This window comes from Brachypodium distachyon, chromosome 4 (genome assembly GCF_000005505.3).
Source record: "Brachypodium distachyon strain Bd21 chromosome 4, Brachypodium_distachyon_v3.0, whole genome shotgun sequence".
In the NCBI taxonomy this organism is placed as follows: Eukaryota; Viridiplantae; Streptophyta; class Magnoliopsida; order Poales; family Poaceae; genus Brachypodium; species Brachypodium distachyon.
In genome coordinates, this window is record NC_016134.3 from 17,153,343 (window position 1) to 17,214,959 (window position 61,617).

Here is a 61,617-nt window from a genome sequence, read left to right on the forward strand (position 1 = left end):
GCCCACAAACAACAACATTTTCCATGAAATCTTACAGGTTTGTGTGAACATGTATATCTACATGTGAAAAAAGAAGATAATTTGAAGATCCGAAAATGCATTTCCGACAGTAACACTTCCTATACTACTTCATGCTTGCCAAGTGAATGTTTTTTAAATTGTTGTTTGGATAGCATAAAGATTAACATCTTTTGTGTGATTCACGTTGCCTTACCGTGGGAAGACAACTTAACCTTCCATGAGAGTTGGCTGCCACATCGTTCGGTGACCTTATGGATGATGTCTCTAATGCCGGTGAGCAAATGAGATCGAGTTGATGATAGTGATGGTGGTGAGTGGTGACACAGCTCACTCGCTCAAAGATATCATGTAATTAACGTGTCAAAAATCATCTCATGTACATCTTTTCGTCCTCTGAACAATGTCTCCTCTCTGAGGCTGTGACTTCAAGACCAAACGTTTCACCTTTGAACAAGCACGCCATCGGGTGCCACCACGATTGGACACCACTATAGCCAGTTCTTAGGTTTTCACCCGATCGAAGCCCTCAAGGACCAATGCATCAAAGTGTAGAAATGTAAAACTTCCTCGACGATGCCTTCAAGAAGGAAAGCGTCCAACAGCTCCATCGTCATTGGCAAAAACCAATATTAATCCTGCAAGTTTTCACCCCAAGGTTTACATCCCAAAGACCTAACCTGTCGGCATGCCAGCCACTAGCCTCACCCCACACAATCACGGTGCCGAAAACCCGAACCAACACTTGAACACAACCACACGACGTGCACCTGCACAAAGGCCATAGTTGATGCCAAACCCGTGGACCACCCGACAAGCTCTACGACCAACCAACAAAAGAACCAAATACTACCAAAAAATAGCAAAAACTTGACGGTTACAGACTGTCAGGATAATAAGTTCCCCCGCCAGGTTAATAAACCTTGACGGTGAACCGTTAGGCATCCCCCCGCCAGGCACCTGTGGTCGGTAAAAAAAATTGCGGGCCCGTCAAGCCCGTCAAGGACTTGACATTTTCCAGTAGTGAAACGTGGCCGAAACTAAAGATCTACCGAGACCGTGCCTTTGCAGAAATGATGTACCTTTTTTTAAGAGATTTTTTACAGTACCCTAATACTCCATAGAGGACATCAGGAGTACTGGGAAGATCCAGCCGTCCATATATAAGGGGCGAATTAGACTTTTTGGCTCGTTAATACGTTGACCCTTCTCATTCGATCGATCTTGCGCTGCCGTCCTCATCAACCAAACTGCCATCTTTCTTTTCATCGCCAGTTCGGCATTCGCTACTGCCCATGCGTCCCGGCCGGCCACTCCATCTTGCGCTGCCGCCCCGGTTGATCAACATGCAGGCGAATCAGATGGACACCACGAGGTTGAGGTTCCTAAATTTCGGGCGAAAGATGTGTTTGCTCCAGTCTCCGTGGATTAGTATACAAATATCTTCCAATCCAATTATTCATTCATTCGGCAATTTACTTCGGTTAGGAAAAGAATTCAATGCATCTGAATTCAATATATGCATCTCGGGCAGAACCAAGAACATGAACTTATTTGGTTTTGTGGTCGGACAACGTGAGTGCGTGAGGAATCCCTCCAGCAGATGTGTCCCCGGCCGTTTCTTCCAAGCACAAGTACACACGGGTGAAAACTGAAGAAACACGCCCATCTCTGGCAGCGACAATTGCTAGGTGAGGAGCGTGCAAGGCGTGAAGCCTGAACGTTCGGCCGCGCGCGGACTGGCGGAGCTTCGTCCCGGCCGCCGCCGGTCTTGAGTTTGGAAAATAGGGTTCATACGTACGGAGGAACAAAACGGTTTGTGGTAACAAAGCAAATTTTTATTTTGCCTAATCACAATTAATAAGTTGTTTTTACATTACTAAGTACGCGTTAATACGATTTTGCTCCTAACATTGAGGTACTCTCTGATATTTAGAAGTGGTACTCCTTAAGACTTGTCTTGGAGTACCAAGCAAGATTGGCCATTAGATGAAGACAAATGGATGGTCCATATTTATTCCGGGGTACCGTAAAAGAGCTCTTTTTTAATAGGTAAGGGTCTCTTCTTTTGGCTTTGCTATTTACAAATTACTCCCTCCGTCCAACAAAGGATTTCTCAACTTTGATTAAATTTGAATGCATTTATACACTAAGTCGTGTCTAGATACATTCAAATTTTAACAAACTTGAGACATTTTTTGTTGGACGGAGGGAGTAGTAATTATGGATCAAATTTAGCTTGTGCGACGACTTGGATAACGAATATACGTAGAAGTAATGAAGTTCAAGAAATACGCAAACCCAAAACACTCTACATTTATAACTAGTAGCAGCACTGACCAGATCGTTCAACTTTCTTCCCCGCAACCAAAAAAAGTTTCAAGGCCAAAAACCAAAGCGGCGCCATCCACACACACGTACTGGTATACGTAGGAGCGGCCAGAATCGATTGACTACGTTCGTACGCGCGCACATGCAATGTGTATACATACATGATTGATAACATGATTTCCCATGTACGTACTGTATGAGCGTGCGTGCGTACTGCGTGGCGACGAAAGCGCTTTGTTGTTTAATTCCTGCTTTTTGGTCTTTCCCACTTTAATTACGTGCGTGTCTGCAAGAGTGCATGCACGCAGTCGGCAAGCCAGTCCGCAAGGTGCTCCCGAGCGCGACAAGGGGCCCTTACTCAGTCAGCGCATGCATGGATGCATTGGTAATACATCATCCGACCCTCTAGTATTTCCAGGATTCCAGCGATGCATTGGGCTAATGCATATCCTTCCTCTGTTACTCGAATTAATGTCAATGTTGTTTTTTTGACAGAGAGTTTGATCAAAGATTACTACATCAACGTGTGACTTATGCGATATCAATTAAATCATAAACAAGTACTTTTAAATACGAATCCAATGATATCAATTTTATTTCACAAAAAATATATTGAATCCAATGATATCAATTTTATTTCACAAAAAATATATTAATAGACTAAATTTTGATCAAAAATTCGGTAAAGAAAAAACAATATGCACCCTATCGGAAGGAGTATGTCTTTGATGAACTTTCGGTTGATTATCCATGCGTGCAAAAAAAAATTAGCACGTAGGCACGTAGGCACGTACATAAATCAAACGGTTTGCTATTGAAGAATTGACTGATTTTAGTTAGAAATCAATTGACTTACTCGACCGTCGGATTATAATTCAACAATATCGTGTGAGGAGAGAAGAGAGCAGGATGATCCTTACTCCCTCCAATTTATGAAAAATGTCGTCCACTTAATACAAAATTTGTACTAACTTACTACAAAATGGATGACACTTTTTATGTATCGGAGAGAGTATATCTTAATCTAACCGATCCGATTCATCAACTTAGGTTTTACATTTTGCTTAAAAATCTTGAGAAATAGCCACACCGTCAATCAAAATCTCTCTCCTGACACACACAATAACAAATTAACACACATTAAGCGAGTATTTGAGAAGACCAATTTTCCTCCGCGGTCCACAGATCGGCTAGCAGCCGACAAGCGATATCTCGCCCGGATCCTCAGCAAGCACGCACGCTAGCACCGAGACACGTATATATACATCCAAGCGCCGTACAGGCCGGTGCGCCGCATACATACACCTACACACGTCGAAGGCGTGGCATGACGTACGTAACTTCCAGGAAGCTTCAATTCATCGCGCTCTTTCGTCTTCTCGATCCACCGGCGGAGTCGATCGGGCCGCTGCCGACCGACCGACCGGTCCGATCTGGGCAAGATTAGCTCATCGAACAGTCAATCACCACGGGCCAGTCGATCTGTTTAAAATCTGTTGCTTGTGCGCGTACGTGCACGTCTCGCTGCCTGCCGTTGCGCCTACAAGGGATACCCTACCGTTCGTGCAAGCGTGCTTCCAGGCTACCGCCGGTACACGACAAACTCCAGCAGCGAGCCAAGCCGGTTAATTAATAACCTGATTGCGTCCCTGCACGTGGCCAGCCAGCGTATACCTGAGCATGGGCAGCCCGGCCCGACCCGCCGGGCCGGACTTTGCTCTCGGGTCGGGGTCGGGCTGCAATATTTAGATACAGCCCAGCAAGAGACCTAACCCGAGAAACCCACACACGCGCACGCCGCCACGCCCACCCGCAGTCCCGCAGCACCCCGATACTGAGCAGGCGAGACCGCTAGCGACGGCGGCGGCGCGACCCAAGGCGACTCTGTTGGCGTCCGTTCCTCTCCTCCGACCGGTCGACGGCACCAACGAGGAGGCGTCCCCGTCGGTCGTCCGTTCGTCTCCTCCGACCGGTCGACGGCGCCAGCGAGGAGGTCTCCGTTCCTCTCCTCCGACCGGTCAACGGCGCCAGCGACCCGTCCCTCCTGGCTGAGCTCGATGGCGACGGCTTCCCTCTTGTCTCCCGCTCGTGCTCGACATCACCGCCTCAGGTACGTGCTCCTCCTCCATGCCCCTCCTCAGTCCTCTGTTCATGTGGTCATCTACTCATCTGTTATCCTATTTCTAGGCATGGCAAGTCCATGGAGGCCACGTATGGAAATTGACGGTGATGAGGACCACGGTGGCAGCAGTGGCCATGAAGAATCATCAAGAGCTATTGTTGTTCCTCCTGCCCTGACTGCCCCGCCTACTGGACTGCCTCCTGCTTCCAATCATCGTCGTGCTGCTGCTGCTTCTGCTGCGACGAGCGAACCTAGACAGAAGCGTCCAAGATCTAAAGGAAAGGGGCGTGTCGATGAAGCTGCTGGACCGAGCACACAGCGTCAACCTGCAGCTGCTGCAGCCCCTGTTGGAGATGCCCAAGGTGGCACAGCTTCAGAATCAAAGGTTAATCCATCTGCTCCTAAATCATTGAAGTCACAGTCAAAGTGTTTTGATGATTTCACTAAGATATCAAAAGACGGCGATCCTGAGGTGATAGCTGAGTGTAATACATGTCATAAGATACTAAAAGGTAGTTCTAAAAATGGTACTTCTCATCTGCTAAGGCATACTAAGAATATTCACCCTCACGAGAACAGTGAAGTCAACACTTATTTCTTGAAATCTGAAAGGAATGATGATGGGTCTTATAGTTTAAAACATGGCAAGTATGATCCTGAAGCAGTGAGAACAGCGATAGCTTTGTTTCTTCTTGGTGGCTCTCATCCTTTTTCCGTAGTAGAAGAACCTGGCTATAGAGCTATGATGAGTAAAGCTTGTCCTCAGTTCAAGAACGCTAGTCGTTACACCATAAAAAGGGATATCATGTCAATGTTTGAAAGAGATAGAAAGGACTTGATGGAGATTATTCAAACTTGTCCTAGCAGGGTTAGTTTCACCACTGACAAGTTGGAAATCTGATGTCACAAAGCTTAGCTACATTTGCACCACTTGTCATTATATTGATGATTCATGGAAGCTGAATAAGAGGATAATATGGTTCAAAAAACTGAATCCACCATATGATGGGGCAACTATTGCTGATGAGGTTTAGTTGTGCTTTCATGAGTGGAAATTGGACAAAAAAATGATGTGTATGACTCTTGATAATGCTTCATATAATGACAAGATGATTGAATCATTGAGAAGTCATTTGCTGCCCAAAGGTGCTTTACCTCTCTTTGGCATGTTCTTTCAAGTTCGGTGTTGTGCACATATATTGAATCTAGTTGTTCAAACTGGTTTAAAATTGATTGATAATTGTGCGGGGAAACTTAGAGATGTCATACAATACATTAAAGCTTATGGTAATAGGATGCACACTTTCTATGAAGCTGCCACATCAATTTTTAGATTGAATGCCACAAGAAAATTGAAAGTTGATATGCCTGTCCGTTGGAATTCAACCTACACTATGCTTGGAACAGCTTTATACTTCAGATATGTTTTTGTATGGTTTGCCGAAAGGGATAGCATTTTCAAGTCACATTTCTTACCAACTGCTGATGAGTGGGATAAGCTTGCCACAATGCATAGTTTTTTGGAGAATTTCTATGATGTGACATTGGTATTTTCTGGCACAAAATATCATACTTCCAATCTATACTTTAAGTGTGTTTTCATGGTGCACACTCGTTTATTGGAGGCACTGCTAGGCAACAGTTCATGGCTCCAATGTTGACTGATATGAAAACAAAGTTTAATAAGTATTGGGCTGATTATAGTGTGTTCTTATCTTGTGCTGCTGTTCTTGATCCCCGCTATAAATTGGGCTTTATAAGCTATTGCTACAACAAACTCTATCAAAGGGATGAAGCCCAACGCCGACTAGCTGAAGTTAGAGCTACTTTGGTCAATCTTTTTGATGAATATAGAGGGTTTTCTGCCAACATGTCTTCATCTAGTGATCCTGCTTGTGACAGTGATGTTGGTAATTCTGTGTTTTTTAATGACTATGAACAGTTTATGAGCACTAGCCGAACGCATGAAGAGAGGTCACAGTTAGATATGTACTTGGATGAACCGGCTAGAGGCTTGAATGAGAAGTTGGATGTTTTGGAGTATTGGAGCAAGTCATCCATGCGATATCCTGAGCTAGCAGCCATGGCTCGTGATGTTCTAGTTGTTCATGTGTCAAGTGTAGCTTCAAAATTAGCTTTTAGTATGAGTCGTAAAGTCATTACCGTTAACCGAGCATCACTCAAGCCCAAGACGGTTGAAGCTATAATGTGTCTACAGGATCGGTACCGAATTAAATGGGCACGTAACTAGTATTGTTGTTGTAATTTAATTGTTACTCTTTCAATGTTTCTACTCGCATAATCTGCATGTTTACTTTATTGCTCACATGAGGGTGAATTTAATTCTTACTCTTTTAATTGTAGGTGGGGAAGAGGAAAGGGAAAAGCAAGAGCAATCTTCAAATGCCAATCCTAATGACAACGATCTCTCATCAGAATCTAAAGATGATTGCTGCTGACCTGTTGTTGAAGAAGATGGTGCTGGCTGCTATTGTTGATGCAACAAAATGGTTCTTTTTACATGCTGTTTGTGATTTGTGAACCTGTGTTTCGGAAGATGGAACTTTATTTTGTGATTTGTGACCTGTTGTTGAAGAAGATATAACTTGTAGTAGTTAATTTATGGCGTTGGTGCTGGAGTGCTGGACAGGAGATGAAACTGAACTTTTATGCCTGTGTCTGTCAATGTGTGGTTTGGTGTTGGTGTTGGACACTTGGACAGTAGATGTTGAAACTGAACCTTTTATCATGCATGTGTGTTGGACAGCGCATGGAGGAGGCTTATTATGCATGTAATTCTGTAGTTGTGTTAATTGTTGAACTGTTAGCTGTGTTATTAAGATTTGCAAACCAGTATATTGTCATTGCCGGGCTTCGGGCTTCCGGGGCTTTTGTCGGGCCGGGCTCAGGTCTGACTTTTGAGAAAATAATGGGACTTGGGCCAGACTCGGGCTGCAGTCTTGACGGTCAGGCTTCAAGCCCGGTACGAAACCCGGCCTGGCCCGAAAAATGCCAGGTATAGGCCAGCGGCACGTTTAAGAGGTGTTTAGGTGGTTTTTTAGAACGTGCTTAGGTGGTTCTACTCAGCTTCTTCCTTTTTTTTACTCTACTTAATTAAGCTCTTCGAGTTTGAGCCTGTTGCGATCGCGGGTCTATTGACATTTTATCTCTTTCAGTTAATTAACGGGCTTGGCATGTTTTTTCTTGTGATGAAGACGTCGATTTGTTTTTTTCTTTTTGGAGGGGAAGGAACTAAGCAAGACGTCGACTGTGCGTGCGTGGGTGGCGCCCGATTTTATTTGGGCCAAGTTTACAAATTGGGCCCTTCTTTATTCATGGCCCAGTGCGTACGAAGAAAATGGTTACCTGAGTTTGAGTCCGTATAAGATACTAGTCCATGTTATTTTCGTAGACGCTCTTGGAGTCAGTTAATTTGGACTTGGTTTTCTTGGACGCGTGTGCACGAGTAGGTTTAGGCATGTAGGCAGTACGTGGGGTCGCGTATACAGACACGCAGTTCAAGGATTTTGAACCAAAAGTTGCAACGTGAGAGTCTAAAGAAATAAAAAGAAATTGCAATGGGGGAATCCGCCAAAGCGCCCGTGAGCGACTGGAACCCTGCAGCTACGGTGTCTGCGTGCGAGAAGTCGTGGGAGGCGGCGGCGAAGAGCCGGTTCCCGGCGGTTCGGGAAGACGCGGCCCGCCACTTCGCCGAGGCGGGGAAGCAGAAGAAGCGCGCGACGAGGAAAGAGCGGCTGAGCCAGGACACTATAGACCTGTTGCTCGCCAAGTCCAATGCGCCCCGCCCCGTGGCCCCGTGCACCGCGTCAACCACGAGTTCTACGACGGCCTCAAGCACGCGACGCCGGAGGACCGTGAGGAGATGCGCGCCGCCAAGACCATGATGATGGTGCATCTGCAGGCGCTCGAGGACTACGAGGAAGAGCTCGTCAGGAGGTACCACGCCTACGGCTACATTGAGATCGACGTCGACGTGGAGGAAAGTGACGACGACGAGGCGGTGTGAGAGAAGAAAGCCATGACTCTTTCGGCTCGGAGAACGCATCAAGTTATCCTGCAGCTACTGCTGTTTGGCCGGGTTACCTTCTGACTTTTTTTTTTGACCGCAAGGGTTACCTTCTGCCGGGTCTTTGCGGTTTAACTTTTTCTTTTGAGAACAAACGATCTGGTTTTATATTTCATAAAAAAAAAACTATACTGGATCGATACAACTGAGAAGAACAAAAACAACAGATCCTTGATAAAAGAAAGCTTCATCATGGTACCCAAATCAACACTGTTAAATCTATTTTTAATTTTTAACGTCTTGATATTTCTTCGGGTAGTGATAAAATTACGGAACAACGCCTATCATTGCACAAGCTTGATAATCTTATAGGTTTTGAGAAGCCGCATGAGCTGTCCACCTCAAACAATGACACCTAAAATTGTTGGACACATTGTCGCACTGTCCACCTCAAACAATGACACCTCGTGCCAGACAAGCTGTGAAACCGCCGTTTCGTTGATGAATCTCATCCAGATGACGGCGCAGGCCTGCACGCATTGTCGCGCTGACTCACCGATGCAGCACATCCAAGCGCCGTATGCCCATATATGTACGTCCGCACGCATTCACCTGCCCACATCTCTTAACGCAGAGTACCCCATCATGTAACTTCTCGGAAGCTACAATTCATCAGGCACGCTCTTTCTCTATTCTCCACCGGCGGACTCGACCGACCGGGCCGGTGCAGTGCAGACCGCCGGTCTCATTCGGGCAAGATTAGCCCATTGAATGTGCGTGTCAGGATGGCAATTAATGGGGCGGGTCTAAGGGGTCTTGACGGGCGGACCACATCCATATCCATATTTACATCCATCTCCATCTCCAAATCCATTACCCACCCACAAAACTATATGTGGAGCTAAAACCATATCCACCATGTATCCGGGTATCCATGGATCCCCATGGAGCAACATAAATAAAATGCCTTAATAACAATAGCATATACACCTATACCTATACGTACAACAGCATATTCACATCAATATACATCATCAACAATACATATACAACGTTATAAAACATCATATACAAGTGGTGGCTTGTCCGCTCGTGGTGAGTAGGGGAGGAGGGGTGGCGGCCGCCTGAGGGACAGAGGGAGGGAGTTAGGGTTGGGGCCGGTTGTGGGGAATTATTTATATGAGTGAATAATGGAACCACATGTCAATAATTTCTCGATTTTCTTAAATACCGGGTATCCATGGATATCCATGGGTCAAATATGCTATCCGTACCCGCCCAACGAGCTGGCTGGTTTTCATCTATGGATATCGACGGAGTGAGATCGCGCTCCACGTACCGTACAATAGTACTTGCGAAGCAAAAGGGCTGGATATCCACTTTTTCAGTATCCATTGCCATCTTGATGTGCGTGGGTGGACTGGAGCACAATTTTCTTTGGACAATCTACAACTTAGGCCCTCCTTTACTCATAGCCCAGCAGTACTTGCGAAGCAAGTGGGCAATCTACGACTTAGGCCCTCCTTTACTCATAGCCTAGCAGTACTTGCGGAGCAAATGGGCCTGCATGGCTTCAAATTCGGGTGGAGAAGGCCTGGGAATGTGAAGTCCTACCGTACAATTTTTTTTACGTAAACTGCTACGAAATTTAACTATGCATTAACATTCAATCCACACATATGCTATGTCCCCCTACTCACAATTTCTATCGTGGTTTTAGTTCAAACTAATGTGTCGAAACAGACCTATGACAAAAAAAAAACAAAGCACGACTGACCTGAGGATAAATGCAGCAATTTTATCCATGAATAATGGCGCTCATAGCCCGTAGGTGCTAAGCTGAATGAGTATATAATAGTCATTGTTTTAGTCTAAAGTAATACATCAAGATGGCACCGCACGCGACAAAGCAAACACTCCTCTGCACGCTTGGGGTCCGTTTGGTTCTGCTTTGCTCCTGTTTGCGTAGAAAAGCAGATGCTAGTTTGGTTCTGCTTGCTTTTTTTTTCCTTTTGCTTTCTCTTCATCTTCCCCACCACTCCGTTGCCGCTGTCCTCCCTCCCACCAACCTAGTGCGTCACTACGCTAAACTCCATGGCTGCGGGCAACCGATGCAACGAGCGCTTTCCGGCTCCACCGTGGCCGATTTTTGAGTAGCGGAACTTACCTGCCCGTGCAGAGCCACGATGGAAAATGGCGGCAGTGTCTGTGTCCCTACGCTGTTGCGCGTCCCCGTGGTGGTGACACGCATCGGGAAGGTCGCGGGGTGCTGAGGATGGGGCTTGGCGCGGGAGCCACCTTCGGCTCGTCCCTCAACTCAGCGTCCTCGACGTCAGAGGTGAGGTTGATTACCGTATCATCCGCCCCCGTGGTGGGCGCGTTGGGACCTGCGACAAGGGCAAAATAGGTTACTTCAAGCCAAGCTGAGGCACCCGGCGACGAGCGCAAGGGAGTTCTGGATGAGTACCTTGCGGGGTCACCCCACTTGCGGGGAGGAGATTTGTTCCCCTCTGCCCTGGCTTCTACTGCCGGGCTGCCCCTTGCAGGCTGGGTTTCGCCTACAAGCCAAGGTAATCGCACGGTTAAGAGTTAGCGTGCAGAAGGGGCATGTACAAGGGAGGGGTCTGTACCTGCTGCGGGCTCCTCCTCGGGGACCGGGTCGACGGCTGGCATAGTGGCGGCGCCGCTGGTCCTCGTGCCGATTTGGCAGGCACTAACGCTGGCCCGGGTTCGTGGCTTCTTGCTTGGCACAGCGGGTGCGGTGTCGGTTCTTCCCCTCTTGCCCGCTCCTGCCGGGGCGCCGTCCCTGCAAGGCATCAACCAATAAGCGAAGGAATCAAGGCAAGCACAAACCTGTAAAGAGAAGGGGGAGAAGAATGTCAGTTTACCTCGGGGGGTTGAGCTTGAGCGAGTAGCCCGTGAAGATCCCCTGCTTGGGCGGGACCGCGGACCCTCGTGGCGTTGCCGTGGAAGCCGCCGAGGCGCCTCTGGCCGTTGCAGAGGGAGCCGCTGCCGTCGACGCTGCCGACGCAGCCGGGGCCGCTGCGGTGGCGAGACCCGCGGGAGATGAACCCCCGCCGAGTGCTCCTGCCGCCGGCACTCTTGGCCGCCGCACCAGCGGCACATCGTCCTCGTCCTCCACCTCCGCCTCCGGGAGGACCGTCTGGGCTCCTTCAACGCCGCCAGCCTTGTCGCCAGAGGACTCGTCACCGGGCCAACTAGAATCCGATCCCCCCTCGCTCTCCTTGGCCACTTGCTTCCCACGGGCTGCGGGTGGTGGAGGCTGCGGGGCTGAAACCGGGGGATCGGACATCAGCCCCCACTCGTTGCAGGGTGTGTAGCTGTCGATAATGTCATGGAGGCCCGTGACGCCGGCGTGAAGGGATGGAGCCCCCGGGGGCAGCTCTGTGAATGGAACGTTCTCGCCGGTGATTCCCTTCACCAACGCCACGAGGGTCCGCGGTCCCGCCCAAGCAGGGGATCTTCACGGGCTACTCGCTCAAGCTCAACCCCCCAAGGTAAACTGACATTCTTCTCCCTCTTCTCTTTACAGGTTTGTGCTTGCCTTGATTCCTTCGCTTATTGGTTGATGCTTTGCAGGCTGTGGTGTCACCGTGCACGCCGCTGGAGTAGGCCGCCAGAGGGGAGCGCCTTCGGCGGCGCAGCCAGCTCGGGGCACGGGCGGGAGGTGGAGGCAAAACTAAGCCAGGACGGGGTGGTCCTGGCGGAGGGGTTCGAATAGGTACTGTCACTCATTCAATGACATGGTGGGTTATTTTCATCAAGGTCGTGAAGCGAAAGCAGCAAAAAGCACCTCTAAAGGTACTTTGCATTTTACCCTAGAGAGAGCAACTTGTTTTGGTTGCTTCTACTTTCAAACATAATTTTTTGGTTAGCTTTTTTTTTAAACAGCAAAAGCGGAAAATCAAAACTAACCGAACACACCCGGTCCTTAAAATGCACTCACGGTCATTGAGCTTTGTTTCGTTCTCAATTTAGTCATTGTATTTTGAAAATTGAAAGTTATAGTCCGTGACCTTGACGAAATATCACAAACGGTCGTTGGTATCGTATTTTGTACGTATTGGTCTGTAGCTCGTGACAGCTCAGCTCGGTTTTTTTACATTTTTGTCACCTGAAAAATGCAAAAAAATGCGTTCAGATCCTCAGGGATTTTTGCATTTTGCGACGTAATTCTCGCACGGAGGACGGAGCACGGTTGACATTATTTCTCCAGCTCCGTGGAAGACTCGAAACGAAGGCAAGGAGAAGTACAAGGGTCAAGAGACCGAGCATCCAGTTCCGAGGACCCCTGTGACCGCCCCAAACCCCGGCACGCAAAACCCCTGTTCAGCCAAAAATGCCCAGCCCCTCGCCGAAGCAAACCGGCCGCCGCCGAAGCCGCAGCCGAGGCTGGAGCAGCTCGCCGAAGGACTCCTCCCGGCGGCCGCCGCAGTCCCCGGGGCCTTCCTCTCCGCAGCCCCTCGCTCAGCTGCCGCCCCTGCCCCCTGGCACGGAGGTCGAGGTCCGCGTCGACGACGACGGCTTCCACGGCTCCTGGTTCGAGGCCACCGTCGAAGCCTTCGTCCCGGCGCAGCGCCGCGGCTCCCGGCCCCGCTGCACCGTGGCCTACACCCACCTCCCCCCAGACCACCCCGACGCCGCCACCACCCTCGTCGAGCTCTCCCACATCCGCCCCCGCCCCCCGCTCTCCTCCCCCGAGGCGGAGCCTTTCCGCCTCCACGAAATCGTCGAGGCGTTTCACGAGGACGGCTGGCGTTCCGGCATCGTCCTCGCCACTGGCCCTCTCGCCGTCGCCTTCCCCATCACCCGCGAGGTGGTCGCCTTCCAGGAGCCCCACCACGTCCGCCCCCGCCGCGACTACGTTGACGGCCAGTGGGCCCCGTCGCAGGCCGCGGTTGCCGTGCAGCCGAAGCGCGCGGCCAGGGTCTACGCCGTCGGGGAGAAGGTGGAGGTGGTGAGGGATCGGGAGTTGTATGGCGTCTCGTGGTACCCCGCCACGGTGGCGAAGGCCATCGATACGCTGAGCTACCTGGTGGAGTACTTGGATCTGAAGGACGAGAAGGGCACGGGAATGCTGACGGAGTACCTGCATTACCGGTTCATCAGGCCGGCTGTGAGGTGGGAGGGCGGGTTCTGGCTCGGGCCCGGTGCTGCGGTGGAGGCGTATCGTGAAGGGGCGTGGTCAGCAGGGGTGGTGCGCAGGCATGTTGGTGAGAGCAAGTATGAGATTAGCATCGATGGGAAGGAGGCAGAGTTGCTGCTGACGACGGTGCAGGAGTTGCTGAAACCTCAGTACAATTGGAATGGCAAATATTGGAACATTGTCAGAGCTAAGGTAACAATTGCTTAATCCAATTCTTAGCTGTGGCTGTATACCTGCTACCAGATGGTAATTTCAGTTGTTTGGTGTTATCCTATACAAGTATGTCACAAACTATTATTGGATTCTTATCCTATACATGTTATTCTTCTTCCCTCACGTGCATGTGTTGGATGAGTACTGAATGGTTTGATCAAGGATTGTATTGTAAAGTTCATAAAACGCTGTACTCGCTCATTTACGAAATAAAAGATGGGTGTCACCACACTCACATTGATTAGGTACCACTTATTTGATCAATAGGTTGGGCTATAATTTGCAGACTGTAGATCTGTATGATTTTAGAGTTTCACACTAAACCACATATTTATATCTTACTAACATCAAAATGAACTGAAGTGTCGCTTGCTAAAAAATATTATATCATGCTATAATCAAGTGCTACTGCTACTTCCATGAAATTTGTATACGAATTGTGCTAGACTCTCGGACAACTGTGCAGATGTCCCATACAGATTAAAGACTTTTGCTAAACTCAAAATGCACAATCCCTCCCTCCCAATGTTTTTTTCACATTGGATCACCATTCGCTTCTAGGCATGTTTTCTTACATTTAATTTCAACACATGAAGCATGGACTTCGATGCTTCTAATTTCTTTTAATTCAAGAACTTATATGAGGAATCTCTTCGCTGATGTTGATTCAGATTGAAATTCATGGTGTGTGCTGTCTCATGTGAATGCTTGAGATTTTATGTCATGTGGGGGCACGTGCATATTATCCAACCCTCAGCTCCCTTGTTCCCAAGCACGTGACATATTATTTGGACCAGCTCCAGTGTGTTTGGCTGTTTGCTACGTTACAAGTGCTATGTCATTCTTGATATGGATACAGTTATGTAGCCGTATGGATAACTGACTAATTTCATATCTTAATTTACATAATCATATAGTATGTGTGTCACTGGATGATCGCATGTATTTGTTGCTATATGACATAAAAACGTCTTAGTAACTGTTCTTCTGATCATATTGGTAACTCTATTTGTTATGTTGTTAGCACAAGATATATTTCAATTTTGCATGACCCATTCTAGACATTTCTTTATTTACACAGAGAAAAGGTAATGAGCGGCAATCCATATCTGGAGAACACCCAAGCTCATCTGTTGAGGTGGCATCCAATGATGATGAACATAAGCATCATACTGAATCTTCGAGCACAAAAAGGTCAAGAATAGAACTGATGGAGAAAACCCCCGAAGAGTTAACTGATGGTTCTAAAAATGCGCCAGAGTGTGAGATGAACAGAACTTTATCTGTGTTACGGAAGTCATCAGCAAGTAGTTCTTTACCATCTGGAAGGAATAACTTTCGAGTGCTTCCACAGAGGATAGTGAGTTCCTGTACAGTACCAATGAAGGGTAAACCTCATAACAGATCTAGAGCAGATGTTATACCAATGAAGGGTCTTGGGCTTCATCATGCTTCCTCAGAAAATCCAAAACCTCATAACAGATCTAGAGCAGATGTTATTGGGGAAGTAAATCATGAAATCCTGTCTGAGATGTTGCGTTCTGATGGTCAGCTTAATACACGTGGAACAAGTGCTGATGAAGCCCATGATATGCTTCCGACTGCAGGATTAATAGAACAGAAAATGGATTCAAATTGCATAAATAATGCTGCCCAACAGATGGAAATTCATGAAATGCACCCTATTCAAGCACTTAGGGGAAACAGTGACGACAATGATAATGTGAGTTCCCATCATTTTGTTCTGTTGTTGAAGTAATGTTAGCTTGTAACCACTTTTACAGTTTTTTGTTGAAGTAAGATGTTACTATCAGTTGACAGCTTCTCACCTGGGTATTTTATTCAGAGACAGTTGGAGAGGAGAGGACATGGTACGGTGCACGTAAATGAAGTAACAATTCAAAGGATTCAAGAACCCATTGAATCAATATGTGGTGGACAAGGTATGTGATGTGTAATTGCATGTCACAAAATATATATTAATTGTATGTTGTACTTCAGCGGAGCAGTTGTCTAATTGCAGATTTTCAAGATGGGGAAAGAGTGGATGAGAGACCGACTGAACCGCATGTCCAGAATGCTGCGAGTTCACATTGCACCATTGGCAACACTCCATTTAGGAGCTGCTCAGTTTCTGGGAGCTCTCTGAACTTAACCTTGGGTTCACATCAAATTGAGCATGTTTCACATCAAATTGAGCATGTTTCAATCACGAAGACCTCATGCTGGTGGGATCTGTGCCGGGATATACAACAGCAACCCCATTTCCTTCCGCTTCAGGAATTTGTGCCAGAATTGCGTGAAGGAATGGCTTTAGGTTTAATGGTGGCGTATGTCAGCTTAGTTGACAGTATAAAAAAATCCTGCATAGAAGATAGCATTGCATCATTTGAAGGGAAGATTAGTGCCCTTGCCTATTTAGAAAGAAATGGATTTGACGTTAAATTTCTGCAGCTTAGCCTGGACAGATTGCTTCAGATGAAACGTAATCATGCTAAGCATCTTGAACGTGTGGACAAGTTAAAAGAGCTGTTGCCTGAGAAGGAGTCTATCATGTCTGGAAAGTATGTTTTGCTTCGTGAAAAGGAAGAAGCTATATGTCAACTTCAGCAAAAACTTGAGTGCCTACATGGTGAAGTTGAGCAGATTGCAAAAGAGGCAAAAGATGAAGATGCAGAGATCTCTAGGCTGAAAGAGGATGTTAATATCACTTTGCAAGAACGTGATGACGTTGTACTGCGATTTCAGAGTGTTCAAGCCGAGTTGTGTTCAACACTGCATATATCTGACTGATCTGATCTTCAGGGATCGCTTTAATTTCTAGTTTGTTATTCTTATAACTTGTGCCACGGGGTGTTATGGCCTCCAATTATGTTTTATTAGAGCATGATCTGACTGAACTTTCTGTTGTCTTTTGCTACCTATTATGCATCTAGCAGATGCAAATGCTAATGATAAATGACCATGGATCTTGAGTTTGCTGCTGCAATTTAGATTGTCCTTTTATCCTAGTTCGACCTTATTTATTACTCCTTTCGATCAATATTAATCGTCTCAAATCTGCCCAAATATGGATGTATTTATGTCTAAAAAGCGTCTAGATACATGTAATATTTCGACAACTAATATGGATTGGATGGCGTATTGTTTATTTTACCTGCCTTCTATTTTCTCTCATTCCTGTAATCTGCTGGTGGTGCTAGTGATCGACATGGAGTGGGTCAATCTGACAACTAGACACCTTGGTGGAGGCCTAATCTATAACAAGTTGGTGTGTTTCTGTTGGTTATGCAAATTAGATCTTATCAGCATTCTTGTGTTCTCCACGTATACTTCTCTTTGTGATAAATATATTACACATGTAGCGGCTCCATGCACTGAACACATCAAAAGTGTTGAGCCGGCCAACACATGGACAAACGCTCATGTCTATGCCTCAAGTTCATTCATCCTTTTTCGGCCCCAGTTGTTGAAGGCCATTCGTCTGTCAGGATCCAAATGTCTATGTCTTTAAAGTTGAACTGAGTATCAGTCCTTTCGCTAAAAATATGCAAATCCAAGCAAGTCAGAGTTCAAATATTGTTTGAACTGCTTTACACTCCCCTTTTAACATAAACCCACTGTGCCGTGAGAACGAGGGCCCGTTAGGGAGCTCTGCAGGCGTTTTAAACACACATATAGCAAGATATGGTACTAAGCTCGGAAAAGGAATCTATTGTTACAAATGGGCTTCTTTTACTGGTTACAGACTATTGTTGGGACGCAACGGAAATCTTATCACTTGTAACCCGAGAAGTGAGCTAAACACAAAACAGAGTTAAAGGGGGAAGATAACAGGCAACGCTATACAAGGTTCTCTTGTTCACGTTCATACATTGCACATCACACGAAAGCTGTTGATCCAACGGCCCACTCAGAAGAGCTAATGATTCAATTAGTTCAGAAATTCGAACGTTGCTTCATATGGAGAGAGCTAGCGGACTGCGAACGAGCTTCTAACGCAGTGGCTAGGGGTTCTAGTAGCACTTCATTGGTCCTATGTTCGATTTACATTGGGAGCGAATTTCAAGATGAAGGGTTAAAAAAATCTCCTCGTCTGTTTCATACCAAAGCACAGGTTTAAGGCCGGTTTTGCTCTCACGTGGAACCAAATCCTCTCGTCTGTTCCATACCAAAGCACAGGTTTAAGGCCGGTTTTGCTCTCACGTCGAGCCAAATCCTCTCGTCTGTTCCATACCAAAGCACAGGTTTAAGGCCGCCGGCTTTGCTCTCACGTGGCGCCATGATGCCGCTGTGTATGGGTGGGGCATTAGATTCGGAGATTTTCTAGACCTGTGTGAGAAAGTGTTTTTCTTTCAAAACGATACCGGGGGTTTCTTCCCCCTCTAGTAGGCCTTGTTTTTTGAGAGCTAAGGCCGGCTTTGATCTCACGTGGCGCCACGATGCCGCTGTGTATGGGTGGGACATTAGGTTCGGAGATTTTCTAAATCTGTGTGAGAAGGTCTTCTTCTTTCAAAACGATACCGGGGGATTGTTTCCTCCTTTAGGAGGCCTTCTGAGAGCTAGTGAACATTGGTTCACTCGCAGTCCCGATTCTCAAAGAAACTCACACTGTCCATCCTTACACTTTAGTTGTCCTGTAAATTGAAATGAACATCATCAAAATATATGTCAAATTGCCAAGGGCATCGAACCTGACTAATGTTTCTTCACCAAGGCATCCAATTGGTACTATGATGATTTTAAAATATTCCATACAGCTAATTGTTCTTTAAGTTCAATTAGCGTCAAGATTTAATATGTTCAAATAGCGGTCATGATTTTTCCTCCAAGGTGGTTTCCTTGCAGCAGTGTCATCCATAAAAGAGTAATTTCGATCACAGGCGCACGCTAGTAATTTCGATCTTCACAAAAGAGTAACAGAACATACATAAAACACCAAAATATGCCAAATTTCCGATTTTTCACGTGAACTGTAAAATGAAGTGCTCCCTCCGTCCAACAAAAGATGTCTCAATTTTGACTAAATTTTAATACATCTATACACTAAGTCATGTCTAGATATATTCAAATTTTGACAAACTTAATACATTTTTTATTGGACGAAGAAGGTACGATACTGTATTAAATTCAAAAGGACTGATACATTTTGAACGTAACACACATGGGTGGGGCATGTGGCAGTACGTGTTGACAGGTACCGAAGAATGAGAATGTCACTTGGCCTCTATTTTAGCTATCGTTTTCTTTTCTGAATTCTGTAATTTGTCCAAATAAATTCCAACAATTGATGAAATTTTAAGCTTAGGCTTCAGATGTTTTTCTCTACCTGCTGTAAACGTTTAGGCTCTCTTCGCATTTACCGGTCAAGGAACATGTTCAGGAACATGCTAATATCCGTCACTACTGAAACAACGCCTTTCCCTAGAGTAGACTGACAGTAAAACATCGACAAAATTAAGGACTGCTTTTCTCCAGTGCTACATAGATCCACCGTGGATTTGCCAACATCAAATTGCCAGCATATACCCACAGATTATATAGTCGCCCATCTTATAAATCATAGAGATCATGTTCATAGACTATACAGCGGGGCTGCTCGTATCATACGGTCGGAGGAGAAAGAGGATTATATACAGTTGTTTCCTTTGATGCCTCAATTGTTCAACACGAACAAGATCGGACGGAGCAAAGCATCGGCATCAATTAAGAACCTGGGCTGTGGCTTATTCGGCAACGCGAGCTGCTCTCGCCGCTGTTGAGTGCCATCTCCATGTCGCGGTCTGCGAGCGGAGGTGGCGGCGTGGGCGTCACGGTTGACGATTTGCGCTTGGAGCAGAAGTGGAAACAGACGACGAAGATGGTGACCGCCGCCGCCGCCACGGGCGCCCATGGATCCGTCCAAATCGCCTCCTCTCCCACTCCTCCCAAGTCCCAAAGGACCCTCTTGCCCACCCACACCTTCTTGGCTAGTGTAGGCTGAAATCTGAACAGGGGAGTGGGCGTGGCGGTTGCCGTCCGCGAGCGTGGAGCGGGCCAGGGACTTGCACTTCGAAATCTCGTTGATGGCCACGACAGGGATGGGCTCGCGTCCCCGCGCGAGGAGCAGGGCGGTGACCTTGCGCCACCACTCACGGTGATGGCCAGCGGCACGGTGATGGCGCTTCAAAATCCCGTCAGAATCCTTCACAAATCCTTCGAACGGAACGAGCCCCTAAATGAAAAGAGAGCAGGGAGTTTTTCGCAAAAACGAACACAACGGATGAATACTCTATTTTGACGAAGGATCGAAACGGATGCATGCGGTGCGGTGACAAGAGAATTAATTTACTAGTACGTGCATATACCGGCAAAATGAAATTAATGGCTGATTAATTAATTCTGGCAGTTGCATGCATGGTAAAGTTGCGACTTTTCGAATAACCCCTTTTGCGTGGCGTGGACATCACTTCTACGTGAACCTCGCAAAGCGAGGGAGTGGTGTAGGCACATGACGATTATGGCCTACTACTACGTCCATAATTCCAGAAATTCTGCATGATTGTGGAGACAACAAATGGTTGAATCAAATCATGCTTCAGCGATCTTGATTAATTCCATATCACAGTTTTCCTTCCAGATCAAAGACATTAATGTTTTTAGTGTACAAGTTTCCGTATTTTGCCACGACCGGTCACGGTATATGATTCGAGTGGATAGCTGAAGATAAACAACCAAGTTATAAACTTCATTCGGCCTCCGAAACAACCAAACAAACGGCACGACCGACTGACCACCTGGTACACGCGTTATAAAAAAGGGGACCATGCGGGCTATGGTCGCACGGCTGGCACGTCAGAATTGTTAACACTCACACTGAACGGACCAGATCAATATAGGGACAACCGAGATAGAACTCATTGAGTTACAGAACCATTGGGCTGCCGAAACAGCCAAACCAGACGCTACGGCCAGTTGAATGAGCGGCCACGAAAATAGACTTGCGGAGCTACAGCGTTTCAGGTTGGACCGCTCGATACATACACGATAAAAGAGGTCTATACGAGGTATTGTTCATCCGGATGACAGATCAGAATCGCTAACACTCACATCAGACGGACCAGAGCTATAGATTAACACTCGTGTCATCAGACGGACAAGAGCGATAGATTTGGTGAAAGGACACCTCTGTATCCTAGAACCCTAGTCTCCTACGCCGCACTTCGCATTCACACAAAAAAACGGAAACCTCCAGTTCCGACCGACCCGTGACGCTGCAGGCCTGCACCGTCCCAAAACCCCGACAGGCAAAACCACATTTCACCGGAATGCCCGGCCGCTCACCGGCGGCAACCGGCCGACGCCGGAGCCGCAGCCGAGGCTGGAGCAGCTCGCCGAAGGGCTCCTCCCGGCGGCGGCCGCAGTCGCCGGGGCCTTCCTGTCCGCAACCCCTCGCTCAGCTGCCGCCCCTGCCCCCCGGCACCGAGGTCGAGGTCCGCGTCGACGACGACGGCTTCCACGGCTCCTGGTTCGAGGCCACCGTGGACAGCTTCATCCCCTCGCGTGGCCGCGGGCACCGGCCCCGCTACACCGTTACCTACTCCCACCTCCTCTCCGACGATTCGGGCGCCACCCTCGTCGAGCCCTTCGCCCCCTCCCGAATCCGCCCCCGGCCCCCGCCGCCCGCCACCACGGAGCCCCTCCGCCTCCACGAGATCGTCGAGGCCTTCCACAATGACGGCTGGTGGTCCGGCATCGTCCTCGCCACCGAACCCCTCACCGTCGCCTTCCCCATCACCCGCGAGGTGATCACCTTCCAGGAGCGCCACCATGTCCGCCCACGCCGCGACTACGTCGACGGCCAGTGGGTCCCTTCGCAGGCCGCGATTGCCGTGCAGCCGAAGCGCGCGGTTAGGGTTTACACGCACAATGAGAAGGTGGAGGTGGTGAGGGACCGGCCGGTGTATGGCTACTCGTGGTTCCCCGCCAAGGTGGAGAAGGTCATTGATGGCCTGAGCTACCTCATCAAGTATCTCGAGGGTGAGGAGATGGAGTACCTGCATTGCCTCTTCATCAGGCCGGCCGTGGAGCACTCTGTGCTGGAGAGCGAGTTCAGGCTTGGGCCCGGTGCACCGGTGGAGGCTTATTGTGATGGGGCTTGGTCACCAGGGGTGGTGCTCAGGCATGTTATTACTGATGGTGACTACGAGGTTTGCATCAATGGAAAAGAGGAGAAGATGCTGCCAGAGTTGCTGAAGCCTCAGTACATGTGGAATGGCAAGCATTGGAAGATCGTCAGTGCTAAGGTAATAGTGGTGAAATCCAGTTCCTATCTGTGCCCGTGTGTACCTGCTTGTCAGTAGTTTTAGTGTTTTGTTGTTATATTCTTGCGGATGAGATACTAGTTAGGTCATACATCTTTGGGAGGTAAATTTTGTTAATCTTCACTGAAGATTAAACTTCGAAACTAGATATCAATGATTCATTACGCTCGTGGCCCAACCCATTAGCCAAGTATTTTGAAAATATGCAGCTTCTGAGTTCTGAGGACATTAATTTCATAGTAATGAAGTTCTGAACAATTTTCTTGAACAACCATTGTTTAGTATAATGATTTGCCAGCATAATCAACTATGATTTTTTGTATAATTAGACTTTAGATTTTCTTTCTTGTTGGATTGCTAATATTATTGCTAAAGATATTGATATGCTCTCTGAAATACATACAAAATACTATGTGGGAACAGACATTCTTTATGTTTTCATCTTTCTTGTTGGAGATTGGCAAAATATGAGTGGAGGTGTCATACTGTTGCTGACAGACTCTCGCTTGAACCATATCTATTAGTCGTTCTTCCATAATGCCAAATTTATTGACTTTTACTTGATTCTTTGCGATTTATTCTTCATCCTGCTTTCTCCCATTGATCTTGGGATTGCTCATAATCATTTTGACATTTTCAAAAAGTACTAGTTTCATCTTGAAGTCTGACATATATATATTAACTTGGTATGAAGTTACAAGAAAGCTTATGTTTGACAAATTACACCACAGCGCAAGTGCATATAAATTTTAGAAAACTTCAGCTGTCCAATTTGTGCGGTATTGTCTTTTTGTTATACACTTCTCTCCTTGGCTTTGGCACTCTTTGCTTTCAAGGCAGAGCAGAAGTTGTGTTATCCTGGAATTTCATCACACTGCCAGCACCACACTGTCATTCATTAGGATAAAACAAGAAAATAACTGGTACCACTTATTTGATAACTAGTTGGCCAATATTCTAATGGTACGACTGTCCACTCATATGATTTTAGAATTTCATATTAAACTTAGATTTATATCTTACTAATATCAACATGAACTGAAGTATCACATCCTATGTCATTCTTGACATGTATATTATGCACCCATATGGATCACTGAGTAATGCATATCGTGATTGATTCAATCATGCTATTATGTTGATACTGTGTGATCACATGCCAATGGTTTCTATACAACTTGAAAACATTTGTATAACTGCTCTTTTGGTCATAATTCATAAATCGATTTTTTATGGTGGCACTGCCTATAATTCAATTTGTTGTAAACATTTCTATACTTATACAGAGACAAGGTAATAGGCAGCAGTCTCTATCTGGAAAACGTCCAAGCTCTCCTGTTGAGTTAGCATCCAGTGATGATGAACATATTCAATCTTGGGCCACAAAAAGGTCAAGGAAAGAACTGCCACAGAAGAAACCTGAAGAGTTAACTGGAGGTTCTCAACATGCGTTGGAGTCTACGATGGACACTACAGTATCTGCATTGCGCAAGTCACTCGCAAGCAGTGATTCTCCAAAATCTTGTTCTCCTAAAAGGAATAATTTTCAAGTCCTTTCACAGAGGATAGTGAGTTCCTGTGCAGCACCGATAAATGGGCTTGGGTTTTGTCATGCTTCCTCAGAACATCCCACACCTCAGCACGAATCAAGATCAGACGTGAGTTCCCATCGTTGTGTTTTACAGTTGAAGTAAATGTTACATTCAAAACATTTATGGTTATTGTTTTTGTTAATCATTTTCAGGTGCAAATTCAGTTAAAGGGTAACAGCGATATCTCTTGCAAGGAAATTATATGTGCTTTGAGTGCATCTGCATGCAACATCCCTTCACCGCTGGATAAAAAGATAAGGGTGTCTAATGCGGTATGTCTTGTTACTTTTTATTGTACGTTATACTCCTTTCTATTATCTATATTCACCAGTATGGTGGCCTTCGCAAATTCCGGGGCATCCTCTGAAACTGATAGAGGGATCATCTGAAAATGGTGGGTAAATAATTTGTGGCTTCTCAGGTATAAATTTATGCCTTTGTAGGTATTGATATTTTCTTATTACAAATAATGAACCCAGGCAACGCAGTTATTTTTGAAAACAACATTATAGAAGAAAGCCATCATCTTTAATATTTCTGAGAGAATCAATTTACCGAAGACATTTAAGAATCACATTTAAAAGTTCTCATTTTCTTTGAGTTTTAGAAAGGACAGGAATAACTTGTTTCTTTAGAATGCAAGAGATATAAATCACAAATAGATATATATATATATATATATATATATATATATATATATATATATATATATATATATATATATATATATATATATATTACATGCATTATAGTGGTCTATCTGGTTCGACCATATCAGACATACACATCAACCTCCCTTGACCACTCAATTTAATACCCCTGGATACATTGCATCAAGAAGCGAAGAAGGTATATTATCATCCTGTGGAAAATGAGACATACCTTCATGGATGGAAAGGAAATAATAAGAGACAAATGATGCGGACATCCATTTCCACAGCGAACACCAGAGCAATCGTATTCTTCTATATTGCACTATGAAGCACATGATTGCTGACCTAACAAACATTAATAGGGATTTTTTTGGAAACAAGACATATGATTAACGAAATTGGGACTTTGAATCGGTCAATTAGAAAAAAGAAAATCTTGAATCAATGCATGGAGCTTCATGCTTTACCTATGGTAGCTTTTCATACACACACGCACGATGTTTGTTGTAGTGAACCCTAATATAGTGAAGAAATTAAAGGTTACTGAACATATCTTCTCATTGGAGTCGTACCAGAGTTAGTATCAGCTCAAATAATATTTGTGAAACAGCCTAGCTGCATTTGCAGCCCATAATATGGCAGGTGGAAATAATGGATCCTAAATATCATTTAGAGCAAGGGAAAATTAAGTGATCACAAAGATAGGTAACTCATGTGGTAAGCACATCAATCTCAGGAGCACCTCTTCTAAAGTGTATTCTAAAATGTAAATCATAAGTAGAAGTACAGCTGCAAGTTACAGATCCCCAGTCATAAAGTTTCAAAACTAAAGCTCTTTTTCATCTCTGCCGTGTTCCTAGCTGATGTAAACATCCAACTATATGCTGCTGACCTGCTGTGCAAGGTAACACACGTGAAGGATATATGTACATCTGATGAATCTGGAATGCAGTAAGCCTCCGAGAAAAAAGTTATTACTGATCCCACCTCTCAAAACAGATTCCTGAGTCTAGTGAGTTGCTCTGCAGCATAGTAAATGTCATAAAATTAGACATGGCCTGAAATGTCGTTGTAGGCAGCGGAAGAAATACTAAAAGGCAAGTTAATGCATGGTTAGCTAATGATAATCAATAACAAAGAAAGTAAAGAAACTTGAGTTTGTATTTTGTTAGGATTATTTCAGTAGAAGTAATAGCTTTGAAATATGCTCTTCTATCTCTTTGTAAAATATAAAGGTGAGCTAAGCCCTTTTCTTCAAGGAAAGATAGATTTTTGGTATGTCGTCAAATGCATATTACTTTATGAGCAAAGATATGGATCCACTGTCCTTCTCAAATTTGACAAATTATGTTTTAGGACACGAAAAATCAGGAAAACAATACGTTTTAATGACTGCATCTAGTAGGAGATAACTACCACCGCACAACACCAACCTGGGGGAATATATGACGCATAAATCTAAGAGGGAGTACTGTATGCACAGCTCTCACATTCCAAGCAAAAATAGATGCGCCTGATACTAGCTAGTCCGGACTTGGTGTACACCATCACAGCTACTTTTTAGACATCTGGGAGTATCAATTATGGTTCTTGTTTCCGTTTTTTCACAGCAGTCACTGGAGTAGCTCATTTACTCAGATAATGTATACATGTAAGTGAAAGGAAGGTAGATTGCAGTCGCAATAGGTGTACCATACTGAGATGTTTGTGATGATGATTATTGAGGTTTTTTCAGGCCAATACCAAATTGAGTTGGCTGTAACGCCTAGTTAATAGCTTAATTAAAAATTATCTATAGCAGATCACTTAGCTCTGTCATATGTAAAATTGTAAATCTCCCTTTTTTCACAGTTGAAATTTAACTCTTCTGAAAGGTGCTGACTATTATGTATGTTAGTTTGGAACATGAGCGATGTATGTATGCTTTGTATGCTCTCATAGCAATTCCAAAAGAGGAAATTGCATTGCGGGTCCTACAAATTGGCACCAACTTGCGGGTCCTACACTTTAGTCCTATAAGTTGCAAATAAAAAAAAGCATACTTAAACTTGACACCGCTGATCACTTTCGGTCCAAATTTCACCCACGCTTGATTTTTTTACACGCAGGCTTCTGAGCTGGACAAGGCTGTTTTTTTCCCCACAAATTCGGCTTTAGATTTTTTTCGCCACTCCTGCTGCAGCTGCTAATGGTGGTGGGGGTAGTCTCCGTCTCCTTCTCCCACGCGTCCTTATAATCCACTGTTGGCTCCTCCGCCACGGTCGCTGTCGGGGCCTTCGAGTACTCACCGGCGACGAGGGGTTCACTTTGTGGTGATCTTCTCCTGCACGATCTCGAGCCTCTCCTCCTCCACCCTGTCCTGCTTGGCCACGTGAACAACAACATCGTCAGAGATCTGCTGCTCATCAAACGACACGGCGCTGTCGGCGTCGGAGCCCTTGCTAGCGACCGACCAGGGACTATACACATCACCGAGGTCCACCGCCATGGCGCTCTTGCTGTGCCTGGACCTGCCGCCGCCACCGCGGAAGGAGCGGGAGGCCCGCTGCATCAGCTTCCTCGGGAACCACATCAAGGACTGGTAGTAGGATGATGAGGAGGATGACCGCTGTGACGGCTGCAGCTGCGGAGGTGGCCGGTTGCGTGTTGGTGGTGACCATGCCCATGCAGTTGATGGAGGATGGCGGAGGCTTGTGGCGGACGTAGGCCCGTGTGGTCGGCGTGGATGTTGAGGCACGCGTCGGCTTCTGTGGATGCTGGGAGGAGGAGGACGTGTTGGTGGCGCCGCTGCTGAGCGGGGAGGTGGAGGGCACATTCACGCGATGTACCGGGTTCGGGGAGTTCTGTACCGGGTCTAAACCCATGAAACCTGCTGGGTTTCTATGTTTACCCATGAACAAACCCATGGGGATTAAATTTGACCCAAACCTGTCCCCTGATGGGGTAAAAACCCGCGGGTTTACGGGTTTTGGGGCCCCATTGCCATCTCGACTCACGCACCTGCATCGTGGAAGGAGCTCCGCCCTGGCGCCACCGTCCGCCATGCCCTGCTGCTGCATTGGCATTGAGGAAACGAGAGAGGAGGCAGGGGGTAATTGCGAAAAAAATAATCAAAAGGCAAATTTGTGGAAACCCCCTGCCTTGTCCAGCTCAGCAGCCTACGTGGCAAAAAAATTGAGCGTGGGTGCGATTTGGACTGAAAGTGATCAGCGGTGCCAAGTTTTAGTATGCTCTTTTTCGATTTGCAACTTGTAGCACTAAAGTGTACATCGGTGCTAAGTTGTAGGACCTGCAATGCAATTTCCTCATTCCAAAAAAAATAGTTACCCATCTGAACTGACATGAACCAACAACCAAATAAGGTTAAGACAAAAGGAAAATATAGCAGAATTATGCTCATTTTAATCCTAATTGCAGCAACCTAACTTCTAAGTATCAGAAAGTATATACTAACTCAATACCCTGCAGAAAATTAAATGAGAATATAATTCAAGTTTAACTGTCACAAAATTAAAACCTGGCAACATAATATGGAGCAAAGAATAAGAATCTGACATGGTATTGATAGATGCGCTTGATTGATGATCTTCCTTCTGATGGTTCTTGCTCCTTCAAAGAGTCATAGATCGTCTAATTTGTTGTGCTCATATGACCAATTTATAAATAACCATAATAATAGGACATGAACACTTTAAGGAAACTGAAGGTTCTCTATTTAGTATTGTCACCTGAAATGCACATTTGCATCATTGAATTCCAGTTTGTATAGAACTTGGAAATAGTCTAACAATTCGATCTCTTCTAGAAGCTTGATCTCTATTGTATATATCAAGCTAAGTACAGTAAAATCTGCAAATGAAGCTCCATACTGAAGCTATATAATCCACCTGAAGAAACCAACGACTCTGCTGTTACAAGACCATCATCATGCACTTCAGGAATTAACACAAAATCCTAAGTTTGGTCTGCTATGAGATATATCCTTGATCCCCTAATATTCAGACCATCCAAGTAGAAAATTCCAAGCAAACGATCTAGGCATAAAGGCAACAGTAACAATTACCAGGGGAGGGCGCGGCCTAGTAGCAGGAGAGGGTGCGGGTGGTGCCAGACAGAGAGGATGAGACTGCGAGGCGTTCGATGGCAGGCTTCAGAGGATTGGGTTGAGCTCGTGCAGGAGGACTGCGGGCACCTTTATGCGACAGAGGCGGTGGCTGGGCGAGGCAGCACGATGCTGGACAGTGGACACCGAACTTGGGGTCCACAGCGGTAGCCTGTGGACGTCGAGATAATGGGAGGAGGGAGCGGTTGGTGGCTGGTCAGGAGGATGGGAGCGGTTGCCTCCGTGGACTTGTCACTCTCTAGAGGATCAACATGATGATTTTTTTTATTATTATCTGATGCAATGGCCATATGGGGCATAGGCAGGTAATATTCTCAGAACTTCACGTGCATAGGTATATTGTGATGATTCAATGGCCACGGTTGATGCGTGTTATAAATAAATAGTCAGATGTTTTGCTTTATCATGTGATTTTCTAGCATTCTATCTATCTTTTTTTCTGGTTAGTCCATCATGTACTTTTAGTATATAATAGACAATTGATGTACATTACTTGATCTGTTTGTCAATATTTTTGCAGGTGTCAAGAGGGGCTGGTAGTGGCTCAAATCCAAACGTTTTTTCATCTAAGAAATGTAAGTAGTGTTTCATCTTAACAGTGATCCATGATCTATCAACCAGATGGTTTATCATGATCTTTATATTGTTGTACAACCTGCAGCAGCCGGGAAGCAAAGCTTCATAGCAACTAGTACTATGCGGAAGAAAGGTACAAAGAAGGTGGCACAGCGACTGAAAGAGTCGCTGATGGAAGTAAGGACTTTTTGCTTTGATAAGATATTTCTGTTAGTTGGTGGCTTTTCACCTGGTAAATTTTTTCATGGACAGTTGGAGGGGAGAGGACCTCATACCCCACAGCAGCTCAGCAGGAATTTGGAGATGCATGTAAATGAAGGAACAAATCAAGAACTGCTTCCCATAGAACCCCCAGGCTTCAGATCCATTTATAATGAACAAGGTAGACCTCATACCCCGCAGCAGCTCAGCAGGAATTTGGAGATGAATGTAAATGAAGGAACGAATCAAGAACTGCTTCCCATAGAACCCCCAGGCTTCAAATCCATTTGTAATGAACAAGGTATGTGCTGTGTAAACTACCCATGGTAGAAATGTTCGTTAATTGTATCTTGCAGTTCAGTATAGCAGTTTGTTGATGGCAGGTTTTCTTGATGGGGAACACGTGGATGAGGAACCAATCCACATTGGTAGTTCTGAGTGCACTATGAACGACACTCCATTAAGGAGCTACTCAGTTGTTGGTAGTTCTCTGTTCTCCACTTTGCCTTCATCTCACATTTCTGGTCAGCAGTGTTCGCTCATCAAGATTTCAGACGTATTGCATCTAGCTGAAAAAACAATGGAAGTGTTCCGGAAGGTTCCACAGCGACCCCATTTCCGTCCACTTGAGAAACATGCGCCAGAACTGCGTGAAGGAATAGCTATAGGTCTAAAGTTGGGGTATGCAAACTTAGTTGACAGTGTGAACAACTCCAGCATAGAAGACAGCATTGCATCATTTGAAGGGAAGATCAGTGCTTTGACCATTTTAGAGGAAAATGGGTTTGAAGTTAAGTCTTTGCACCATATCCTGAACAAATTGCTTGAGGCCAAACTGGATTACAGCAAGCATGTAGGACACCGGGACAAGTTGAAAGAATTGGTACCGCGGCAAGAGTCCACTGTGTCCCAAAAGCACGCATTGCTTAATGAGAAGGAAAAAACTGCATTTCAGCTTCAGCAGAAACTGGATTCCATTCGGCGCGAAGCAGACCAGATCGCAAGGGAGAGAGAAAATGAAGATGCAGAGCTCCTCAGGCTGAAAGCAGAGGTTAATGCTACTCAAGAGGCATGCAGTGAGGGAGAACTTCGATTTCGCAGCACCCTGGCTGAGCTGCGTTCAAGACTGCAGCTTTCTGACTGAGTGTTAACGGTCATCCCGGTAACTTGTGCTCAAGCAGGGCCCTAGGCCTTATCTTTATCTAGGATCAGGATCGTATCTGGATGAACTTCCTGTTGTCATTCCCCAGTGTTACTGCATCTCGCAACAGATGCTAATGATTGCTGACTGTTGATCTTGAATTGCTGCTGCTATTTAGACCATCAATCTATGCTGGTTGTATTGTACTGTACTTATCGCTGTTCCATTTGCTTGCGTTCTGTTTTCTTCGCTGACGTGAATTTTGGCTCAACATGGCAACTTGCTATTGCTTTACATATCATATCTGATGCCTTGTTGGAAGCCTAACATATAGTATCAAGTATTTGTGATAAAATCCTGTCAGCATTTGGCATGTGGCAGAGAACCTGCCTTGCACATATAACAGCTTGCATTTCTGCTGATGCAAGCGCTTATGCTGGACGCATTCTTTATTTGATTGTTTGTCTGGTTTATACCACGTAAAATCCTTTGTTTTGTCCTGCGCTTTTGGCCGCATTCCTGATGTCGCTGTAGCAGCGGCACCAGCAAATCATTCATTCCCCATCTCTGTTGATACTATTCTTTACATGTATCTTGTGATAAGGAAAACAAGAAACAACAACAGAATTGAGCCGAGCCGGCTCAGCTCAACAGAGAGCAGATGCTTCCATCCTCTCCTCCGGCCGCGGCGGCCTACACCGCGGCGCAGCTGAAGCAGATGAGGGCACAGTGCATCGTCTTCCTCGCCTTCAAGTATGATCGCCATTCGCCACCATAGACGTGCTTCAGCGACAACCTCTGGAGATCTTAGCATAACTGACTGCCGTTTGTTTTCCTTTTTTCCCATGTATGCGCAGGAACCAGCAGCAGCCCAGGAAGTTGCACCTGGAGATCGCTCTCGATGGATGCGTCCCTCCAGGACACGGCGAAGGCGACGGCGAGACGAGCTCGAGTTCTCAGGCCTCGTACTCCTATGCCGTGGAGCTGCCGCCGCCGCACCTTCTGCCCATCTCTGAGCTGCGGCTGTCGCCTCGCGGCCACCGCCGTCCACGGAGGAGGGGAGTCAGCCCTCGCCACGAGGACCATGCGCCGGCACCACATGACGAGTAGTTGAAGGCTTGTGTGTGTTCTTTCTTCTCTGATCTGATGATCAGCTGGACAGTCAGTGATCTTCTTGCTCTAAATCATGTCTGAATGAGCCCCCTCTTGTCTGGGTGTCTGTTTTCGTCGGACGATATCGTTCTTGTCTTTTCGAGCTCCAGCTCAGTTGACCTGTTAACAGATGAGAGTTGAGATGATCACGTCTACATGGACCTGATTGCTCGAACCGAATTTTACGTGCCGCAAACCATCGAAAATGGTTGGCAGCAGCACCATGCATGTACTGCCCCAATACCCTGAAACGGGGCAATGCCATTTGCGTGGTCTAACAAGATGATGCCGGAATTCTAATAAAAAATTGATGTCGGGACAGCCATGATGCCGACAACACCTGGTACCGTGGTACGTACTCATCAGGAACAATATCCGGCATGGCAGTAGAGCTCAACGTGGATTCTATGCATCTTCTGCAGTTGTGCTTTCTCCAGACAACCGCTATCCCTAGCAGATGCTTGAGTTCGTTTCGACCCAAACTCCGTCGATCCAAAAGGATTGGCAGGGATTGTGTAGTTTATTTTCCCCTTAATCTCTCTCAAATCTCGCCGATCCAGATCCAAGATGGGGGCAAATTTTGCGCGATCTGAAGGATTGGAAAAGACTACTGCCTGGGAATGCCCAGGTGCAGATGAACACACACGTCGGCTGGATTGTGCAAGATTTACGAAGTTCTTTGCTGTTGACGATGAAGATGGAGCATCCGGCTGGACGGCTGGTATAGGCTAGTGAAGATGGAGGAGATCAAGCCCACTTGGTTCTCTGTGTGCCTGGAGATCCCTGAGGCGCTGAGCAGGATTCCTGTTCTGAACTGCCCGTCTAATCGCCTGGAAGAGAATTAGGGGGATAAAAGCCCAGTAGTTTTGTTTCTTTTTGACCCCTTCTTGGACCTGGCATCGGTGGATACATGTTGGTTAGGTTTCAATTTTCACTAAAATTTAGCCGGGTAAAGGTCCCTGATTATCTAAAAACTGGTTTGGTTTTCTTGCATGGATACTAGTTGTACTATTTGCCAGTAATTTTTTGAAAATAAAAATATTATTGATTTCAAAGTCATATCGAGCGACACAACCAAAAAGTATCACACCTCCGGCTCTGCGCTGAAACGAGCACAAGCACATAAGTACGGAACAAAATCTATTATATACTAAAAGTACATGACGGAGCAACCACAAAAAAGATAGATCCCGAGAAAATCACGCAAGAAAGCAAAATTTCTGACCTTTGATTTTAGGTAACCTCTGTTAATCAATGGATGAGATCTAATTGACAAGAGAAAACCCACCCTCCCGCAGGTCTCTGCACGTGCCTTACGGCTGCCGTCGATCCATACCTTAATATCCGGATCGCTCCACCCTTCCTCTCCTCCCGATTCCTCACCCGTCCGTTCTTCTCTCTGCGAGCCCCCATTGCTTTCTAGGTCTAGCCGCCGTAGCTAAGGACAGACAATCTGCTCCAAGTATGGAGCATGGCTGTAGATGTGAAGACAGGAAGGATCTTACGGCAAAGCAAGCAAAGGTTTGTTTGCTCCCGTTCTGTTTTGCTGAACCCGTAATGGTGAACCTTTCCATCCCCCTGAAACAGATAAGTCACGTGATGAACAAACAATCCTTCGGCATACAGGGAAAGAGTTTCATGTGTGCTTCTGATGTGTTAGACTTCCAACTTAGTCGTCAAAATTTCCAGCAAGCGGGCTACAACATCGTATCTCTGTTTGGTCAACAATTTTCCACGTCTCTGATCATAAAACGGTGGAGTTATATTTTTGGGGGAAGGGGAAATATATTACTCAGGACTCAGGAGACAGATTACAGTCGTCCTTGCAAAATTCGACAGAAACTGCAGGCCCCCAACCAAACTAAACAAACGTGCAGGATTTAGTCCGTCCAAAATTGGCCAAGCTATGACTAACTTAGCTCTCCATTGCTTCACTTGGAAAAACGACGAGTCCGAGCAGGTCCTATTGGTCTGGTACTTAAATTAGTAATATTATGAGAAGACCATGATTGTGCATCATTTTTTTTGGTCTCATCATGTCTTGATACTTGCACACATATTCTTACTCAAGCCTGGGATTTACCAAATAACAACATCATGTCATCATCAGTAAGGATAATATCACTGTAATGATTCCATAGGACCATTCTTGCTCCTGCCATTCCTTCATCTGCGGAGAAGGAACCAAACCACCTGGTGACTTCGCCGAGCGCGTCGGAGGAGATTTAGGGTATCCACCTGGGTGTTCAATCAGGTAAACAAAATGATTTTAGTTTTTACTTCATCATTTATCCAATGTTTGTGACGAACTCTTTATCAAAGTTTTCATTGCAGTTTTACTGTAGAAATGCAATTGATATACCCAAAGGCTCCCAATCTAATTTACAGTTATGGTGCGATGGAGCACTGTAGAAATGCAATTATGTTGTAGTTTTATTTTGTTTTGGCGAGGATAATTGAATTACATGGTAGTGAAACTACCTTATTTAAATAAAAAATCAGGCTACTTCTGGATACAGTACAAGCTCTCAAGGAGCATTATGGTCTTAAAGTCCATAGTGACACACCAAAATTAGTAATATGTTTTGGTGAGAAGATGGTGTTTGTGCATTCCTTTTTTATCTTGTACACTGATTTTTATTCAAATTACGAGCTACCTTCACAGAAGTGAAGAGAACTACATCACTCATGAGTTTTTATCGCATAAAGGTCCTGTTTGTTTGGGCTTCTGCTTCAGCTTTTGGTATTTCTAGCAATCTCAAAAACACTTCTCCCGTTTACACATAAAGCTGAGAAACACCTCCGGACGTGCTTCTCAGCCAGAAGCACCAAAAGCACGTCCGGAGATGCTTCTCAGCTTCACGTGTAAACAGAAAAAGTGCTTTTGAAATTGCTAAAAGCAACAAAAGCTGAAACTGAAACCCAAACAAACAGGGCCATAGTAATGAGATTCCTGAGCTACTGCTGCTACAAAAGCCCAGTTTCGGTAGTGCAAGTAGATCAATGAAGCATATATCTTTGTGTCTCCTTCTGTAGATTTTTTTTTTGCGGAATCAACAGGGGGAGTGTCTCCCCACCTGAATTTCATAACTCAAAGAGAAGTGTTTACAGATTCATGAGTCGCGAGGATAGATAGTCCCGTCAAGACTCGGCGTCTACCTTTAGATCGGCCTTCTTTAGCCGATGCACCCAAAAGGTTGAGACACCTGAGATGTTCGTAAGAATTACATTAAGAGGTAAAATAGCAGCACGGAAGACTACGCTCTTTCTTCAATCCCAGATTAGCCACAAAATGGATAGCAAGATTCCTTGCCAAACTGAGATCGGAAGCTGAGGCGGCGGCAGCACAGTCCAACTTGACGATGACGCCACAAAAATGATGCCGATAGCAGACCAGACCTGAGCACTTGAGTTGCAGCCGCGAAAGACAGGTGTTGACATGTTTCAGTTCTGAAAGAGAGCATCCGCAGACAGGATTCATCTTGGGCAATTTTTTTGTGAAGCAAATTTGAGGGAGTGTTCAGCCGGTCTTTGTAGAGCAACTAGCCGAAAATCTTCACTTTAGTTGGCACATGGCTGGACCAAAGGAGGCAGGTATCGTGGCCTGAGCATAAGATGTTGTAGGTCCGGAGAATGTAGAACGCATGTATCTACACACTAAAACTCATGAAGTACGGAATACATAATAATGACGTTGTGTGATTTTCAATAGGTGTGGAGTAGAGGGGGAGTGAACTCGCTACTAACTCCAATTTAATTGTTGCATATCTAGCACGGGATGATCTCACACAAAATAAATAAAATAAAAAATAAGTAGGAATGGTTCTATAAATATTTTAAAGCGCGCAGGGTTATATTGATTGAAGAAAGCATATTTGTTGGAGTTGCCCGCTATTTTCATTGGTTAACTGTACATGGGGTATTTCTCTGCATCCTTTTTCTGTCTACATATCGGTGCAGTGTACATAAGTTTTACAAAAAAAGAGCCGAAGAGCGTACATACACAAGTATATATGAAACCGTGAATCAGTTTAATTTCTAACACACTAGAGACGATGCCCTCGCATTTGCAAGGGCCACCTTGCTAGTTCATCAAAAGAAAAAATAGCAACCTTAAGCATGCTCAGTCTTTAGACTAGACCAAATACACAAAGTTTTATTTTGTGTAGCTCACACGTTAAAACATTTTAAGTGAAATTCTAAATATGTTTTTTTTCATATTTTCTTGAAACTTCCAATAAATCTTAAATTTTTTTCCTACAGATTTGGCCTCACTTCACGAGCCAGTTCACATAGAAATAGGAAGGAAAAAAAAATCTATGCTACTCAACTATTTGAGTTTGCACATGGGGAGTTTTTTTATAACAAAATACATGTAATAGAAAGTCATTTAATATGAGAATTTTTTTTGATATCTCATTTTATGCAAAGATCGATGGAGGTTCTCATGGACATATACCTTGCTACTTAGAAGAGGCGCAAAAGATTATATGGTCTACATGCATGTGATTGCATAATTAGCGCTCTATGCGACGAACACTTCGAAATGTCTGAGAACGGGCGGCATGTTCAAGAAGATCGGCCACCATCATTTGGTGCGATCAATCATGCACCAATAGATTAGTGTGGAATGGATGCAGCACGTGATGCTATTGTTGCGACTTTTGGTGGCGTGGGAGTGGATGATCGATGTTCGGTACCTTGTAACTACTCTTTTTGTTGGCAAGAAAACATTAAGCTTATCATTATCTAACGTTAGACTCCTAAAACTATACTCTATCCGTCTGGGTTTGTAAGGCCCACGCACTATTTCATGCCAAACGTCGATAAAAAATTACATGATTAGCGACACAAAAGATATATCGTTGGATTCGTATTGAAAACTCTTTCTAATGGTATAGCTTTTATATACATATACGAAATATAATTTGATAATTATTGGTCAAAGCGTGGCACAAATTTCAATAAGAGCCCTTATAAACCCAAACGGATGTAGTACTAATATTTTAGTTGTGCATGTTTGAAATTTATTTCTTGCTTCGTTATGTGTGAACAACCGAAAAGAATGTATTATCAGTTACACATACCACAAACAGGTTCCGTGTATCACAGACTTTGCACCATCCTACACACAAAATAAACTGCAATCTAGAAGATGTTTGAAATAGGGAGACTATCTTTTCATGACTTTCCACACTAGAGTTAAGATTGGACTGGAAAAAATTACTTTAAACCACCACATTTGAAGCACATGTCTAGGAAAACCATTTTTAAGAAAAAAGAAAAGTCAAACCACCAACGTTTTTGGGGCTGGAGATACTCCCGCACACTGATTTCGCAGTTGATTGCGTTTTGACACTAAAACTAACAGGGGGTCCACCTGTTGGTGCCACCGTGGCGCCAACGTGGACATCTCGTCCACCTGTCCATCCCCTGCCTGAGTCCTCCTCTCCCTCCTTTTTCTTCTCCAATTCCGGCCAACTCCCTAATCTGACCCCGGCCCCTCCCCGTCGACCTCTAGGGTGTCTTCCACGCTTCCGGCAATGCGCCGCCGCTCCCCATCCGCCCGACCGGAGCCTCCCCCGCGTCCATACCGTCGCTGGGACGTCCGCCTCTCCTTTGCGAAGCCACCGGAGCCCTCTGCCAAGCCCGCTGCTGCCTGGAGCGCCCCCGCATCGTCGCTCCTCCGGCGGCCGTGCAGCTCGTCATCACCCGGTCGCCGGCCTTCTCCAGCAGAGGATCTACCACGTCGCTTCTGCCATCCTCTTCCCCATGTCTGTGAAGTCTGTAGATCATCAGAGACGAGACGGCCAAGTCCTAAGAGCAGCAGCGACGCGATGACGAACAACAGCTCGCCGGCGGCTGCCGGAGCACGTCTACGCGGACAGGAAGCTATGAGGCACCTAAAAGGTCGAGGAAAGAATCCAGAGAGAGAGGGGCTCACGTAGATTCCGTAGGAGGAAGATGACGAGCTTCCCGAGGACGAGCCTCCGGAATTTTACCGGAGAAGCGGCGGCTGCCGTAGAAGAAGGAGTAGATCATGCGCTCGCTGTAGTCGAATTCGGCTCGATTCCTTGTGCTAGGAGGAAGTACATGTCGAGGCGGAGCCGATGACGCGGTTGGTGTAGCTTGGCGCCCGCTGCAACGGTCGTGCGACGGCGAGGCGCCCACGGCGGCGCCGAAGAGCTCGTCCTCGTCGGAGCACGCGTGCCCGCACTTCTTCTTCGTGGCGGAGCGGGCGCTGCTGCTCCTACAGAGGCTGTGCAAGTGCCCCGTGGTCCTTGCGTTCATGGAGCACGCGCGGGTCGGGCATGGCTCGACGAGGGGCGTGTCCAGCTCCGGCTCGGGCGCCTCCTCTTCCTCCGGCCTTGGCGTCGCCTACCTGCAGGAGGTCTCCCTGTACCGGGCCCACGCATTCGCTGCTGCCGCCCACGAGCGCCATCAGTCGGCTGGAAGACGCGGCAGTTGATGGCCGTCGGAGCTCTTGGGCCTCGCATCTCGATTCTCTTCTTGGATTGCCGGCGGCACAGGTAGGCGAGGTGGCCCTCGTACAGACGAACTGCGGCGCGGACGACACGGACGGGGGCAAGGGAACGGACTCGGAGCCAAAGACAGGGGAAAAGTCTACGTCGGATCGAAAAAAGCCACGTTGGCGCCACGGTGGCACCCACAGGTGGGCCCCCTGTCAGTTTTACCGTCAGCACGCAATCAACCGCGAAATCAGTGTGCGGGAGTACCTCCAGCCCCAAAAAAGATGGTGATTTAGAAAAAAAAAGTGGTTTTCTAGACATGCATCCCAACTGTGATGGTTTTAAGTAATTTTCTCATTAGATTGGTTTCTGCACAAACTGCAGCTGTCTAGAGGAGGGCCTTAAGGTGCTCCCACGCTGATCAGCTCATGTTGCACAACCAAGAAATTGTGAAGAAGTTTTTAAAAATATATTAGATTGTCACTTGATCTTTATTTTTTTTCTTACAAAGATCTGAGTTGGTGGTCGTCAATTCACTCCATTGAAACTATTCCCTATATATATGGTACAGACATGTATCATAACCTTTGGCTATAATTTTTTGGATTGATGCATATTTTGTGATGATTGCTATTTACCATAAAACTTTAGAACATAAGGAAAAATCACATTTAAGCAACTTATGCAAAATACTAATACTCCCTCCGGTTAGAATTACTTGTCGAAATATTACATGTGTTTAAACGCTTTTTAAACATAGATACAACCGTATTTGATCAAAATTAAGACAAGTATATGGGTTGGAGGGGGTAACAATTTCGTTGCAACGCACGTGCATTTAGCTAGTATACATAGAGGCCTCGGTAGCATAACTATCACCACATAAAATTGTATCTTCAAATTCAATTCACGAACCAAACCAAAGAAGAAACAAAGTCAAACCCAAATGCTTACAGTAGCAAATTAAAACTGTGAATTGTATTTTCCGACATTTTCGAGCTAATATCTTCGCAGAGAAAAATGATGGCTAGCTTGCATTGCTATCATCTTTTTCTTAAACGGACGGCATACATCCATATTTGTACACTTACCGAAGTATCGGATCACACGCTCCCTAGCTATAATCGGAGCATCACTAAAATTAGTACGTTGAAGAGTTTCCGAAAGACCGTCTTTAAGACCCAAACTCCAAGGATCATGTAATCTGAGGGAGCAGGTACTGATCAAATGATCATGTATTAGCTCTAAGAACGAGCTGACAAAAATTTGAAAGCCTTTATTTCTTCGCTAGGTGGATCGCGCGTTATCATTAAGGTGGAGACAAGAGTGACAGGCTCAGAGCTGATGTAAGTGCTTACGTGTACTACCTACACCGAAACAAGGTGTAGGCCAAATTTGATGTACTGTCTGCCGATCTGGGAGGCGGTCAGGTGGAGGAAATCATCTTTGCACCCATCATTAATTTTGGTTTTGTTCCTTTGTCGTAGTCTGCGACGAATCTCTAGATGTGCTCGATCGGATAGTATCACGAAGAAATTTCATGTGACCCACCGGTCAGCGTCTGTAACTAATATTTAAACGGAATATTTAGCACGTGACTGTCTGCCCCCTTGTGTTACGAAAAGCGAATGACGGGGGCTAGTCTGACCGAAAAGAAAAGGGAAGCAGGTAGAGAGGAAGGTGCGAAGAAAATTCGTTGGAAGAGCAATGTGGTCTGGGCCGTCTTGACAAGGATTTATATGCCCACGTAAACATATCACAACTCGTGTAATAATCAAACATATCGTTCAGTACTATTGTGAGTACGCAGGGCATATTTGTTGCGACTATATAAGGTTAGGCAATGTGTGGCTTGCATTAAAAAAATGTGTAAGAAAACTGAACACACAACTTGGCAAGCATGGAAATTTCCTCTCGGTTTTTTGGACAATAAGTGCAGGATAACGACGTCCTCCTTCCGTCCGATATTAAGTGCCCCAACTTTGCCTAGATACACATGTATGTAGAAACATTTAATGTACAGATATATACATATCTAAAAAGTTGCGGCACTCAATACCGGACGAAATGTGTAGTATATATATATATATATGCAAGAGCCACAACAGTCTAAACCCAAAATATGTCTTATACTCATATAAACCAAAGCTATACATCCGATGTTTTTAAACCATACTATATGTTTTTGACTTTTTTAACCGTATACTCTCTCCGTCCCATATTAAATGACTTTCTATTACATGTATCTAGACGCTTTTTAAGCATAGATACATTCATATTTGTACAAATTTGAGTCACTTAACGTGGGACGGAGGAAGTATGTTATTTGGTGCGTCTCCAGCCACGAAACTTTGTGGGCATAGCACAACAACCCCGCTAGCACCCAAAATATATTTACTTCATGTTTATTCTGTTATTTATGGCGACGTATCTAGTGCAAACGTTCATTCAGTGCAAATTTGAAAACCATCCACGTGGTCCATCGGATTTAACATCCATTTAAACATGTTTTTTCACGTAACTCTCGGTATTTATTTCATCTCATGTTGTCGTATCTTTGATTCTCACCTTATTCTGAGCCGCACCCACATCTTAGATCCGGCGGTCGTCTCCAAGTTGCACTAAATGAATGAAGATTTTCATTGGATACCTCACCGTCTTAATTTGCTAGTAATATATTTTACACGTGCCGCATTGCACAGGGATTAGGCTAAGAGGAAGAGGGCGGACCTTTTAACGACTTTCCTCCACCACTAATCTACTACAGGTAAAAACAAAAAAAAAATACTCCCATCATTCCATATTAAATGATTTTCTATTATATGTATCCAGACACTTTTTAGACATAGATACATCCATATTTGGAGAGTCACTTAATATTAATATGAGACGGAGGGGGAGTAGCAGCGATCGGCTTTGCCGCCAAGAAATTGCGCCAACTTAAGTTACTCTCTTCGTCCAACAAAGGATGTCTCAACTTTGAACAAATTTAAATGCATCTGTACACTAAGGCATGTCGAGATATATCCAAATTTTGACAAACTTTTGACATCTTTTGTTGGACAGAGGGAGTAATAAAATGGAACAGCGAGATTCCTGTGCTAAGTCAAGTGGACACATCCCAATCCCATTGCCGTCGTTTTCCTACCAGACAGCTCCAGAAGTACAATAATCCTCGTCTCATCTGTTGGGTATTTCCCGGCGTATTATTTTACTCCTAGGCCCCTAGCATGTTTCATATTTTTAACCATAACAAACAAGGAAGCCAAATGGATGGACGTACATAGGTGTTAGTATTACACATCATTATATGCATATACACCAGATTGTGTATGACCGAACGCGCCCATTATCAAGACAAAGATAAAGTCACGTATGTAAAATACCTATTGAAGTTTTTTTTTAAAATACCTACTCCGTCCGACCAGTATTATTTGTCTCAAATTTGTCCAAATACGGATGTATCTATGTGTAAAAAACGTCTAGATACATGTAATATTTCGACAAGTAATCCGGCCAGAGGGAGTATTGAACTAACGACATGGATAACGTGTTACTTAATCACCAACTTTGGTCAACAATAACTCTTTGTAACAACCAGTGATGTTAATTAAGTGATGAAATCAACAAGATTTCCAAAGTCTTGCTAAGCACGTTAAGTACTTAACTTGCTAATGCTAATTAACCGTATTGCAGAGATATATAGATCCCTTGCAGGAGGTGATCCTGATCACGAGTACGACGACAAACCTTAGTCCTTGGTATATATGTGTGGTAGAACTTTCGGTTTTTACAGACGACAAACGTAGCCTACTCGACCCATTTGTTTTTTGAATAGACATTAAGTGTTACGCCAATGGAAGAAACCAAAGAAGTCACACCATTAGCGATATTAATTACCTTGCATCGACATAGCATGTGAGAACCTGATTAGGACCCGCACAGTTGCAACAAGGGGACGTTCCGCAGGCTTTGGTGTAGGTGTTGCAAAGCAGACAAAAAAAATTAGCCTAGTTATTTTTTTTAGAAAAGGAGTCTAGGCTGATGCTAAGCAGCCTAGCTCATTCCATCCCATAGATTTCAAAGTTTGTAAAAAAAACAAAAGGTTTGTCCCTGAAAATTTGTTATTTTAATGAACGTACAATTAATTTTTAAAACAGTTCCATCCTAAAAGTTTGAAGTTTGTTGTTTTTGTTTCTTCTGAAAAGTTGAAATATTGAAACTTCCCTCTTCTATAAACTCTCGAAAGTTTGTCTAAAAGTTCAAAAATTATTTTAAAAAAACTGTGAAAGATCATCTGTATCTTCCTCTTAAGAGTATTGTAAATTGTTTAAATTCTTTTTTTAGGTGAAAGACTCTAGACAAAAATGCCTACTGCCATATATTGATAAAAAACTGCACAGGAAACTAGATAACAAAACTATCTGAAATTCGCCAGCCAAGTGGCAAAAGCAGCAGAGTCTTTTCTTTTTGTCCTATGAAATACAAGATTAAGTTCTTCTTTGAAAATATGTCTGCATCTGAAGAGGCTTGGAGTCTTCATGTTGAAAATATAATCATTTCTGATCCTCCAAATACTCCATGAAGCCAGAGTAATGATGTCCATATAAAATGGAACCTTGAGCTGTGTCTTTAATAGGCTCACATTCTTATGCACATTCTGATTTGGAGAGAAACTTGGACACAGATAATTTCAGCAGGCCTTGGCGAAAGGGCAATGAAAAAAAAAGATGATCTCTAGTCTCAAGTAATGCCTCGTCACATAAGACACATTCATATGAAGGAAGGTGGAAGTTTCGTTTGAGCAGCATGGCCCTGGTGTTGAGGCGGTTGAGAAGGAGCATCCAAAACAAAAATTTGTGCTTCGACTGACAGCATGAAGCCCAAAGCCACCCAAAATCATCAGGCAGTTTCAGATTATTAATCTAGGATCCGTATGCTTTAGCAGAAATGAAAGTATCTTTATTCCAGGTATATGACTAGGAGTCATGCTCACCAGAGGATCGAAGGTTCTAAATGATGCCCATAAGCAGAGTGAATTGCTGGTGTGCCTCCGTTGAAAGAGGGAGATGAAAGAAATTTTCCTTAAATTCTTTAGAAGTTGGCTACAGGAATGCTCTTTTGAAGGCGGCGAGGGTGTTCGAAAGGGACGGCGCTTGGGTGACGTACGGCGCAGTCACTGTCAGTGACTGTCAAGGCACGGCCGTACGGCACCGAAGCAGCCTCCGTTCGAAAGGGGAAGGAGACCCGGCCGGTTAGAAGAAGTGAAGAAGGATCCGAAAGATCAGAGAATGGGAAAACGGTTACGCCGTGGGAGCAGTACTCACGGCGTGGCGATTCAGCGTTATATTTGGCGACACCACCCAATCGTTAAGTAGTACACCTTCGCTAGCGACGAGTCCGCACTTCAGAGAATTTCGTCACCCACTCACAGAGAGAGCGCCCCGCAGCCCGCACCACAGAATCGGCGTTCCCCCCCAATGGAGAACGGCGCCACGAACGGGCATCCGGCGCCGACCGCCTGGAACTTCGCTCCCAGCGAGGCCCTCCTGGGCCTGACGGCGATGTCGGTGCGCGCCGTGCTGGGCCGGGTCAAGGCCGGGATGGAGGAGGACGGCCCGAGCGCCGCCGACAGCCGTCCCGTAATCCCGCTGGGCCACGGCGACCCCTCCGCCTTCCCCTGCTTCCGCACGGCGCCCGAGGCAGTCTCCGCCGTCGCCTCCGCGCTCGGCTCCGGGGACTACAACTCCTACGCCACCGGGGTCGGGCTCGAGCCCGCGCGGCGCTCCGTGGCGCGGTACCTCTCGGCGGACCTCCCCTACGAGCTCTCCCCCGACGATGTCTTCCTCACGGGCGGCTGCTCCCAGGCCATCGAGATCGTCTTCTCGGCCCTCGCCCGCCCCGGCACCAACGTGCTGCTCCCGCGGCCCGGGTACCTGTTCCACGAGGCCCGCGCCAAGTTCAACGGCATGGAGACCCGCTACTTCGACCTCTTCCCGGACAAAGGGTGGGAGGTCGACCTCGGCGCCGTGGAGGCCCTCGCCGACAGGAACACCGTCGCCATGGTCATCGTCAACCCCGGGAACCCCTGCGGCAACGTCTACACCTACGACCATCTCGCCAAGGCAAGCGACCCACCAACGCGCATCGATCATCCCAATATGGCAATATATGTATCAACATTAAGGTCTTTAATTTGGGGAAGGTATCAAGTAAGATCCAGATGTTCTGATGGTTTCGGTGTCTCATTGCAGGTTGCCGAGACGGCGAGGAAGCTCGGCATCTTCGTCATCGCTGATGAAGTGTACGCGCACTTGACGTTCGGGAAGAACAGGTTTGTCCCGATGGGTGTGTTTGGTTCTGTGGCTCCGGTGCTCACGTTGGGGTCTATCTCGAAGAGATGGGTGGTGCCTGGATGGCGGCTTGGATGGATCGTGACCAATGATCCTAATGGCGTGTTTCACAAGACCAAGGTTATTTGCATCTACTTCTTCCATGCTATTGCTCTAACTCCACCGTAAATTTCTTTAGTCACGATGTGTTTGTCAATACTCAATAGTGACAAAATGGCAACCCAGTTTTTTTAATAGAGATAAAATGATATGAATTTTGTGTCACATAACCTTGACATGTTTTTCTTTGACGAAAATCAGTAGGAGATCATGCTACTTTGTATAACTGAAAAAACATAGTACAGCTATACAGAGGAAAAAAACAAAAGGAAGAAGACAAATTGTTGTCAAATCTTGATGTCGGCAAACAACATTGCACACTGAAGAAGTTTGTACTTTATTAACGACCCAAGAACATCAGATTGCTTCAGATTTTTGTATTGTTTGAAACCTGAACCTTACAAAGTATGGTCGAGCCTGGCTTAAATATGTTCCCTATTTTTTGCAGCTTGTGGACAGTATAAAGAGTTACCTTGATATCTCCTCTGATCCTGCAACATTTGTTCAGGTAATTTACCCATAGAATCTCCTTTCAGAGACGACCATTTATGTCATTTGGGGCATAAAAAGATGACTACACAGAAATAAGCAATAATTGAACTTGTGAATATGGAAAAAAAAAATCTAATATCCTAAGCTCGTTCTTGACGAAATTTTGTTCCTCAGGGAGCAATCCCAGAACTGCTGGAGAATACAAAGAAAGAATTCTTCGAAAAAACCATCGATATTCTGGGACAAACTGCAGATATATGCTGGGAGAAACTCAAGGGTGTCAGTGGCATCACTTGCCCAAGCAAACCTGAGGGCTCCATGTTTGTAATGGTCAGTACGTAAATCAGTAATAATCCCCATAAAAAATTGTAAAATCCGTATAACGTTGCTCCAAGTTGCAAGACATTATGTATATGATTTGCTAATGTGGTGGGAAAGTTTCAATGGCTTTATACAGGTGCAATTGGATCTGTCCATCCTACATGACATCAAAGATGATATGGACTTCTGCTGTCAGCTGGCAAAAGAGGAGTTAGTGGTTGTTTTGCCAGGTAAAGAACAGTTCTTACACTGCATTTGAGCCTAATCCTAGCCCATTGCATCTTTATTGCATTTTATTGGAGCACTCACAATTTGGGTATAAACTGTCCAGGATGTGCTGTGGGATACAAGAATTGGGTCCGGTTGACCTTTGCGATCGGACCATCTTCTCTCGAAGATGGCCTTGACCGTCTCAAGTCCTTCTGCTTGCGTCACAGCAAGCTGAAGAAGTGATACGACGAACTCAGCAGTTCCCTCCAAAATTACGCACATGCTTTCCTATCAGGAACAAGAATCATGTGCAAAGTTCGTCAGGAGCTCCATGAGGGATTCAAAACAGTTATCAACCTATCCTAAAATATGCATACGATGTTCATCTCCACTCGGAGATGATATATTCGATGCATTAAGTCCATACTGAGCAATGAGCTCTGCTGCTTTGTGTCTACATATGAGATGTTACAATTCTCGTTGTAATAGCTCAGTATGTGTAGGTGGAAATTTACTGTACCTGAAGTGTAGAACACTGTTCTTGAATAAAGAAGGGATTATATCAAAACAACCTTTCCAGCAAAATTTTAGTTAAATTTTAGTTGTTCTCTCATTTTACACAACCTATCCTGGTTGGAATAAGTTAGAAAGGGCAGTGTTCCTTCATGAGACAACCAGGACAGGGTTACCCTACTCAGTTTATGCAAGGAAGCAGCATATGAATTAAGGTGAATGACGACGTAGGTAGGCTCTTATTTCTCTATTAGGAAGAGCCTATGACAGGGGAACCATACATCACCACTCCTACTCTTATTTCTATATTAGGAAGAGCCTATGACAGGGGAACCATGCATCATCACTCCTACTCTTATTTCTATATTAGGAAGAGCCTATGACAGGGGAACCATGCATCACCGCTCCTACTTCATTCTTTCTGATATGTTAGCAATTATCTTGAATAGAACAAAAGACACGAGGGCATTTCGGCGGTGTGGTCCATATCTTGTTCAGGATGAATTATCTATTTGTAGTATGCCTACAATACCATTGCATTTGTGCGCAAAAAAAAAATACCATCACGTTTATGGAATATGACCTAGAGTAGGCAAAAAAACTGAAAGTCATACTTTGTGCATTGAGACCAGTACATGCTCAATTTCAGTTTTTTTGCCTAAGACACGAGCAACTTTTGGGCTAAAGTCAATTTTCCACAAAAGTCAATTCTTCTGTTTTGAAAGAGCCAAGGACTTTGAAGACCAGTACATGCAACCTTTTGTCTAATACTCGTTAAATTTATGAGCCAACTTGACTCGAGTTGTTAACAAGTTCAAATCCCACTTGGTAAGAACTCAAGCCGATTCTGTAAAACCCAGTTACAAACCTGACCAGCATAAACAACTCGTAATTGTGAGGGACAAATTATTGTATCAACTCGTAAAAAGATGTGCTACTGTGTTGCAGGATTTGAGGAACTTGTTCTTGTGCTTGAAATAAAGTTTTCTTCAGATAACTCTGTTCCCTGTGGCTATAAGGTCGAAACACGCAACTAACACAACTGATTCATGTTTTGTGTAGAAGTACAATGAGGACAGAGTTAAATGCTACTTAAAAGGTTGTTTTCATACAATTTATTCTTTATTCCAGAATGCAACAAGAATAACACAACTGGGCGTTACAACAAGAATTGTAGACGAGACAAAGAAGCTGAGCTCAAGCTCGGCATGGACTTAATACATGAAAGTGTATCACCTCGAGTGGAGTCGATAGCTGTTCTGAATCTTTCAAGTAGCTTTGACTGAACTTGACATGATCTTGGTTCTTGATAGGAAAGCAGGTGCCTAATTTTGCAGGGAACATTGTGATCACATCATATCACTTTCTTTGACTTGCTGTGTCGCAAGCAGAAAGACTTGAGCCTGTCAAGGCCGTCTTTGAGCGAAGACGGTCCAATTGCGAAGGTAACTCGGAGCCAATTCTTATATCCCACAGCACATCCTGGCAATTGTCCCCCAAATTTTGAGTGTTCGAATAAAAAGTGACATTTGGATTGTCAAGGAAAATATATAGTTGTGCCAACATGATGCAATGGGCTAGAGTTTAGTCTAAAATGATGTGGATGAACTGTACTGTGCTGTGCTGTACTGTACTGTACTGTACCTGGCAAAACAACCACTAACTCTTCTTTTGCAAGCCGGCAGCAGAAGTCCATATCGTCTTCGATGTCTTGCAGGCAGGACAGATCCAGTTTCACCTGCAGAAAGCCATTGAAACTTGCAGATCACATCAGTGAATCTTACTCATAAATGGCCTGCAACTTGGAGTGGCTTTACACTTGGTCATGGACTGACCATTACAAACATGGAACCCTCAGGTTTGCTTGGGCAAGTTATGCCATTGATGCCCTGGAGCTTCTCCCAACATATATCTGCAGTTTGCCTCAGAATGTCAATGGTTTTGTCGAAGAATTCTTTCTTTGTGTTCTCCAGCAGTTCTGGAAGTGCGGCCTGAAGAACAAAACATGTGCCAAGACTCAAGATAAAGTGTGACTCAAGATAAACATGTGCCAAGACTCAAGCCTGAAGAACAAAACATGGTTATTTTTTTCTTCCGCTGGCATGTTAAAGTCCTGCATTCTTTGCACAACACTATGTTTCTGCCTCCAAGTTATGTCAACTATTATCTCCATTTTCTAAAAAGAGAAAAGAAAATCTAAAGTGGTAATTAAGGTAGAGTCCTTGACCTGGATAAATGTTGCAGGACTGGACGTGACATAAAGGTAACTCTTAATACTTGCCAGAAGCTGCAAAACATAGGAAACAAGCTTAGGGTTGACGTGGATGCACTTTGACACTTTGTAAAGTCTAAATTAACAGTCACAATGTCATAAATTTGAAGCACGTAACCTGCTCTGCTTGCATTATCAAATGAGCTACAATTTTATCTTATTTTTTATGGGAAGCTACAAATATTTCAATACACTGAAACTTCTTTTTTTTGCACCGACGATACACTGACACTTGCAACATTACAAGTATGGAAATGGAAGAACTAGATTGAAATACATCATATCACTTCCTAAAAAGAATTACCTTGGTCCTCTGAAATACACCATTAGGATCATTGGTCACGATCCATCCAAGCCGCCATCCAGGCACCACCCATCTCTTGGAGATGGACCCCAACGTGAGCACCGGAGCCACGGAGCCAAACACGCCCATGGGAACGAACCCGTTCTTCCCGAACGTCAAGTGCGCGTACACTTCATCCGCGATCACGAAGATGCCGAGCTTCCTCGCCGTCTCCGCAACCTGGGAAAATTCAGCAACTCAGATAAGATTCACCAGAAAAATGTACTCCAGATCTCAATGGTGATACAACAATATTGGATGATCATGGGTGCATTGGCGGTTAATTTGCCTTGGCGAGATGGTCGTAGGTGTAGACGTTGCCGCAGGGGTTCCCGGGGTTGACGATAACCATGGCGACGGTGTTCCCGTCAGCGATGGCCTCCACGGCTTCTAGGTCGACCTCCCAGCCGCGCTCCGGTAAAAGGCCGAAGTAGCGGGCCTCCATGCCGTTGAACCCGGCGCGGGCCTCGTAGAAGCGGTACCCGGGCCGCGGGAGCAGGAGGTTGGCGCCGGGACGGGCCAGGGCCGAGCAGACGACCTCGATGGCCTGCGAGCAGCCGCCCGTGAGGAATACGTCGTCGGGGGAGAGCTCGCAGGGCAGGTCCTCGGACAGGTGGCGCGCCACGGCGCGGCGCGCCGGCTCGAGCCCGACGCCGCTGGAGTAGGAGTTGTGGCGGCCCGAGAGGAGCGCGGCGGCGACGGCGGAGACCGCCTCGGGGGCCGTGCTGAAGCAGGGGAACGCTGACGGGTCGCCGTGGCCCAGCGGGATCACCGGGCGGCTGTCGGCGATGGTCGGGTTGTCGGCCATTATCCCGGACTTGACCTTGCCCAGCACGGCGCGCACCGATAAAGCCGACAGGCGCAGGAGGGCCTCGTTGGGCGCGAAGTTCCACGCGTCCGGCGGCGGCGCCTGCCGGCCATCGTCGTCGGCGTTGGCGCCGTCGTTCTGCATTGCGGTACGGACGCCGGATTTGTCGGGTGGACTCGTCACCCCCACGCGAGCGAGCTATGTGCCTGATCGATCTTTCTCCAACAGAAAAATCGAATCTTTTCGGATCGCTTATACTACTATGCTTTGTCAGTTCTTTAGTACTAGTACTAGTTGTTAGGATGAGACAAATTTCGCTGTGTTTTCAATGCTTGGAGTTTCTGAGAACACGTGATCTGCAATTCTGCATATATAAGGCCACTTGTACTCCTTGTTGCCGGATTTTTCAAATCTGTAACGTTAACAGAGGGTGCTCTCTTTGCATGTCGGAAAATACCACTTGGTAAGATGGCCACTCATTTGTCAATCACAAGAACAAGGTGGGCTGGGGATTCTTGATCTAGAGTAATTGAACAAAACACTTCTTAGTTCTTACTACGTGGCTTTGGAAACTTGAAACTGGCACTGGTTTATGGCAAACTATTTTGAGAAACATTGGAGTGAGACCCGCTTCAGTAATGTCTTTCTGGATTAAAACATAGAATTGACGACTCTCAGTTTTCGGCGGGTATTATGGAAACCAAAAGTTCTTTCTGCAAGAATTACGAACACGTGATTGGTAATGGCAGAAATACCACATTTTGGGAGGACTGGTGGCTTTATGACAGGCCCCTCTGTAAATCTTATCCCAGATTATATAAAGTCTGCTTCAGTAAAAACATTTCAGTTGCAGATATTTTCAATAAAGGCTGTGCACAATGATTGGCAGGCAGATTACTCTGCACAATGGTGTTGTGGCTAGAATGTGGGAAGGTGTGTGGGACGACTCCTCTGAATCTTTAGCTTCTCAGTTTCATGTCTTATATAGTATTTGAACTCATACTGATATTATTATTCAGCAGTTTAAAACTGCTGTTTCACCCAGCAGTTTTAAAAGAAGATTATCCCTAGATTTAATGTTGCAATGGCAAGATGTGATGGATAAAGTGTTGATTTTTTTTTGTATGAGGAAAATGATGGTGTAAGTTGGAGACTAAGACAAGGAAGGAAAATATACTGTGAAATCTTTCTATAAATGGTTGGAGATAATATTGTTCCTTAATCACCACAGTATGTCCGATTCAGCTTGTCCAAAATATAGAGTTAAATTTTTAAAAAGGAATCAAGTGCACCCTACATTGAGCAATCTGATTGGTTAAAATTCAATGATTGTGAACTGTCGACTATCCAAATTCGTTTGGGCCGAGTCCACCGTTCATTTTAAATCAACTTGAAATCTTCCAATAATTGCAGAATAAATAGCTACAATTTCCAGCATCTGTTTGGAAGCCATGTAAGTATGTGATTTTTTTACTTCATTTCTCATATTGTCGTCGCGCGGTGCTCCGACATCGGGGGCATGCGGTCACGGCCCCCTTTTAGGTTCGGTAGGGGCGTCGGGGTTCGCCCCGGCGATCACCGGTTCGGCCGATGGGGCCCTGCGGGGCCGGCGAAATGATGTACCAAGAGTGCGCGCTAATCAAATAACAGATACGCGCACGTTTTTACCCAGGATCGGGCCACCCGGAGGTGTAAAACCCTACGTCCTGCTTGTCTGAGCTGATATTGGTTGTGAAATCAAGTGTTTACAGGTTGCCGGGTAAGTTCCCGGGTACTCTCTCCCTTTGGCTAGGTACTCCTTACTATTCTCGGCTAATGCTAGAGGCTAACTGTGGGCTGGTCGACTTCAACCGAACCCTACCGTCTACTGGAACCAACTGAGATTCCAACAACCCTTTGACCGTTGGCGGGGGTCCTCCTTTTATACTCAAGGGGATGCCACAGGTGCCACGGTGCATGGGCTACAAGTGTCATGGGCTACAAGTGTCAAGCGGGGAGGCATACAACTCCCCCCCGGTGAGTTGGTGGCGCGCATGGACGCCACCTCCGCCGCTAGGGGTCTAAAATCCTAGAGTAGGATTGGACACCCACTGTTTGCATGATCTTGACGGGTAACGCCCCTCCTGTCGGCTCATTTAATGAGCCGTGCGCCTTACTCCTTGCCCCGGTAGGGCCGCGCACCCCACGCCCGCCACGCACCCACGTGGCGCTGTTGATCTGCTCACTGGGCCCCACACTTGAGGCGGGGGCCTGCGCCCAGGAACCCCCTGTCCCGGCAAGTCGCTCCCCGGGAAGCGCCCGGGCCAAACGCACCCGGGAACCTCCCCCCGGGAAGCGGCTTCCCGGAAGGTGCCCAGGCGGGAATATTCCTCGAAGCCCCGCTAGCCCTTCCGGGCTGGTAGCTTGCCGGGCTGCTCGTAGCCGCTGCCCGGGATGGAACTTCACCGGGAAATCAGGGACGGGACCCACGCGTCGCGCAGCGGTGGTACACCGGGTGCCGCTGGTGCGACAGTAGCCCCTGGGCGTGGGCCGGCATCGCCTATTCCTGGAAGAGTCTTCCCCAGGTCGGTTGCCGGGCTACGCCCTCAACCGACGTGTGGGCCCCGATTTGCCGCGGGCCCGCGTCCCTTCGCTGCCCCGTGTACAGCGCCGTTACAAGCGGAGTAGTGGGCGCGTGATTTCCGCCCCAAACTCCCCCCCTAAATAGGGAGGTTAAGGCCACTCCGAGCATTAGTCCTAATGATTAGTAGTTATCCCCGCGCACCCGTAGGGAAAAAAACACTCTGCCCCCATAGCCTTCGTCTTCATCCCCTTCCGCATCTCGCATCCCTACGCTTCTGCTAGCTTTCGCCCTCGCTTTTCATGGCGCCCCCCACCACCAGAAAGGGGAAGGAGGTCCAGGTCTCAAAGAAAGCCGCGGCCAGCAGGAGTGAGGCGGCAACCAAGGCGGCCGCCGCCAAGGACCAGAAGAGGCGGGAGATGCGGGCCACGGTCGCCTTCTTTCACCTCGGCTACAACGGCGAGGCGCTGGGGAAGCTCCGGCACACCGTCGCCTCCAACTTCAACGAGCATGGGGAGACGCTGATCTTCCCGGCGGGCGTCGAGCATCAGGACAACGACTTCCGGGTGTTCGCGCGCTTCCTCCTCTGCAGCCTGGTGCCGCCCTTCTAACTATTCCTCCATGCACTGATGGAGTCTTACCAGCTGCGGGTGGCGCAGCTCCACCCCACGTCGCTGTTCCTCCTCGCCACCTTTCAGTTCCTCTGCGAGGTGTTCGTGGGGGTGACGCCGTCGGTGGGGCTCTTCCGCCACTACTTCTACCCCCGCATTGACAACGCGAAGGCGATGTCGTCGGGGGTGGTATTCTGCGCCAGCGACCAGATGAAGTACGAATTCATCGTCCGGTCGGGGAGGAAAATCGAAAAGGAGTGGCGGAGCGATTGGTGTTGGGTCTGAGTGGAGGACCCCCAGGAGTTCATCCAGTCGCCGACGGAGCTGCCGCAACCCCAAAACGGCTGGCAGGACAGGTACCACCGTGACGCCGACCTCCTCCCCAGAGTGGAGAAGATCAAGGCGCACCTTCGTCCATCGGCGCATAGCCCCGCTGCAGCTACGCTCCCGGCCCGTGTGGATGTACACGGGTCCTGGGGACAGGACACGCCTCCAACAGGACAGCGTGGACTTGGAGACCCTCAGGACGTGGGTGAGGGGATCTCCGGCGAGACCTTCCAATCAACGGAGTTCCCGCCGGGGGTTTCCTCTCTTCACGCCGGCGTCAAGGCGCTCAGCGACATCGTCGGCGCCTTCCCGGGGCGCCCGCCGGCACTCTGGCAGCGCCCGCATCCGCAGGGGCATCTGGAGTCTCGGCAACAGTCTTCGCCCCAGTAGCGGGAACCTCCCCAAGGTTGGTTCCCGGCACTGCAGCGGCATCACTGTCAACGCCCGGGACACTCCGGGCCGTGACGACCCCGCGGGCGCCTACGGCGCCGCCCGCTCAGGGTGTCTTCCGGGGCTTCGCGCTCTGGCGTAACCCCCTGAAGTCCAACTCGCCGGCGGGTGCCAGCAAGAGGGCGAGGAGCGATTCCCCGCCCGGAACACCAAGCAAGAGGGCGTGCACCGATGCCAGCAGCGCCGCCGACCCCACCGCCGCAGGGGTCGGCAGCGACGCGATCGCGCCCCCTGACGGCCCAGCCCCCACGGAGGCAGGGCCGGCAACCGATATGTCTTCGTTACTTCTCCGTAGCTGCAATTTTTTGTTAGCCAAACTCATGAACGTACCTCTTTCCGCAGTGAGCGGCAGCTCGTCCGCGGCAAGCCTCTTGGACGCTCCCGTCGGCGCAGGCGAGGCAGGAGAGGCTCCCCCCGCAAGCCCGACAGCCGCGCAAGGTAACCATCCTGGTCACCCTTGTCCGTTTTTGACACCCCCATTACTTGCTGATCCTCATGCTTCTCATCGTCGCAGCCACAAGCACGCCCTCACCTGGAACGGGTGCGACCGTGGTCGATCTTGACCCGGTCGTCGAAGTCGCGGGGGCGGAGGTGGAGCCGGAACCGGCTCTCATGTCAAGCCCCGCCGCGGCAGAGACAGGGGCAGCGGTGGACACCGCCGCCGCGGTGACGGCGCTCGGCGACGCGCCCGCAGCTGCGGACGCGACTGGCGTGGTCTCACCTGCCGCCCTGCAGGGGACAGCCCCCGCCGAGAGCAGGGAGGTTTCCCCAGCCCCGGGGTCCCTGGGCGCAGGCGCAGGGGAAGTTGCCGGGGAAGGACAGCAAGACCCCCGGGAGCAGGCTGGCGACCCCGCGCACAGCCCCACATCGGCAGCGGGGGCTTCATCGTCCTCGGCTGCTCTCCCCGGTACCGACCTCGGCACCCTCGCCGGGGTCGCTTGGAACCCCCTCACCTGGGATCCGAGCATCTTCGAGCGGGGGCACCGGTTCCTGGACGCCGTTAGGGACCAGCAACAGGCCTTCGTCACCTCCTTCAACGAGGTGAGGGAGCATCACGCCGCCGCCAAGAACCAACTTGGCAAGGTGCGGGAGGCCGTGGAGAGAGAGCGGCGAGAACTGTCCCGGCTGCGCGAGGAGACGCGCCTTGCCGAGGAGGAGGCGCGGCTGGCCCGGCAAGCCCTGGAGGACGTCCGGGAGCCAGTGGTCCCGGAGGCCGAGGTCCACCGGCAGCTGGAGGCCCAGCACATGGAGCTCCAGGGGAAGCTCGACTCGATGGCGGCCACCCTCGAGGCGACCAGGAAGGAACATGCCGAGATGGTCGCGACGGCCTAGACCCGGCTAGGCGAGAAGAGTGACCTGATCGCCAACTACCGCGGCGAAATCCAAGGCCTTCGCGTTATGCTGGAGGTGCAAGTCAAGGCCACTGAAGATGCAGTGGGAGCGGCGGCCTAGCACGAGCTCCAACTCGGCTCCGCCAACGACAAAGCGGCTGGACTTGAAACCGAGTTGGCCGACGTCCGGGAGGAGCTCGCCAAGGCCGGCAACGAGATCGCGGCGAACACCGCGGAACTCACGGCGATGGAGGGCAACGTCCGCAAAGCCAAAAAGGCTACGCACGACGCTCGACTCCACCACGGCACTCTGATCGGGCAGCGGCAGATCGAGACGGAGAAGCTAGTGAAGATCGTCCAGTCGCTGCGCGACCTGCTGCCCAAGTTTGAGCTGCAGGCGGCGGAGGTGGACAGCACGGACGTCACGACGTTGATCCCCTTCTTCTCCGACCTGGTGGGGAAACTTGGGGCGCTCGACGTCTGGATCGCCCAGTACGGCGCCAACGAAGTCGCCAACTGTGCTCGGGAGGTTGCCGGGACAATCCTCCCGCGGATTCATCTCCGGGACCCGGAGTTTCCCTTCGAGTCCCTGCTGGACGCTTGGTCCGACAGCGAGGACGAGCCCACGCACACCCAAGGAGTGCGCGAGTTCGTTGACGAGGTGGTCGAACGGATGCAGATGAAGCCGGAGCCCGATCTCCCCGCCGACCCCCCGGCCGAAGACGGCGGCAACTAGTTGCCGCAGCCCCCAGCCGTGCTTGTTGCTCCCCGATGTATCTTCTTTGTTTGTTTTCCCTGCAAGTGTGGCGCTTAGCGCCGTTTGAACAATCATATTTCGGATTAGGCCATGTAATCGTTCGACTCTTAGTCAATCAAGCTCTTTTAACTTGTTCATTTTCTAGTTTATTGTTCCCGGTGCTGTCCCGCGGGGCGGCCCTATTAGCCTTTGCGTGTTTTGCCTTGTGTTGCAGGGGACTTGCGCGCCCCACCCTTGACCAGACCAGGGACCCGGGACGGACCTGCAGTGCCGACCTGGGATCAAGCGGTAGCGGGGAGCCACTCCACTTGCGGGGTAACTACTCCAAGCCGTGCTCTTCCGGGACGGACCCGGGAAGCCGCACGGGGAGCGCACTCCCCCCGCAAGCGTCCTTTTAACACTCCGGCTATGCGCGGGATCTGGGGCCACACCCAACGAGACAGTGCTCAATTTGTTCGGTTCTTAGCGAATTCAGCGTTCATGTTCAGGCACTTAGCTTTTCCGTTCAGTCCAATGTCTCGTGACGCTTGGCGGAAAAGAGCACCTGGAGCACTGCCTAGGTAGGGACCCACCTCGGGTACCTGTTCAAGAAAAACAGTTTCTGAGGGATGCGGCAAGAACGTGGGGGCAGGATCGCCGCCAGCGGCAACCGCCGCCGACGATGCTACCACCACGCTCTTGCAGCAACCCTCGCCTTCAGGGAGGGACCCTGGCCTAGGAGGACTCCGCCCGGGGACCGGCCGCAAGACGGCTATAACGTCCTCGTCGCCAGCTCCCGAGGAAGTTATAGCCTCCCGGCGACAGCCCCCACAACTGGGGAGACCTGGTTTTTCTGGGGAGCTCGTCCCAAGGGGTGTAACAGCCCTCGTTGCCCGGGAGCAAAACTGCTCGAGGGCCGTGGCAGGGACGCGGTGATGGGCCGGAACGGGCGGCGGGCGCCGACACCGGTGCCATCACAGCGTCCTCGCAACGACCCGCGTCCGAAAGAAGGCTCTCTCAAGGGGAATGCGGCCGGGACACTATGATAGTGCACCCGTCGGCACAAGGCACGGATGGCATGCACTACCATAGACTCTCCGTGGCAGCCCCTGCTACTTGCGGAGGTGCCTTATGGAGGGATGCGGCAAGGGCACTGCGGCAATGCACCCCGTCGGCGCCGGACGCTGATGGGATGCACCACCACAGTGCCTCCGCGGCAACCCTCGCTCAGGAGCCACCCGCTTGAGGAGGCGCGGCAGGAGCACGGCGGCGGTGCACCCGTCGATGCAGAACGCTGATGGCATGCACTACCACCGTGCCTCTGCGACGCCCCTCGGGGTGGGCTCGATGGGGTGATGCGGCAGGGGCGCAATGGCAGTGCACTCGTCGGAGCTAAGCGCTGATGGAATGCACCACCATCGTGCCTCCATGGCACCGCCCGCCTTAACGGCCCCTTATTTGGCTTCGCTCTGAGCCGTTCCGTGGCCGGGGCGCGCCATTTATAGGCGCGGGGGAGGGACTCGCCACCGCGCGCGACGGATCCGCGCGGTACCCGTGGCCTCCCTCCCTTGAAATGCGGTACAGTCTCCGCCACCACGCATGCCAGGCCGCAGCGGTACACGTGGCGGCGCCCTCCCGAGTCAGAAGCCTCGGAGTGCGGTGAGTCCCTTGTGTTGCGGTTGTCCCGCACCACAAGGCACCGGTGCATGGCGCGACCCGTTGGCAGCCCACGGACATCACAGTGCACAAGATTCCATCCTTCTCCTGCAGGTTAGATTCTTACCAGGCCCGAGGTGCTGCAATTTTATTTCGAAATTCACGAAAATACACAAAGCAACATAGACAAACTCGCAACACAGACAAACTCCTCCTGCCTCCCAGCCCCCGGGCACAAAGGGATCGATGCCAAACTTGGATGTGATCATTTCATTTCCCAGGCACAGCGACTGCGCGGTCCACGTTGCGGGGAGCCCGGCAACTGCACGTCCCGTGATGCACGTTGCGGGGAGCCCGGCAACTGCATGTCCCGTGATGCACGTTGCGGGAAGTCCGGCAACTGCATGTCCCGTGCCGGAGTGATCCGGCAACGGGTTTATGTTTTCGAGGCTCCAACAGCCCCCTGCTCACAACCGAGTATGGAAGGACACTTTTGTGCACTTAAAGCAGGAGACAGAAGAAGGAGGAACATGCGAACAAACAAGGCGAATTCAAAACTCAGGGGCGAAACACTTATCTTTATTCACAATAACTAGTGGTTTACACACGGGGGTTGCCCGGCTACACTAGTTCGAGAGGTATGCATCGGCGGCATCACCTGAGGGTCGAGCTCTGCCGCTTCACGGGTAGAACTTGCGCGAGTGCTCAATATTCCAACTATTGGGCACCGGCAAGCCGTCTTCGGTTTCCAGCCGGATAGCCTCCGGCCTGGTCACCTGCACTACCCGGAAGGGGCCCTCCCATTTCGGAGTCAACTTGTTCCCGGCCTTCGTTCCTTGTATCCGGCGCAGGACAAGGTCTCCGTTCTCGAACCCCCGGGGACGGACTCACCTGTTGTGATAACGACGGAGTCCCTGCTGGTAGCGCGCGGCTCGCACAGCAGCCTGGCATCGAAGCTCTTCGATGAAGTTTAGATCGTCAACCTTTGCTCGTGTTGGTTGGTGTCGCCGTACGCGCGTACCCGGGGAGATCCATGCTTGAGCTCGAGGGGCAGCACCGCTTCTGCCCCGTAGACAAGGGCGAAAGGAGTTTCGCCCGTTGCCCGACTAGGTGTGGTCCTATTTGACCACAGCACGGGCTAGAGTTCTTCAACCCGGTGTTTCCCGTGTCCATTGAGCTTGTCAAAGGTTCTCGTCTTGAGCCCCCGCAGCACCTCTGCATTGGCTCGCTCCGCCTGTCCGTTACTCCTCGAATGAGCAACGGACGCGAAGCGCAGCTTAGTGCCCATGTCTTCGCAATAGGCTTGGAACGCTGCGCTTGTGAACTATGTGCCATTGTCGGTAATGATGCTGTTAGGCACACCAAATCGGCACACAATGCCTTTGAAGAACTTGATGGCCACCTGGGCGGTGACCTTCCGCACTGGTTCCACCTCCACCCATTTGGAGAACTTGTCGATGGCCACGAACAGATATTCGTAACCGCCAACCGCCCTCGGTAACTTGCCGACGATGTCAAGCCCCCAGACCGCGAACGGCCATGAGGAAGGGATGACATGTAGGGCCTGCGCCGGCTGGTTGCTCTTTTTCGAATGGAACTGGCATGCTTCGCACGTCCTCACCAGCCGCTCTGCGTCGGCCAGGACCGTGGGCCAGTAGAAGCCGTGCCAAAACGCCTTGCCGGCTATAGCCCGGGAGGCCACATGGTGTGAACATGTGCCTCGGTGTATGTCCTCCAACAGTGCGCGCCCTTCATCCTGCGGCATGCAGATAAGCTTGACACCGTTCGCACGCCTGCGGTAGAGGTTCCCATCCACCATAGTGTACATCTTGGCTTGCCACGCTACCCGTTCCGCGGCGACGTCATCTTCCGGGAGAGCCCCTCCTTTCAAGTAGTGGGCGATCTCTTCTGCCTAGAGAGGGATCTCCCTGCCAACGCATGCCGCTATGTCAGGCATGGACCCCTGCTGCTGCAGGGGTTCCTTCGGTTGCCAAAGGGGCGTCCCCGGCAGCCGGCTGGGGGGCGACTGAAGGAGCCGCTTGCTTCTGACAGAACACCCCAGCCGGAGGTTTCCGGCGCTCTCCTGCCATCTTGGCCAGCTCGTCAGCAGCGCAGTTATCCTTCCGCTTGACGTGCTCGAAACGCAAACCTTTGAACTTATGTTCTACCTTGCGGACCTCCTCCACGTACGGCGCCATTTGCGGGCAGTCGTAGTCCTTGTTCACCTGGTTGATCACGAGCTGAGAATCCCCGCGAACAACCAGGCGCTTGATGTCGAGGGCGACCGCTGCCCGCAACCCGGCGAGCAAACCCTCGTACTCCGCCGTGTTGTGGTGGAGTTCGCAAAGTCGAGTTGGACAGCGAGCCTCAACTGGTCCCCTGTCGGTGACTCGATGATGACTCCGACGCCTGCTCCTTGGAGACTGAACGCGCCGTCGAAGTAGAGGACCCAGTGGCCCTCGTCCAGCTTGCCGGGCAGGCTGGTCTCCAGTTCATTCTCTTCCACGCCCGTAGATGTCCACTCCGCTACGAAGTCCGCCAAGGCCGTGCTCTTAATGCTTCTAGAGTTGGCGAAATGGAGGTCGAACTCCGACAACTCCATCCTCCATTCGGCCACCCTCCCGGTGGCTTCACGGTTGGTGAGGGCCCGCTCAAGGCAGAACCCGGACACCACCGTGACGCGGTACACCTGAAAGTAGTGGCGCAGCTTGTGGGACACAAGGAGAATCCCCAGAAGGAGCTTCTGAACTTGCGGGTACCTCGTCCACGTGACGTGCAGCACCGTACTAACGAAGTACACCGGGTGCTGCGCCAACCGCTTCCACGGTGCCGAGTTTGCCGACTCGGGGGTGGTCCCCGGGTCTGAGGTGGTTGCCGGGGGCCGCTCAGTCCCCTGCCCCGCAGCCTCAGTCCCTGGGACATCTTCCTCCCTCTCGGCAACCAGCACCGAGCTGACCACCTGGTCAGTTGCCGCTAGGTAGAGTAGCAGCGGCTCACCCGGCTTGGGGGCGACGAGGACGGGCAGTGACCTCAGGTACTGTTTGAGTTCCCGGAACGCCGCATCGGCCTCGGGAGTCCAGTCGACTGGACCCTTATTCTTCATCACCTTGAAGAAAGGCAGAGCACGCTCGCCAGCCTGGAGATGAAACGTCCCAGCGCGGCAACACAGCCGTTGAGGCGCTGGACATCCTTCACCTTGCGGGGCGCCTCCATCTTCTCGATGGCTTCTATCTTGCTCGGGTTGGCCTGTATCCCCCTGTGTGAAACCAGGAAACCCAGAAGCTGCCCGGAGTTGACACCGAAGATGCACTTTTCGGGGTTCAGCTTGAGCTTGATCCTGCGGAGGTTGTCAAATGTCTCCCGCAGGCCATCAATCAGCGAGTCCCCACGCTTCGATTTGATGACGATGTCGTCCATGTAGGCCTCCGCGTTGCGGCCTAGCTGGGCCCCAAACATTCGCGCAGGGCGCGCTAGAATGTGGAGCCCACGTTCTTCAACCCGAAAGGCATGCATGTATAACAATAACAGCCAACCGGGGTGATGAACGCTGTCTTCTCCTCATCCTCAACCGCCATCTTAATTTGATGGTAGCCGGAGAAATCATCCAGAAAACTCAGCAAGTCACATCCAGCGGTAGAGTCAACTATTTGATCGATACGCGGTACAGGGAAGGGATCCTTGGGGCATGCGCGATTAAGAGTCGTAAAATCTACACACATGCGAAGCTTATTCCCTACTTTAGGCACTACTACAGGGTTAGCCAGCCAAGTAGGGTACAGAACTTCCCTGATCGTCCCGGCAGCCTTGAGCTTGTCCACCTCTTGCTTGATGAAATCCTTTAGCTCTTGTGCTTGCCGGCGGACCTTCTACTTGACGGGGCGCGCGTTCGGGCGCACCGCGAGCCGTTGCTCAATCACCTCCCTGGGGACTCCGGAAAGATCCGACGGTTCCCAAGCGAACACGTTGGCATTATCCCGGAGGAAGGTGATGAGGGCGCTTTCCTATTCGGTAGGAAGGTTCGCACCGATGGTAACGGTGCGCTCCTTGTCGCCGGCTTGGAGGGGCAGCTTCTTCACCTTGGCAGCCTCCTCCCGGAGCTTCTGCCCCTTGCAGGGGCGCGAGCTCGAGCCTGAGCCTCCCCCGGCGAGCTCTTGCAGGGTAGCGCGGGCCTTCTTCGTTGCCGGGGCATCGCCCGACAAGCTGTCGCCTCCGGCAGCGTCTTCGTCGCCGGCGGCAGCTACGACAGCGGCCCAGACGACTTCGCCAACACACCAAGCCGCGTCCTTGAGGTCGCACCTGATGGAGAGGACTCCATAGATGGCCGGCATCTTCATCACGACATAGGCACAATGCGTGGCCGCCATGAACTTGATCAGCGCTGGCCGACCAAGGATCCCGTTGTAGGGCAACGGGGTATGCGACACGTCGAACACTATGTGTTCGGTC

The 61,617-nt window shown here is 48.3% G+C and overlaps 7 protein-coding genes, 2 long non-coding RNA genes and 1 pseudogene across 11 annotated transcripts; 5 read left to right on the top strand and 5 right to left on the bottom strand.

The window, feature by feature from the left end:
* The first annotated feature begins 4,117 nt into the window (after nucleotides 1-4,117).
* LOC100840257 lies at nucleotides 4,118-7,311 on the top strand. Its single transcript, XM_003577412.3, has 3 exons — nucleotides 4,118-4,459; nucleotides 4,537-4,856; nucleotides 6,836-7,311. Exons 2-3 carry the CDS (start codon nucleotides 4,539-4,541, stop codon nucleotides 7,010-7,012), a joined length of 495 nt encoding a protein of 164 aa, XP_003577460.2. The 5' UTR covers nucleotides 4,118-4,459; nucleotides 4,537-4,538; the 3' UTR covers nucleotides 7,013-7,311.
* Nucleotides 7,312-10,316: 3,005 nt separating this feature from the next.
* LOC104584969 (brain acid soluble protein 1-like) lies at nucleotides 10,317-11,811 on the bottom strand. The gene is made up of 4 exons (XM_010240827.1): nucleotides 11,387-11,811; nucleotides 11,129-11,304; nucleotides 10,797-10,885; nucleotides 10,317-10,337 (listed from the first exon to the last, which is right to left on the bottom strand). The coding sequence occupies exons 1-4, from the start codon at nucleotides 11,809-11,811 to the stop codon at nucleotides 10,317-10,319; spliced, it is 711 nt and encodes a 236-aa protein (XP_010239129.1).
* A 983-nt stretch (nucleotides 11,812-12,794) lies between these two features.
* Nucleotides 12,795-16,867, top strand: LOC100840861 (DUF724 domain-containing protein 3). Of its 2 annotated transcripts, none has more exons than XM_003577414.4 (4): nucleotides 12,795-13,857; nucleotides 14,960-15,601; nucleotides 15,731-15,821; nucleotides 15,902-16,867. In XM_003577414.4, exons 1-4 carry the CDS (start codon nucleotides 12,859-12,861, stop codon nucleotides 16,669-16,671), a joined length of 2,502 nt encoding a protein of 833 aa, XP_003577462.2. In that variant the 5' UTR covers nucleotides 12,795-12,858; the 3' UTR covers nucleotides 16,672-16,867. The 2 variants fall into 2 exon arrangements, with proteins under 2 accessions (XP_003577462.2, XP_010237642.1); XM_010239340.3 differs by having other exon boundaries at nucleotides 12,796-13,857; nucleotides 15,725-15,821.
* Nucleotides 16,868-21,077: 4,210 nt separating this feature from the next.
* LOC100824623 (DUF724 domain-containing protein 3) lies at nucleotides 21,078-30,680 on the top strand. 2 transcript variants are annotated; one of them, XM_010239342.3, is made up of 7 exons: nucleotides 21,078-22,163; nucleotides 23,468-23,839; nucleotides 23,926-24,045; nucleotides 29,070-29,124; nucleotides 29,214-29,302; nucleotides 29,378-29,627; nucleotides 29,710-30,680. In XM_010239342.3, exons 1-7 carry the CDS (start codon nucleotides 21,186-21,188, stop codon nucleotides 30,468-30,470), a joined length of 2,625 nt encoding a protein of 874 aa, XP_010237644.1. In that variant the 5' UTR covers nucleotides 21,078-21,185; the 3' UTR covers nucleotides 30,471-30,680. The 2 variants fall into 2 exon arrangements, with proteins under 2 accessions (XP_010237644.1, XP_010237643.1); XM_010239341.3 differs by having other exon boundaries at nucleotides 21,079-22,163; nucleotides 29,211-29,302; nucleotides 29,710-30,678.
* LOC112268733 lies at nucleotides 25,145-27,988 on the bottom strand (annotated as a pseudogene).
* LOC112268734 lies at nucleotides 25,145-28,121 on the bottom strand. Its single transcript, XR_002960131.1, has 2 exons — nucleotides 27,982-28,121; nucleotides 25,145-25,448 (listed from the first exon to the last, which is right to left on the bottom strand). It is a non-coding gene; the product is annotated as an uncharacterized LOC112268734 (long non-coding RNA).
* A 186-nt stretch (nucleotides 30,681-30,866) lies between the features above and the next one.
* Nucleotides 30,867-31,768, top strand: LOC100824930. Its single transcript, XM_003575917.4, has 2 exons — nucleotides 30,867-31,220; nucleotides 31,325-31,768. The coding sequence occupies exons 1-2, from the start codon at nucleotides 31,129-31,131 to the stop codon at nucleotides 31,575-31,577; spliced, it is 345 nt and encodes a 114-aa protein (XP_003575965.1). The 5' UTR covers nucleotides 30,867-31,128; the 3' UTR covers nucleotides 31,578-31,768.
* A 5,009-nt stretch (nucleotides 31,769-36,777) lies between these two features.
* LOC104584527 lies at nucleotides 36,778-38,647 on the bottom strand. The gene is made up of 2 exons (XR_002960132.1): nucleotides 37,564-38,647; nucleotides 36,778-37,395 (listed from the first exon to the last, which is right to left on the bottom strand). It is a non-coding gene; the product is annotated as an uncharacterized LOC104584527 (long non-coding RNA).
* Nucleotides 38,648-43,430: 4,783 nt separating this feature from the next.
* Nucleotides 43,431-46,149, top strand: LOC100841166 (nicotianamine aminotransferase A). The gene is made up of 6 exons (XM_003577415.4): nucleotides 43,431-44,214; nucleotides 44,344-44,562; nucleotides 44,990-45,049; nucleotides 45,208-45,363; nucleotides 45,491-45,584; nucleotides 45,686-46,149. The coding sequence occupies exons 1-6, from the start codon at nucleotides 43,570-43,572 to the stop codon at nucleotides 45,805-45,807; spliced, it is 1,296 nt and encodes a 431-aa protein (XP_003577463.1). The 5' UTR covers nucleotides 43,431-43,569; the 3' UTR covers nucleotides 45,808-46,149.
* Nucleotides 46,150-47,090: 941 nt separating this feature from the next.
* LOC100825535 (nicotianamine aminotransferase A) lies at nucleotides 47,091-49,744 on the bottom strand. Its single transcript, XM_003575919.4, has 6 exons — nucleotides 48,982-49,744; nucleotides 48,654-48,872; nucleotides 48,305-48,364; nucleotides 47,913-48,068; nucleotides 47,722-47,815; nucleotides 47,091-47,559 (listed from the first exon to the last, which is right to left on the bottom strand). Exons 1-6 carry the CDS (start codon nucleotides 49,642-49,644, stop codon nucleotides 47,432-47,434), a joined length of 1,320 nt encoding a protein of 439 aa, XP_003575967.1. The 5' UTR covers nucleotides 49,645-49,744; the 3' UTR covers nucleotides 47,091-47,431.
* Nucleotides 49,745-61,617: the final 11,873 nt, after the last annotated feature.

Bases quoted from the DNA above. Each gene is read 5' to 3' on its own strand.
- LOC100841166 (XM_003577415.4), top strand. From the start codon at position 43,570: ATGGAGAACGGCGCCACGAACGGGCATCCGGCGCCGACCGCCTGGAAC. The intron at 45,050-45,207 runs GTAATTTACCCA...TTTGTTCCTCAG, and splicing joins ATCCTGCAACATTTGTTCAG to GGAGCAATCCCAGAACTGCT. The intron at 45,585-45,685 runs GTAAAGAACAGT...TAAACTGTCCAG, and splicing joins GTTAGTGGTTGTTTTGCCAG to GATGTGCTGTGGGATACAAG.
- LOC100824930 (XM_003575917.4), top strand. From the start codon at position 31,129: ATGCTTCCATCCTCTCCTCCGGCCGCGGCGGCCTACACCGCGGCGCAG. The intron at 31,221-31,324 runs GTATGATCGCCA...ATGTATGCGCAG, and splicing joins ATCGTCTTCCTCGCCTTCAA to GAACCAGCAGCAGCCCAGGA.
- LOC100840257 (XM_003577412.3), top strand. From the start codon at position 4,539: ATGGCAAGTCCATGGAGGCCACGTATGGAAATTGACGGTGATGAGGAC. The intron at 4,857-6,835 runs GTTAATCCATCT...TTTTAATTGTAG, and splicing joins GCACAGCTTCAGAATCAAAG to GTGGGGAAGAGGAAAGGGAA.
- LOC104584969 (XM_010240827.1), bottom strand. From the start codon at position 11,811: ATGTCCGATCCCCCGGTTTCAGCCCCGCAGCCTCCACCACCCGCAGCC. The intron at 10,886-11,128 runs GTACAGACCCCT...CCCTTGTCGCAG, and splicing joins CGAGGAGGAGCCCGCAGCAG to GTCCCAACGCGCCCACCACG. The intron at 10,338-10,796 runs GTGGCTCCCGCG...ATACTCATTCAG, and splicing joins AGTTGAGGGACGAGCCGAAG to CTTAGCACCTACGGGCTATG.
- LOC100840861 (XM_010239340.3), top strand. From the start codon at position 12,859: ATGCCCAGCCCCTCGCCGAAGCAAACCGGCCGCCGCCGAAGCCGCAGC. The intron at 13,858-14,959 runs GTAACAATTGCT...TTATTTACACAG, and splicing joins GGAACATTGTCAGAGCTAAG to AGAAAAGGTAATGAGCGGCA. The intron at 15,602-15,724 runs GTGAGTTCCCAT...TATTTTATTCAG, and splicing joins ACAGTGACGACAATGATAAT to AGACAGTTGGAGAGGAGAGG.
- LOC100825535 (XM_003575919.4), bottom strand. From the start codon at position 49,644: ATGCAGAACGACGGCGCCAACGCCGACGACGATGGCCGGCAGGCGCCG. The intron at 48,873-48,981 runs GCAAATTAACCG...GAATTTTCCCAG, and splicing joins CCTACGACCATCTCGCCAAG to GTTGCGGAGACGGCGAGGAA. The intron at 48,365-48,653 runs GTAATTCTTTTT...TATGTTTTGCAG, and splicing joins GTGTATTTCAGAGGACCAAG to CTTCTGGCAAGTATTAAGAG.
- LOC100824623 (XM_010239341.3), top strand. From the start codon at position 21,186: ATGCCCGGCCGCTCACCGGCGGCAACCGGCCGACGCCGGAGCCGCAGC. The intron at 29,303-29,377 runs GTAAGGACTTTT...TTTCATGGACAG, and splicing joins TGAAAGAGTCGCTGATGGAA to TTGGAGGGGAGAGGACCTCA. The intron at 29,628-29,709 runs GTATGTGCTGTG...TGTTGATGGCAG, and splicing joins ATCCATTTGTAATGAACAAG to GTTTTCTTGATGGGGAACAC.